The sequence below is a fragment of the Tauraco erythrolophus genome, chromosome 22 (assembly GCF_009769465.1).
Source record: "Tauraco erythrolophus isolate bTauEry1 chromosome 22, bTauEry1.pri, whole genome shotgun sequence".
In the NCBI taxonomy this organism is placed as follows: Eukaryota; Metazoa; Chordata; class Aves; order Musophagiformes; family Musophagidae; genus Tauraco; species Tauraco erythrolophus.
In genome coordinates, this window is record NC_141486.1 from 8,738,877 (window position 1) to 8,808,454 (window position 69,578).

The 69,578-nt window shown below is 54.6% G+C and overlaps 1 protein-coding gene across 1 annotated transcript; it reads left to right on the top strand.

Annotated features, from left to right (window-relative positions):
• Positions 1-15,168: 15,168 nt before the first annotated feature.
• RXRA (retinoid X receptor alpha) lies at positions 15,169-52,304 on the top strand. Its single transcript, XM_086625025.1, has 9 exons — positions 15,169-15,378; positions 20,270-20,420; positions 21,569-21,748; positions 34,769-34,938; positions 40,497-40,626; positions 45,033-45,165; positions 46,276-46,367; positions 48,039-48,144; positions 52,157-52,304. Exons 1-9 carry the CDS (start codon positions 15,169-15,171, stop codon positions 52,302-52,304), a joined length of 1,320 nt encoding a protein of 439 aa, XP_086481151.1.
• The last annotated feature ends 17,274 nt before the right edge of the window (positions 52,305-69,578 follow it).

Below are 69,578 nucleotides of genomic sequence, written 5' to 3' on the forward strand. Positions count from 1 at the left end.
TCTCCCTCCCGTTTATTTTGGCTACAGGGTCCAGGGACGGGGATGAGGGGGCTCCCCAGCCCCCCGGCCGGCCGAGGAGTGGGATCAGCACTGCCCCTTATTAATTAATGGATTTCTCGTCAGTGGGTCACGGAGGCGAGGAAGCCAGAGGAAGTTTTCTTTTGCTCGCAGATGCCGGGGAGCTGGGGAGCGCCTGGGCTGGGTGGCGAGGGCAGGGGGTGACACGCGGGGGTGATGGATGGGGCCTCGGATTTTTGGCCGGGCTCTGGACACGGGCAGCTTGTGCTGGTGAGGAAGAGAGAGGGGAAGGGGGATACGCTGCGCCTGGAAAGTACTTTTCCCTCTGATGAACTTCAGAGGCGTATAAATCACTGCCAGGCTGCAGCTGCGAAGCATGTGATGCTGGCAAATTAATGGTCCTTCGGAAAACGCCGGGATCGCGCTCCCCTCCTCGCCTCTTAAAGGCGCAGCCGGCAGCCGGGCCGGCTCCCGCCGTGGGAATTGGGAGGCCAGGCCAGACTGGGGGAGCCTCCTGTGCTGCCGACTCCTGGGTAAGCTGGGGCTGGGGGCTACGTGTGCCCACGGAGCAGGGCAGGCGCAGGGCGCTCCTGCAGCAGACTTCATGGTGCACAGCTCTTCATGGTGCAACACAATCTGTGGTGCAAAGCTCTCCACGGTGCAAAGCTCTCCGTGGTCCAGCAAAATCCATGGTGCAAAGCTCTCCATAGTGTAATACAATCCGTGGTGCAAAGCTCTCCATGGTCCAATGCAATCTGTGGCGCAAAGCTCTCTGCAGTGCAAAACTCTCCGTGGTGTGACGAAATCCATGGTGCAAAGCTGTCCATGGTGCAAAGCTGTCCACGGTGCAAAGCTCTCCACAGTACAACACAATCCATGGTGCAAAGTTCTCCACAGTGCAAAGCTCTCCGTGGTTCAAAGCTCGCTGGTGAAAAGCTTTCCGTAGTGCAGAGGTCTCCGCAGCACAAAGCTCTCCGTGGTGCAACGCTCTCCATGGTTGGTTGGCTCCTGCTTTGCTGCCCTCAGTCCCTGCACAAACAGGACCAAGATGCTCCTGGGGATGGTGTTTTTTCCAAGGTGCCTTGGGCGCAGGGCGGGTGCCTGCTGGGAGCTCCCGGTCTCTGCATAGTGGTGCCTCTGCTGCACTTTTGCCAACTTGGGCTTTTTTCACCAGAGTCATTGACGGAGGATGGAGACACATGGTGGGGAACCAGGGCAAGCCAAAACCTTATAGTGACTGGGATGTTGAATTTGTAGTTGAGATGGACATCATGCAGGGGGCTGACCACCCCCACAGTGCGATAAGTTGTCAAGTAGAGGATTATGGGGTGCAGTTCTCACAGTGGCATTGAGAGGCCACCGCATGCCAGGACGGAGTGCCCACACTGGTGAGGCACAGCTGTCCCCTGCAAACCTTGCAGGTAAATTGCTGCAGGGCCGGAGGGTGGCCGGAGGCTCCCCAGCTCGCCCAGGGCCACCACCCAAGTCCCAGCCCACTGCCTGCTCATCACACCATCTTGCTCCTCTTCCTCGCTCCCATTCTGAAAAGCAGCAGTGCAAGAGGAAGAGAATCCAGCACTGCAATTTCTGCCCAGCGCTGCTGGTATGCGGGAGGGGGAGGGAGCCGAGCCATCAGCAGAACAGTTAAAAATTACTGAATACTTCCCTAATATAATTAGGTTTCCATGCAAGCAATTGCCTTAATTGCCGGAGGGCTGTGGGGTGGTGGGGAGGGGACCCAGCCTGGGCTCTCCCTGCGCTGCCGTCCCGGCCGCCGTTTCACCGCCCCGTTTCACCCAGGACCTCACGGGTGAAGCCACAGGAAGGATTTGGCCCAAACTGAGAAATAAGTAAATAAAAGTGTTTTGCAGACATAGCAGGGTGGGTGGCAAGCGCTGGCAGGGGACTCGGTGGGACCAGTGTCAGCCCCCTCGGTGGGACCAGTGTCAGCCCCCTCGGATGAGTTCGTTATGCTGGGAGATGAGCTTGGAGGCTGCCGGGATGTGCTGCGGTTTAAATCACTGTTTATTTTCTAACTGCTCTTGGAGCAGGGAAAGTTAGGCAGGCAGGGAAAAAAAAAACCAGCAGAGCCCACTCTGTGATTTACGTGGTAAAGGAGATAAGTGGGGATTTAAAGAGAAGGGAATATATAATTGAGACGAACGTGTAATATGAGCACGGATCCAAACAGAGAGATCATAATCAGAAGTGTTAGGAGAAGCTGAGGTTTATTAATGAAACGTCTCATCTATTTGTCAGCTGAAGAGGAACAGCCTCCCCCAGCAGCCGGAGGTGGAGGGGGCTGCCGCAGGGATTGCGCTCGGTGTTCCCGCTGCCGGCGCAGGGACCGGGGCTGCCGTCTTCCTGCCCCAGTGGATGGTGCTTGGGCCCGAGAGCGAAGGCAGGGTTAAAGGAAAAAAGGAAGTCCCTGGTTTTTAGGAAGCTGGACGTTGTCGTTTTCCTTGCCGTAATCTGCCGGAGGAGTCAGGAGCTGGCAGAGCTCTGCGATGGGGCTGGGAACCGCCCGAGGAAGGACTCGTTGGAGCCTTCCTCAAAGCCCCGCTCCTCCTCTCCGCTCTTCTGCCCAGCTCTCTGCCCTCAGGTGCGGTTCCTTCTGCTCGGGGAAGGCACGGCAGATACTCAGCAGCTGGGAATCAATGAGCCTGCGGCCTCAGGAGCAGCCTCAGCTGCTGGGTTCAACTGTGTGTCTGACTATGGGTCTGCACGGGGCTTTTCCACGGCTCCGACCTGCTCTTGGGGACAAAATGTTCCCATCCAGCTCATTTCTCACTCTGGCACTGGCCACGTCTTCCTCGCTGCCCTCCCTGAGACCAGTGCTTGGCTGCCTGGCAGTCCCCCTCCGCCCTCCTCGCCTGACCACAGCCAGGTCGCAATGCCCAGGCACGTCTGGGGTCTGCTGGTCACCCTGTGTCGGCAGCTGCGTTGACTCCCGGAGCCGTGGAGCCAGCTAGGACAAACCTGACTTCGGTAGGTGGGAGGCTGCAGCCTGGTGCAGACACATCTAAGGCAGCTTTGGAGGAGGTGTTGGGAGCTGTGCCGAGAGCATGGAGCACACGGCGCACCGCCTGCGGCTGCTGGTTTTTCAGTAGCTCTGTGGCTGGGAGTGCAGCTGGTTTGCTCTTGCGGGATGGTTTGGTGGCTCTGGTGCCCGAGTGATGCACGGCACGCAGCGTGGCTCACCAAGCACCTGTTCTCGGGGTGACACTGTGAGAGATGCATGCCAGAGCACAATGGACAGCCCCCCCGTTTCATCCTCCGCTTGCTCGCATTTGGCTCGGCCCCAGCGTTGCCGTCGAGGCATCTTCATCCGTTGGGGTTCCTCAGGCACGAGGACGATGGTGGTGGTGTCCAAGGGGTTAACCTGGGGCTGTAGGCAGCTCCAGCAGGGAAAGGCTCTGCCTGTACATGAAACGAACATTTTTTTAAGGATCCTTCCCCTTCCCAGGCCCTGGCAGTTATCTGTGGGCTGACAAAACGCCCGGAACGTGGAGACCCGCTGGACATTGACCCGGCTGTGCCGAGCTCAATTAGCCGAGGCTATCTGATTGGACTTGGCGCAGCCTAATTAGCTTTGGACTCGAACCAGAAACTCAAACCCAAAGGCAGCTTGCAGGCAGATCATCCCTTGCTGCAGCCAGCCCTGGGGCCAACAGGCTTTCCCAAGCCTTTTCTTTGCCCCGGGAAGGGGGAGCAGCCCCCACACCATGCCTGCCTATCCCTCCGGCCATGCAGCTGGTGTTGGGGGGGCTTAAATCTTCCCTCTTGCCCAGCGTGGGTTACTGAGCCCAGCGCGGGTCACGTAGGACCAGAGGCAGCTTTTCTTCCTTGAAGAACTGCACGTGCTGTCTAGTTTCCAGAGGGAACTCGCTTTTGTTGAAGGTGACCTGGCTCTGGCAGCTGCCTTCCCTATCTTGTCAGGCGCCTTCCTGCGGCACGTAGGCACCCGGTTCTCAGGCTTCTTGTCCTGGACCTCCCGCTGCAGTGCACAAAGTGGGTGGTTTATCCCTGAGCCAACTATCTCGCTCCAGAGTGCGTTCCAGTCATTGGTAGAGATGTGGAGAAGGAGTTGAGATGGGAAGGGATGGCTGTTTTGGGCCCCCAGGATCCTTTGGCCATCTGGGTTTCCAGCTCTGTGTGCTCTGTGAGCATTAAAGCACAAAAATGCTGGTGGGAAGGGACCTCCAGGGGTCTGTTGACCAACCTCCCGCCAAGCACAGGCTAAGAGGTGGGCATTTCTCCGAGGAGACCTGGAAAATGGTGTTCCCGTGGACTGCCCTTGCACAGCTCTCAGTAGCAAAGCCCTTTGAACGGATAGCTCATCCCACGTGGATGCTCATGAGATGCCTCCTGGCCAGATGAAACCTTGTGCCCAAGCCAGGCTTGCTGGGTCTCAACTGAGAGATGGGAAGACCCATGTGGTCTTGCAGTCACCCACTGTCATCCAGCATCCCCTAAGGAGAACTACCATAACTGGTTTTCCGGAAAACTTTTCCTGGAAAACCAGTTAACGGCGTTGCCTTTTGCTGGTCATGGTGTGGCTGGTGGCAGAGCAGCTTCAGGGTGCTGGGATGCCGGCGGCATGCTGGCGGTGAGCACCAGCGCCAGCCACGTTGGATCAATTAAAGCCCATTATGCCAAGTGAATGACTGTAATTATCTCAAATCTGGATTAATACGTGCGCACAGCACCGTAATATAATCCGTCTGGCTGGTGGTTTGTAGGCTGTTGTTCCTAGAAGCCAGGCGCAGGGGGGACTTTGCAATACATGGCTGTGTCCTCCTGCTCTCACCTCCTGCCGCCGCCTCAGACCCTGAGGATGGAGCTTGTCCCATCAGCCGTGTCCTGCAGGTGTAGTGCAGGACCTTTTAAAGCCATGTGGGCTGGCGGCTGCTCTCAACGTTGACCACAGGTGGGAGCAGAAGAGCAGCGGGGAGGTGTGGAGGTGCCATCACTCCTGCCAGCGCCTCTGGTCAATCCCCGTAATTAGCAAAACCAGGGTAGATGAAGCACTTCCCCTGGCATCCCAGAGACTCTGTGCCCATAGGACCCACTGGCCAGGGAGGAACCTGTATTTTAGCCCACAGAGCTCACAGCTGGCAGCAGGGAGAGCTGCCGGGCTGCTCCTGCTCCTGCTCCTTAGGATTTGGCTCATCCCAGATCTCGTGGAGGAAGAATACGAGATGCTGCTGGATGTTCTCCCCAGCCGTGGGCAGTGCTGGGCAGCTGCACGTCTGAAGGGTTAATGCTGCGGGAAGCAGCCGGGGACATTTATTTCTGAATCCCCTGGGCTGTGAGCCCCTTGGCGGGCTCTAACCTATCCATGGGCATGTCCTGCCAGGAGCAGAGCTTCTCCTCCGACCACGTGGGTCAGCAGCCCCATTTCAGAGCCAGGAGCTCCCATTAAGGAGAGCTCTCAACCCCACTTCGTTGCACTCTTCTCTGGCTGCTTGCTGTGGAGGGCTGTATTTTAGGGCTCGAAGTGGCACCTTCCACAGGAGAGGAGCCTGCTTAGCTCCAGGTCTGAGACCCATCTCCTCTCCACATCCATCCTGCCAGCCCAGGACCTGGGTGCTGGGGAGCAGCGGGTGGGACGGGCTGGGGCAGTGGGGCAGCGCGTGGTTTGGGTTCGCCGGTGAGCCTGGCACGTGCCACGTGCGAGCTCCTGGGGGAGCTTCGACGTGAGACGAGACTTCTCCTCGTTCTGCTGGAGCGAGCCTAATGCTTTCGAGCTCTCCTTGGATCCTGCGTGGTTTTTCATAGCTCAGAGCGTAGCACCCCCTCAAGGGCGATTAGATCACTTCCAATTTGCCCGTAAGCCCATAAAACTGCAATTGAATGTAATTAAAAGGCCATAATGAGCTTCAGCAACCTGCGGGACCACTGCGCTTTCGCTCTGGTCGTGCTCCTTTCAGAGAAGAGGATGGAGGCAGGGAGGCTGCGAAGGTCAATGTTTGCCGGGGAGGATGAGGAGCTCCGAGCAGAGCTTCCCGGTTCCTGGGCTGGGACAGGCAGATGCAGGGAAGCGCCATCGCTGTGTGCCCACACTGACGATGCCCGTCAGGGAGGGCTGCAGGGACCCTTGGGGGCAGCCCTCCATCTTTGCAGAACAGAGGGAGCACTTTCCCCTCTCTTGGCATCTTTTACTGCCGTTTTGACTCCACCGATGCTCTTTGGAAGCTGGCAAGGTGCCAGCAGGTACAATTTCCCTCTCGGCATGGCCTGGTTTGCTCCTGGCTGTGTTTGGGGAAGGTTAGTGGCAGGAGGACGATTGCATTGATGGGAGTGGGGCTCAGCCCTTTTGCTTTGGTGACGAGGTCTGTGTCCCCCAAACCTCCCTTTTGGGGCTGCATGGGGACACCTCAGCAGATGGAGAGATGCAGCCTTCAGCGTGGTTTGCCTGGGGGCTTCTACTGCTGCCGTGTTCGGGGCAGAGAGCTGGGATGGGGGCAACTGCCCTCGTCCCGCTGGGACGTGCCAGCCCCAAAAACGCGGGGCTTGGTGGGGACCACAAGCCCCCCTTGGGGCTGCTTCTGACAGCTGTGGCAGGAGCTCAAAGGAGCCGCCGTGTCGAGTCCTTCGGCAGCGTCCCCGCGGCCCCGCTGCCAGCCCGGGGGCCCTGGCAGCCGCCCTACACTGCACCTATTATCGCTGGTCCCTGCAGCGGGTTCCCAGCCAGTAAATTAGGGGCACTGACAGCAGAACAGAGCGTATTGTGAGAGCATGGCCAGCGCCGGCCCTTCAGGGATGAAATAGGAGCCTGTAATTTCTCAGGACTGTTGTGACATCTTTGCACAAGCGTGTGATTGAGTCACATTTGCTTTATCAGCAGAATCCTTGTTTGCCTGGGTGCACCCTCCCCCTCCACCCACTGCTGCCAGGCTGGGGGAGAGCCCGGCTGCGCTGCCCGCTCCCCTCCCCCTGCCCGTCCCTTTCCATTTGCCTTTCCCTTCTCTCCGAGGGGCTGCTCACACTTTCCATATGTCACGCTCTCCCGCTTGCTCACCCTTCCTGCTTTTTGCCTTCTCCACCCACCACCCCGGCTCCTGCCCGAAGGGATTCGGAGCCTGCCCCGTCTGCTTGGGAGATGTAAACCGAATAAACATGGGTGGGGGGGTCCACCGGGGGTGGGGGAGATGGCTGGTGATGGGGGTCCCCGCGGGGCAGGAAGCCGGGAGTGCTGGAGTGCCGCCGGCGCGGCGGCCGGAGGAAGAGGCGTTTGCGAGCGTTTCCTCCGGTGAGACGGCGGCTCGCAGGGAGAGCGGCTTCTGGAAAATTCCTCTTTGAGTCCTTCCCCCTCGGAGACAGGAATAGACCCGCAGCCTTCCGGCTCTGCCAGGGGCACTGGGAGCGGGCTGTGCTTTTACAGGGCTCCTGAGAGGGTGGGATAAGGTTTTTAAGGTAAAAAAAACGCACATGAGCCGCCGTGCTGGAGCTGAGCGTGGCTCAGCAGCCCCGCGGTGGACACTGTGCCTCTCCTGCACAGACGTGTCCCCCGGTGGGGCTGTCCCCCCCCATGCTAATACTGAATCATCCCATTTTTTGGTGGAGATCCTGTGGTGGGGGGTCACCAGACCTCTGAGCTTCCAGACTGAAGCAGGCAATGGGGTGGGTTAGGGGTGAGCGTCTCCTAAGGGGGACCCCATGGTGCTTTAGGCCAGGCTGCCAAAAAACGGGGACATTGCAGAGCCTGTGGTCACCCACGCACGTTGCGTGGGGAGAGACCTCCGAACACCACCCAGGACTTTCCAGTCCGAGCCCACAGCTGCGACCATGTGGTTGTCCTTCCCCTGGGCACTGGGGAGGTCTAATGTTATTTGCAAAGTTAGACAAGAGGAGGAGGGAGAGGAGAGGATGGAGGAGGAAATACAATAGGATGGAGAGAGAGTGAATGGGCATGGGAGGTGCAGGGACAGAGGTGTCCCAGCTCTGCCTATGGGGTAGGGATGCTGCCCGCTCCGAGGAGTGCTGCGGGGCATTTGGGGTGGGTACCACTTTGGACAGCCCGCATCCGCCCTGTCCCCTGGCCTGATGGGGGGATGCTTTTGCACTTCTTCTTCCCCCTCATCTTCTGGGAGCAGAGCAGATGTTTCCCGGAGCTGCAGAGGTGGGGACTTGGGCTGGGGGAAGGAGAGGTTGGCGTGCGGGGTGCCATCTCATGCCATGGCCCACCAGCCCCGTAAGGTGAGTTGGTGGCAGGAGGCAGCAGCTGATGCCTGTCGATTGCTGCAAGGGGCTGGACTGGCAGCATGTGGAGGGATGCTGCCGAATTCCCTCCAGCCAAGGACAGCCCCTGGAAGGGGACCCCAACGCTGGGCTCCAAGCCCCAAAATGCTTCTCTGCTCCTTGTTGGGTTTGGCGGCAGCCGCGCCGAGTGGTCTGGCCGGCGGGTTTTGGCTGGCTTGGGTGGGGGGAGTGAGAAGCTGTGCGGCTTTGAGGTTTTAGTTTGGTCAAAGTGAAACTTGGCGGGAGGAGGAACCCACCCGGAGCAGAGAGCAGCAGAAACCGAGTTTCTCACTGTCCCTCAGTGTCTCGAACCACCACGGCGTCGCCCGGCACTTCTCGAGGGAAAGTGCTGAGCGCGGCTGAAGAAACTCTCCCAAACCTCAGAGCAGGTTCCCAAAGAGAATCTGCACGTGGTGGTTCTTAAATGCCTGCAAAAAGACCCATTTTCGTGTATTGTCGCCTGTGCAAAATTTGGGGGGGGTCTGAGAGGGACGTTCTCGGGTTTGTCTTTGTACTTGAGTCTAGAAATGTAAAAAGAAAAAAACAGTTCAAGTTACTTTTTGGTGAAATCACAGCTACTGAGGACTGACACGCTTGGTTACACTGCGGTCCAGAGCTCCTACACCCATTTGCTCATAGTGGTGAGATGCACGTGGCAGGAGTACTCTCAAGGGATGTATGGATAGCATATGGCCTTCTACTGTCTCGGGGTGTCCATTCCCAAGGATGCCCCTGCCATGTGCTTGGTGGCCACATGGTTTCAGGAGATCAATGGCTTCTCCTTGCGGGGCAAAGTGCTATAAATGCAGATTCGTGTGCTTGGGCCACGGGATGAGGCTTGTGTCTTGGACCCGTGGGCGGTTTTCTGGGATAACGGCTGCACCACACCACACAGGTTGTCTCCCTGAGTTTTCCCAAGTCGGGCACTGTTGGGTCCACAGCAGCAGCCAGCATTGGACAGGGAAGAGGCAGCTCTTCCTCCATCCTCACTTCATTTCTCAGCTGTGCTGGTGTAAATTGAGAGCAAACGTAACTCGGGATCGCGGGATCGCAGGCCAGGGGCTGTTTCAATTCAGCCACTGTAAACATGCTCTTTGTTCACTCGAGTTTTTGGTCGGGGACGTAAGGGAGGACCTGACCTCTTGTGGTCGCTGTATTCCCATGGCAATTTTCACGTGAAAACTACGGTCAAACCCTCATGTCCTGCCCAGATTTGCTGCCCGCCCGTTGCCCCCAGCATCCCGCTTCGTAGGCGAGTGTGGGCTGTTTGCCACCCATTTGCTGTGCTGGCAAGGGGAGGTGGAAACATCCATCATTTGGGGTTCCTTGGGTGGAAAGCACACGAGATTTCCGTACTGCTTTTGAAGAACGAGAGCAAACGGACAGTGATTTTCACTCCCAGGTTTATTTAGGGAAACTCCCCACCCGCGGAGGCACCGAAAGAAGGAATGGTGCCAGCAGCGCGCGGAGCGCCGCATTTCCGTGCGGATTCACGTGCATTTGGGTGTCGAGAGTTTGGAACCTGGTCGACACCAAAGTGACGCTGGGGAGCAGAGGAGGAGGACGTTTTCAAAAGCCTGATCTCAGCTGCTGGTCCCGATTCCCTCCAGATATGGCCCCACAGCGCTGCAAAGCCCCACCACGGAGGGCTGACTTGAGGAAGGGAGCGGCGACCCAAATTTAGAATTTCCTGCTGTTTAATACTCAGAATTGATCTGCTTTCTGATTAAGGAGGAAGAGGTGCTGAGGGAAAGAAAAAAAAAAAAGAAAAGAAAAAAAAAAAAAGAAAAGAAAAAAGAAAAAGCGGAAGCAGGGTGGGGGGTTGTGGGCAGCTTTCCAAATCTCGGCTGGCGTCAGGGCTGGGCGCGGGGGGTGCTTGTACCGTGACAGCCCCCCGGAGCCGGGAGGTGCCCGCAGACCCCTCTGATCCCACTGGAACGGGCTGTGGGGTTGTGTCCTGGGTCTCCAACCCTCCTCGGCTACAGAAAAGCACGGCTCCAGGAGTCTGTTTGTGCCTTGAGATATGTTGGTTGTTTTTTTTTGACTTCCCCTCTCTCAGAAGCAGACCGCCGAGCCACCGAGCTGCTGAGTAAACTCCCTGGATGGGCGAGAAAAGGTTTTCCAGCAGAGCTAGGTCACTATAGTTTTACTGGCAAAAGCCTCTTAAGCATAAATGAAGATTATACTGGCAAAAGCTTATGCTGGTACAGTTTATTCTGGCACAAATGAGCTATCCTGGGAAAAAGAACCTCTCACTGTTGTAATTGTTTCTGCTCTGGGACATTTTGTGGTCTAGAAATGTTAAAATCGCGGCCCTTCTTGATATCGCCGTATCAGCAAAAGCTGTTATTAGCTGTCGGGCTGCAGCAGCACTTGAAGAGTCCCACGCACTGGGTGATAAAATGCAACAGGAAAGCTGGTTGGATGCTTTCAGCAGCCACAGCTCCCGGTGGGTCTAACCTGCCTGTCTGGGTGGCATCCAGACATGAATGTTTGCTGGTCCAAACTGGAGGTTTCCTGCTGTTGGCCCCGAGGATGCCAAGGGGATGGCAAAGAGCGGGGAAGCTGCCCAGGGACATTTGGTACTTGTCTGTGCTGGTCTGAGTGTCCGATGCAGCCGGATGAGAAGAGAGACAAAAGTTTAATGAAAATGTTTTCTTCCCTTAGTGAAAATTAGTAATAGTAAAAATGTGCTGTCTGTCACGGAGCCAGGAGGGGAAAAGGAAAATACGGGGAAGGTTGATGCAGCAGTGGAGGTGCTGGCATGGCTCTTGCAATAGCCAGGATCTATTCCCAGCTTTGGCTCCGATTTCCTGCGTGACCTTGGTGACAGTCACGTAAGCCTGTGCCCTACTCGTGCCATCGGTGTGTTCTAGCGAGGCTGCTGCTCGTCGGGGGCACGGCTCTCCCCATGCCTCGGTTTCCCCACCGTTGAAGCAGGAATGATGGCATCCAAAACGAGATCTTGCAAAGACAAATATCTGCTAAGGGAAAGGGCAGATGCCAGAAAAACAAGACTTGGGTTCCTTATCTGGAGGCCAGATCGAAACCCGCTGGCTCTGGTCTCCGTGCGATGGTCAAAGCCGAAGCGTGTTCCTCTGCCACGGAGGCACGCACAGGGCTCCGGACGGCCGCGCGGCTTGAGATGGATCATGTGGCCCTGCCCTGAATGTCTGATTCTTTGGGAAAATTCCCATCCCAATTTTGTGGCTCGGGGGGGTTCGTAGTTTAGAGAAAGAAAAGAGCTTCATTGCGAATTCTTTAGCTGCTGAAGAGCTCTCGTTTCCGATGGCCCAACCGCCGTGGGGCACCTTGTAAGATATATAGAGGTCGTTGTGTTTGAACAAAGGACACACAGAGAAAATAGCTGCAATTTATGGGTGCGGCAAGAGGGGAAATGCTTTGAGAACTTTTTTTTTTTTTTAATTTAGAAACAGGCACAGAGTTTATTTTGGTCAAGAGATAGTCACACACAACAGCTTTAGATGGCAAAACTACACAAGAAAAATGAAGTCTCACACTGCTTGAACTGCAAATGCGTTTGGGACAGTATCTCCCCCGTTTGCTGCAGTCCCGGTGGTATCCATCAGTTCGAGGGTTTATTTCTTTCAATTAAGGATATTTCCTCAATCTAGGCCTTTTTCTTTTTTAAATTTATTTTTTTCTAGCACTTCTTTAGAATTCAAGGTCCTTTAGGATGCATGTGATGAGTGAGGAGGTCGGAATTCTCATGTCCTGCTCTGGATCCCCATCTCTCCACCTCAAATCATTATTTTCCCCAAGTGCATCTTCCCACTGGAAGGTTTTCCCCTTGAGCTGGGGGCTGCCAGCACCTGCGCGGAGTTGCCTTGGGTGGGCTCTTGATTTTGCTAAGGAAAAAAAAAAACAAACCCAAACCCTTTTCCATATTTGCCAGTTGGTTGGAGATCAGCATTGTTGCTGCTTTGAGAGCAGGGTTTGGGGCTGGAAGTGTTTGGATGAGGAGTGGAAACATCCCAGTGTCCCAGGAGTTGCTTTGAACCACTTTGAGTCATGGTGCTCTGAAGGAGTCAGGTCTGGTTCAGATTTCAGAGCATTTGGCCAAGGGTTTTGGGTGAAAACACGCCCAGATGTGTCTGTGCCAGCACGAGGTTCATCCTCCTCTTGCCTCCTTTCCTTTTTGTTGTTGCCCGAATTATTTCCTCCAGACCAGCCCTACCACACACGCCCTGTTCCTTTCCCAGCTGGGTGCTGGGGCTGGCGGCTGCGGGGAAGGTGAAGGATGCAAACAGGATGGGTGAGGGGAGCCGGCTGGGAGGTGCAAGGTGCCCGGGGATGGGGAGCTGCCGTGGTACCCAGGGGATGGGGGTTTCGGGAGAGGTGCCGGCCCCACACGTGCTTTGCTTTCTGATGTGCTGGAGTAGGCACGGGCCGGACGCCAGGAACCCGCCTGTGACCTCTCCTGCCTTAAATCTTCAGGATCTTTTGAAAAGGAAGGTCTGTATGTTGCTGCCTTCCCTTTGCCAGCAGGTCAAGTGCCTGTTTCCCCCAGCCAGGGGATCCGGTGCATCCTTGGAAGGTCTCCAGTCCTCACCTTGGCCAGTGGGTGCTTCTGGGGGTCCTTCGGAGAAGGGCTGCCCGGGACCCTGTACCCAGACACACGGCTGCTGCAGAATGACTCCCCGCCTTTCCCCCTGGAGCCGGGATGGCGGCGGGGGCACAGCCAATGTCCCGTCTCACCGGGGCACATCGCAGCCCCCAGCCCCGCTCCTGCGCCCAGCTGTTTAGAGACGCCGAAAAGCAGAGAGCCGGGAAGCACGGTCCTGCTGTGCTAAAACCTGGGAGCAGATCCCGAAGCCTCGAGGGATTTCCCGGGGTTCCTGTTGTGCCGCCCGCGCGTCACTCAGCCGCGGGTGACGCGGTGGCTGGCGGTTGTTTTATATCAACATCCTGCAAGAGCCGCCGCGAGGCCAGACCCCCCCGGGACAGGGGTGCTCGGCTCCGCCACGGCCACGCAGATGCCTGCCAGGGTCGGTGGTGCCGGCGCACCGGCTTGTTTCGGCGTCGACGGTGGCACCTGGCTGGAGCACAGGGTCTGGGCACGTGTCCCCTCTGCCTGTCCCAAATGGGACAGGGCACCCGTGCAGAGGGAGCTGGCAATGGCCCAGCCCTGGAGACTAATCCCCAGTTTTGCATCCAAGCCCACTCTCCTCATCCACCCCCCCCCGCCCCAGTGATCCCACTTCTGGCTCTTGTCTTGGGAGCTGAAGGAATTATCCATGCAAGGAGCGAGCCTCTCCCATCGCGTGTGTAATCCTGTTATCCCTACGGCAGGGAAGGTGCATCGGAGGCGTGCGGGGAACGACTGGGCTGTACGGGGGGGACACGCACTGGGGGGCTCTGGGGGCCGAGACAGCCCAGCTGCCAGTGCCTCTGCCCTTGAGGTCTCCCGCCAGCACCCTTGGGAGGCAGGGATGGGGCTGAATCCACCAAGGCTGGAAGGAAGGTGTCAGGGCAGGAGGTGTGACTGTGTTGGGTGCAGCAATGGGACTTTGGGTGCAGTGGTGGGATGCTGGGTGCAGCAGTGGGATGCTGGGTGCAGCAGTGGGATGCTGGCTGCACAGCTTTTCTGCAAGAGCAGCATAGCTGCCTTGCTGGGCCTTCACTTCCCTGTGCTGGGATTTCGCCACTGGGATCGGTGATCTCCGGGGGATATTGCTGGGGCTGGACTTGCTGTGGGTTCAGCAAGCGTGTTTCCCACTGTGTAACGCTCTTATGCTATTTGCTCCAAAATCCTGGGGAGGCAGCTGACCCCATGCAGGTGACTGAAGACAACATTTCCCAGAATTTAGTTAATTTTGGGGCTTGCAGCCAAAAGTGCTGGCTCCCAGACCCCCCCCAGAACAGCCTCTGGCCAAGCAGCCATGCTGGTGCCTCCCCCTCTCTAGACCTGTGTTTGCTAGTGTGGACTGAGGGTCCCAGAAGGTGTTGGGGTGAGCGGTGGTGATGCCGTGGGGGCCCCTTCCCTCGCTGCCCCTCCGCCCCCGCCGCCTTCCAGTGACTCCTCCTCGCAGCCCTCCCAGGGGCCACGAGCCAGCCCCTTCCTCGCGCGGGATTGTTTTGCAAGCAGCGTGACAGGATGAGGAGGAAACGTGCCAGGAATGGCTCCATGGCTCCTCTCGGGAGAATTGGACTCTATTTTTAAACCCCCACTCTTCCCGCGCCCCCCCTCCTCCCGCTCCCCCAGGGATGGCAGAGCTGCTGGGGCGCGGGCAGACGCTGCCCGCAGAAAGCCGCCCGCGCAGCAGGCGGGCATCTTCCTCCTTGCCCACACACGCAGACTTCCCCGTTGCACGCTCGTGCCCTGGCTGGGCGCTCGAACCACCCGTGCGATGCACGAACGTGCTCCGGCCGTCGCACCGCCCTCCCCGCCGCCGCCGCGGGTGCTGCTCCGCGCTCCCCACGCCTGGCCTGGCCCTGCCACGCTGCCGTAAATCCCAGTTATCCTGTAGCACGGAGGGCGTCCGTCTGCTCCCGTAGCGGGGTTCCTGCCTGCACAGTGGCCGGAGCAGCATTGCTGCCTCCGTGGCGAGTTTAGAAGTGGGGTACAGCGGGTGAGCGGGATGGGGGAGGGCAGTGGCAAGTGGCTCTCGAGGGGAAATGCTTCCAGAGCCTGGTTTAAGTCAGGACTCCAGTAGAAGGTGGTTTTGAAAGATGGAGGACGTGTTGGGAATTTTGGGGGGCAGGTTGAAAAGCAGCTCCTGGGCAGGGTGAGGAGCAGGGGCTGCTGCTCGGGGTGTGCTGCGGCGATGTGTCCGAGCCTGTCCTAGACGAGAGACTCAGCCCCGTTTCTTTTTTTCCTCTCTTACAGATTTCTCCAACCAAGTCAATTCCACGTCCCTGAACTCTCCCACGAGCCGGGGGCCCATGGCCACCCCATCCCTCCACCCGTCCATCGGGCCAGGCATCGGCTCCTCGCTGGGCTCCCCGGGCCAGCTCCACTCGCCCATCAGCACCCTGAGCTCGCCCATCAATGGCATGGGACCGCCGTTCTCCGTCATCAGCTCCCCCATGGGCCCACACTCGATGTCCGTCCCCTCCACCCCCAGCCTGGGATTCGGCACCAGCAGCCCACAGGTAAGGAGCAGGTGGTGGGGATGTCACTGCTGCCTCTTTAGCTGGGGAGAAGCTGCTTCCGTGGGTTCCCAACATGGGGCACAGGCAGGTGCCAAAGAGTGGTGAAAAGCAGAAGCCCAAGGGTAAAACTAAGCTGGACGCATCCTGCACCTCCAGCCAGAGCTGGGTGGCTGCAGCTGCCTTTGGGGCTGCCCTGGGTGGGCTCGGAGGGACCAGGACAGCCAGACTATGGCTGTCCATGTCCTCCCATTGCTCGTTCCCTCTGCTGCTTCCCTGTCTGTCCCCAGGCTGGGGGTGCAAGGGGAGCAGTGACTACCCTGGGTCACCTCTGGGCTGGTGTAGCTCTGGCAGGGGCTGGAGCCACCCCAGGACTGTCTGCACCCCGTGCTTCTCGCCTGAGCAGCCCCGTCCCCTCCCCAGGAACTGGCACATCCCCTCCGGGGCCAGCCTGCAGTCCCCATGGCACGTGCTGAGAGTCCCCTGCCCGCTGCCCCTCTGTCCTCGCGGGGAAAGGACTGGCATTCACTGGCTGAAGATTATGTAAAAAACCTCCAACTAGGGAGAGATAAGCTCTTTTTAAAAATAGCAAGATCGGGGTGCGCTGGCCAGCCCCCGCCACCTGTTGCTGGCTGCTCGCACGGTATATGTTTAGTAAAAGGGCAGATTAAGGAATTGGCCACCACCTGCCACTCGCTGCGGGTTTATTTATTCCAGGCCCTCTCTGGGAGTCGAGCACCTGCCAGCACCTTTATTTTTAAATATTGGTCTGATTTATTTCCAGAGATAACAGGTCTTGCTACCCGGGGCTGGGGAGGGCTGTGCTGTGCCGAGGAGGGCACCATCCTTACCATCCCCAGGACCCCCAGACAGCTTCCCCAGCACCCAGTGACCCCACGCTGGCTGGACAGGCACCACCTTTATCTGCATTGTGATGGGCTTCTCCCAAGCTGGGTCTGGCCCATGACCCCCACAGATGCGCAGGACCTTGCACCCAACCCCCCGGCGCGGCTGGGTCTGGCCGGGTCCCGCTCCCCGGTGTCAGAGATGAGTCGGGTGGATGTGTCACCTCCCATCCCGTGGCCGAGAGAAGGGGAACTGGAATGGCGCCTGGGAATGAGTGACCAGGGCAAAATTAGCAGTGAGAGCGCCGAAATGGTGGGGAAGGAGTGGGAAGGAGGGGGGTGAGCCGTAAGCCAGGAAGGAAACGGGGAAGGGGCAACGCACCCCCAGCTTCAATTATAAGGCATGGTTTGCTTTAGGGCCCGGCGTGGCAGGGGAACCGAAATAAAACACAGCCGCGGGGCAGAAAGGGGAATTGAGAGCGTGGTCAGATGGTGCCGGGGACGGAGCTGGCAGCGCCGCGGCTCCAGCCCTCTCGGCGCGGTGCAAGCGCCGTCCTTTGCTCAGGGACTTGTCTGCAGCGGTTTTCCTGGAGGTGACAGTTTGGAGGTCTTCAGCCTAATGGCTCCTGCCATCTGCTCCCTGTCTGGGCGCATTAGGTCTCTGTCCCCGTCCCTGCAGCGGGTGGAGGCACCTACCTGGGTCCGCGGAGGAGGAGGAGGAGGGTGCGGACGGGCAGCGGGGCCGATGCTCGGAGGGGAGCAGAGCCCCCCCCGCCGCTGCACCAGTCGGTGAAGCGCCGGGGGTAATGAGGCGTGCAGCCCCCGTCGCCGGGCGGGGATGGCACTGATGGAAGGTGGTTTGCATCAGATGGCAGATGCCACTTGCCATCAGGCCATGCCTTGTCGCGTCCGGAAAGGCAGCGGAGCAGAAGGACGTGGGGCACGTCAGGTGCGGTGGGTCCCATCCGTCCCAGCTCCTGCCGGCTCCGGGGTGGGAAGGAGCCGGCAGGCTCCCAAAAAATGGGGTGCTTTCCTTCTCCCGTTTGGTCTGGTGGAGGCAAGGAGCCAGCAGCCCTTGGTGCCAGCGCCAGAGGATGCTCAGAGCACCCCCAGCGCTGTCTCTCTGGCACTGTGCACTTCCCAGCACCTCACACCTCTAAACACAGCCCCACAATCAGGGCACGAGGCAGGAGGTCCTGCCACGAGGTCCCAGCACCCCAGGAGCTCCCAGGCCCCCTCGGGGAGGGGATACTGGGGCCAAGCTGGGCAGGGGGTGAGGTGTGTGGGGCAGGAGGTGGCTGAAAGCAGGGGATGGTTTGCAAGGTCCCAGCCCAGGGCGGGAGACTGGAGCCAGCAGCTCTGCTGCTTGCTGGGATTTAACATGTATTTAAACCCTCTTACCTAAAAACTCTGGGAAAACAGGGAAGGAAAAAAAAAAGCAGGATTTTCAGTAAGAGCTGAACAAGAGGGACTTTCCACGCGGTTCGCAGGGCTGTGCCACGCCGGCAGCCACCCCGGGCATCACTGGCAGCGGCTTAGGGTGCCCGGGGCGAGCGGGGCGAGATCAGACACAGGATTTGGCTTTTCCAGAGCTGCTCCCTGCCTTTGCACGGGGCTCTTTGTCAGGGTGCCAGGGGGACCAGAGAAGGGTTGGGATTTTTTGGATGGGAGGAGGAATAAAGCTCTGCTTGCCAGAAGCGACAGAATTCAGTGCCGGGTGCAATGAACTGAGCAGGGAAAGAAGAGGAGCCGAGGAGTCCCGGCGTTGCTGGGGGAGCAGAACACCAGTTCCTCCCTCGTTCCCGCTCACTCGAGTTGTCCTGCCCGGAGCAGAAGTGCTGTGCCAAGGCGTGGGGGCCGCTGCCTTCCCCTCTGCCCCCTCCCAGCCTGCACGTGCTGCCGGTTTCGCCGGCGGCCGCCAGCGTGGAGGGGAAGGCACGGGGCAGGCGCCGGGGCGGTGTGGGAACCTCGGGGTGCACGTGGTGCCGCTGCCGAGGTTTCGGGCTGGCGCTGCGAGAGGAACCGATGACTTCCCCCACCCCAGCCTGGGGCTGACTCAGCTCTGAGCGGGGCGTCCCGCTGACGCACGGAGCTGCGGAGGGTGGTGGGACCCCCCACCCACCCGGGCTGGCGCAGGGGCAGGGCGCAGGGCTCGCCCTGTCTTGCTCTGCCCATCACCCCCCCGAGATGCTCTCAGGGGGCTCCTTGGGTGGACTGGGCTTACTGGGACTAGGGGAAGCAGTGGTGACAGGCTTATCTTGCGCCGGCAGCCGTTGGCCTCTGCCCTCGCTCTTATGTGGCAGCAGCCAGTGATGCAGCACGCCGAGAGCCATGGCCACCAGCTGCACCTGGGAAATGGCTCTGGATTCTGGGAGGAATTGCTGGAGCCACTGACCCCGAAGCTGCGGAGGGACGTGCCGCTGCAGCGCCAGCAGCCCCTGCTCGCAGGGGAGCACAGAGAGGCTGTGCCTGGGCACCCGCAGATCTCAAAGAGAGATGCTCCTGCCTGGGGACCCGCTCGTCCCTCCCCTCTCTGCCCTATCGCAGCATAACGGAACGGCACCCAAAGCCCAGGAGCGCATCCCTCGGTGGCACCGGGTCCCGGCTGCCTTTGGTCCGTCAGCTGAGACAGGCAGGGCGGGAGAGGGAGGCAGATCCATCACGTTTCTCGAGGGTGGGTTTACCTCGCTCTGTTCTGCAATTATTAGTCATCTTCCTGCCAAATATTCCCCACCAGCCTGGAGACTTCAAAGGCAGAGGAGCGGCTGTGCTCCTCTAATTGACAGATCACAAGCCCTGGGACTTCCCTGAATTAATTTGTGACAAGTGCAATTGTCGAGTGTCTTTATTAGGGAAGAGAAACACAACAAACCAAAGCACAAATCCTGCATATCCAGCCTGGATTTAGAAGTTGGCAGGGATGGAGCTCTGTGACAGTCCCAGGACAGCCGCAGCGCTCCTGGCTGGTGCTGCATCCAAAGCCGATGCAGCCTGGCTCCCCTGCCCACCCCCAGACCCCCTTTAACCTGCCCTGGGCTGGGCGAGGTTGCCGTGAGCTTGCCTTCCTTATCAAAATGGATCGGTCCTACGTCTCCATGCCTCAGTTTCTCTCTGTACATAAGAGGATAACGGCCGTGCCCTGCTGCACAGCGCGATGTGGGAATCGGTGCAGGAATCCTTCACTCAATATCGGTGCCACAGGGCCATGCCAGCACCCAGCTTCTACCCAGTTCTCCACTTTTGTCACCGACTGTTGGGGAGCAGGCTCACTGGAGTTGGAAGAAGTGTGTGGAGTGGCTGCTGCCGGACTGGGAGCTGCAGAGAAGTGTCCCACCCAAGGCAGCTCTGGAAAGCCAGACCCTGTTGCACCTGGGAGCTATTTCTTTCCTGTGAAGCTTTCTTTTGGAGAGATAATGCTAAAAGGATGTCTATAAATTGCAGAGCTAAAGTGTGAGTGTCCTGGCCTTCATCATCCATGCAAGCGCTCGCTCCCAGCCAGCAGCTCTCCCACGAACCATCGCTGCGTATCGTCTTCTCTGCTCTGCATCCCGTGGCGGTGTGAAGCCAGGGTAGCTGGAGAGTGCCTGGCCATGGGGGCTGTGCCATGGCTGTGCCGTGGGCAAGGGTCTGGCGATGTAGGAGAGACTCACCTTCCCCTTAAATCATGCAGGAGCTTCCTTCATGTGGCAGACGGTGTCAGCCCTGCATAGCTCCTGGTGCTGCACGGGTGACCGCCCATGTCCCTGCTCCTTCCACCCTGGTGCCAGCAGTGAGACCTGGTGCCATCCTGCTGCCAGCTCAGAGCCCCGTGGGCTTTTATACCAGGGCAGCAGATGAGCACTTGTGCCTTTGGTCTCTGGACATGTGTACCCAAATCCTCCCACTTTGTGGGTGGGTGTTTTAAGCGGTGCCTGTCCCCGTTGGAACCTTGTACCCTGCTTCAAACCCTGCCTGCCCCTCCTGCCCTGTGTCTGAGTGCCGGGGCGAGCCCCACTGCCGAGCTGGCTCAGCCCCGCACCCCGCTGAGCACCGTGCTTCTGTCTCGACAGCTCAACTCGCCCATGAACCCCGTCAGCAGCTCAGAAGACATTAAGCCACCCCTGGGGCTCAATGGAGTCCTCAAAGTGCCAGCACATCCCTCAGGAACGATGGCCTCCTTCACCAAGCACATATGTGCCATCTGCGGGGACAGATCTTCAGGTAAGGCTGGTCCCTGCCCCAGGAGGGGCTCACAGCGACGTGCTTGGGCTGCACTCGCCTGCGGATGCCGTGGGAGTGTGTGGCGAGGGCGTGCACAGCTCCCTGCAGCACGGCGTTGGGAGAGGAGTGACACGTGCCCTCAGATGGGGGCATGAAAGTCCCTTATTGACCCGTGTCCCCCGGCCCGTCTGGTCTGGGTCAGGCTCTGAGCCGAGCCTGGAGCTCGCAGGTCTCTGCTTAGCAGTGGTGGTTTATCCTCAGCCTTGAGCAGCACAGCCCGTCTGAAGAGGGTAGAGGGTAGATTTACCTGTCTAGAGGATAGATTTAGATTAGAGGTGGTGAAACACTGGCACAGGTTGCCCAAAGAAGTTGTGGCTGCCTCATCCCTGGAAGTGTTCAAGGCCAGGTTGGATGAGGCTTTGGGCAACCTGGTGTAGTGGAAGGTGTCCCTGCCCATGGCAGGGGGGTTGGAACTGGATGATCTTGAAGGTCCCTTCCAACCCAAACCATACTGTGATTCTGTGATAAGACAGGGCACTAGTGAGTGTCCCTCTTTCTACTCATCCCTTGATCCACAGTGTTATTGTCACATAGTGTCAGATAAAAACATTTGGTTCACATAGTCTCTTCACTCATGGGAGATAAAGATGAGCTAATTCCCGTTATTCTGGTGCTGCTTTAAAAGCTTTCTGCTCCAGAAGTACTCTAGTCACCTAGTTCATGAGGTCCTTCAGGACACCTCCTGTGCCTGCTGGGCTCTGGGGCTGGAAGAGGAGGGTGGGTGCATGGTGCAGAGCAGGATGGATCGTGTGTCCAGTGTGAGGAGTCCAGACGGGTCATGGGGGGCACACGGACCCCCTGCCCCATTTCACTGCTGCACTCCCTCTCCACTAAGAACTGGCAAGGGCTGTTCCTGAGTATAAGGCAGGTTGTGCCCCATGGAGGGCATCTGATTTAGAGGAAGTCAAGTCAAGGCGAAGCTGCTGCTCTTCAGCTCCTGTTCTGAGAAACCTCTGCTTCCCCAGGCAGGCTGGGAGAGGTCCTGGGAAGAGCTGATGGTCTTTGTGGGGGGGGAGAGCAAAGGGGGGAGCTGGGGGCACCCGGGACACTCATGAATCCTTTTAACCCGAGTCGCATCCCCCCCGCAGGTAAACATTACGGGGTTTACAGCTGCGAGGGCTGCAAAGGCTTCTTCAAGCGCACGGTGCGGAAGGACCTCACCTACACCTGCCGCGACAACAAGGACTGCTTGATCGACAAGCGCCAGCGCAACCGCTGCCAGTACTGCCGCTATCAGAAGTGTCTTGCCATGGGCATGAAGCGAGAAGGTAAGGCAGGGAGAGCCCGGCCCGAGCACCCATGGGTGCTGCAGGTACCTTTCCTTCCTTAGGCGACTCCAGCAGACTCCTGCCCGTTGGCAATGTGGCAGCACCGCATGTGCCAGAGCCGGCGTGAGCCTTGCCAGGGGCTGCCTGCACTGGGGTGCCAAAAACGTGCGTGTCTCATTTATATTTTGCTTTTGCGCCGCAGCCAGGGCCTCTTATGGGCTCCAAAACTGCGCCAAGTCCCAGAACGGCACCCAGATGATGGATGGTTGTGTGATCTGATCTAGGTGGTCCTGCTCCGGCAGGGGGATTGGCCTAGATGATCCTTTGAGGTCCCTTTCAATCCCTGACATTCTGTGATTCTGGGATGGTTGCACATTAGTACCGAGCACAGCACCAGGGAGCAGGGGGGCGGTGAAAGCAGACAGTGCTCGCGAGGTCGTTTGCTGCCCTGGAACTTCATTGAATCATCGAATCATAGAACTTAACGCTCCCCATTTCACACTGGCTGCCATGTTTTGGGAGCAGCCACGGCAAATACCCCGAGCTCTTCCTGTTCCCTGCAGAGCCCCGTCAAACAGGTGTGAAAGCCATCAGGGCTGAGTGCGTTTTGGGTGACAGATGCTGCCACCTCGCTTGGCCCTCCTTTCTCCGTGCGACACAGGGTGTCGCGTCCTGGAGGACCGGAGCTGATCGGGGGACGTTGGCAAGATAAAGATCATGTTTAATACCTTGGTTATTCATCACTGTGCTGCTGAGGAGGTGAGAGGCTCCTGCGCGTGTCCGAGCTGCGCACGGTTCGCACTGCACACCTTGCTCAGGAGGGGCAGGAAACTCGGTGAATTACCATCCTCGTCAGAGTCCACTGCTGGGGCATCGGTGCTGAGCTCCGGCTGCTCTAACTCAGTAGCATTCTGTAGCAGTAGCAATACTGGATTTTCTTCTCATTGGGAGGAAAAAAGAAATTCAGTCTTGTAGAAGATACCTCTCACCTTACTGGAATTTAAATTTAGGATCTAAAGCTCCCTGGCAGTGCCTCTTTTAAATGCTTTTTCAATGCTTGGAACTGCTGGCAGAACAGAGACGGTGTGGAAATGACCCCATGGTGCTGCTCAGTGCTCTGCTGCCTTCTCCCCTTACATCCTCAGAGCCACTCTTGCCTCTGACCGGCCGATAAACCCATCCCTCTGCCAAGTCGCTCTGGTCGGGCGAGTGATGCTCCAGCCTGGGTCTCTTTGAAGAGCACTTAGTCTTGTCTGGAGCATTGATTAAGTGGGGCAGCGCCAGAGCTGCACCGGGTGTTGAGCAGACCCTGCCACACTTGCTTGACAGGGTTACCTAAGGACCCACCATGCACAGAGTCTTCAAATGTCAAAGCTGTCTCTGTTCGAGGTGTGGGGGGATTGCAGTGGGCTGGGAGGTGAGGGCACCCAAGGGACCTCCTCAGTCCTGCAGAGCTTAACCCTTCAGTGCTGGCAAACAAAGCTTACTGGCTCAAGCAAGGAGGGATTGCATAGGAGGCAGTGGCTTTGCAAGGTATGGCTGTAGGCAGAAACCGAATTGGGGAGAGCACGTGGCTGGACGGAGTGGAAGAGATGATAACGCGTTGCTTTTGATAGAAACACAGTGCCCAGCTGGAACCTCCAAGGAACACCACTGGGCAGAGCTTGGGGTGCTCGTGGTCCCCTCCCCATGCTCACCCAAAGCAGTATGTCTTTGACAGAGAGTTTCTAAAAGCTGCTCCTTGGAGCCATCACCATGGAGCAGTTGCAGGGTCTCCCAGCTCCTCGTCCTCTGCCCTTTCCTCACTCCTGTCCTTCTTATCCTGTTTGCATCGCTTCCAGCTTGGTGGGGAAGAGAAAACCTCTAGTCTTGAATGGAGAGATTGAGAAATTCAGAAAATGCCTCTAAAGATGAGTAGTGCGGAGCGGGCACAGCGCTTCATGTGCTGAGGGCTGGCGCTGCCCTGGAGCGTGCTGGATCCCGTGGGAGATGTGCGGCAGGAGCAGGAAAGTCTGATCTCCAGCCAAGAAGTCTCCTTTGTGGTCAGCAGCAACACTTGCTTCTCATGGGAGAAATGCATGTAGATAGACGTGGAGCATCCTGTTACCCTGGCATCACCTCCAGAACCTTCCAGTGGCAGCTGGAGACCCGCTTTTCTTTCAGACCCCTGGCACATTTCAGCCAACGTCTGTAGGGAAGGGAACATCAGCAGTAATGCTTTGACTCCAGCCGGCACTGACATCCTGCCATCGGGCACCTGCTTCATACCTACCGGTAACGGTGATTGCATGGGCAGCACCGCTAAAATTATAGGTCCATTAATTAATTTCTAAATGGCGGTGGAATTCCCCAGGGAGCGCGTACAGTGTGAGGACTCTATTAATTCATCTTGATTAACATTATTACAATGAATACCAAATGAATTCATAACGATCAGCCAATTATTTAAAAGTGTGACAGATGGGATCTTCGTAACTCTAGAAGTGCGCTCAGGCGGCGCTGGCTGATCTTCTGATGCTGGCACTGCGTGAGGACAGCTTTGGAGAGGGGCGGAAAGCCGGTGCATTGGCAGTCAGGAGATGTTTGGGGTATAATCCCCATGTAGGGAAAGCTGGAGTAACTCCCTGCATCCCCACATAAAGCTCTCTCTTGTTGTAAACATAAAAATTCAGTGTCTCAAGGCAGATTTGGAGATGTCCTAGAGTTGTCCCAGACCTGAAAGTGAGAAGTTGGTTCTCGCTGAGCCTTGGTTTTGAGTTTCGTGTGTGATATCCGTCTGATTTGTCAGAAAAAGTCTCTTTCTTATTGCATCCATCCCAGCTCACTGCTGCTGCCCATACACTTCGCCAGCCAGGAGCCTCGTCCTTGTCCTTGTCCTTGTCCTTACACCAGTCCTTCTGCCTCCCCATCACCTCTGTTTTGGGGAACAGTTTTTGGGCTAAATCCTGCATTGCTAATTCCTTTTGCCTAAATACTCCCTTACAATGTAGCTGGCTTTTTATCCTCTAGTTTAAACTGTTGCATCTTTTAAGTAACAGAGCTGGGGTAAAGGGCCTTATTTCCCTAAAAAAGTCCTTGCTCTGTAGACCTAATTTACAGCTCTATAAAGACATAGCAGATTCCCGTTGGGGAAGTCTCTCTCCTGTAGCCTGAAGGTATTTGTATGTCATGGAAGTACAGTAAAACCCTCTAAACAAAATACTGTAGCTCTGGTGAGAGAATAGCTGTTAAAGGCATCCTACGTGGTGGTGAGCAGTGCCGTGACCTGCTGAGCGATGCTCGAAGAGGAGGGGTGAGGGCCACCTTCATACCCAAACACCTGTGCCAGAAGAGTCTTTTCCATAGCTAAGAAGTTGGCTTAAAGGAGTAAATTTCACGGGACCTCTTGGGCAGCCAATGAAGCTCTGGAAGGGTTTGATCCTGACACCTAGGGGATCTCCAGGCGAATGTGCCAAGAGCAGACTCAGAGGGATGGGAAGGAGCTTTGGGAAGGAGCCTGGTCATGGCAGCCGAAGCAGCGGAGGCGAGAGGCAGGGGTGGCCGCAGGGAACTGCTGGAAGGACGGGGGATTGCTTTGGGGCTACGAAGTCTGGCTTAAAAGAGGTGAAAATCTGCAGAAGCAGAAGATTCCTTCTGCTGTGTGCATCTCTTCTTGCTGCTGCCCATTAAAAACATGAAATAAAGAGAGATCCTGACGCCGTGTTCACGGTGAATGAGCCTCCTGGACTCTGAGATATTGCAGCTATAATAAATAAGCGACTGGGAACATTTTTCCCCTATGAATTACTGCCAGCTGTGTGAGGCTTTGGTTCTTGTACTCTGTCTCCCACTAAATACCGGATAGTCAACAAAATTAAGATTACCATCAGGGATCTTGACTAATGCTGGGATGATTATTGTGGGGGTGGCTGTTTGCATCCAGAAGCATAACTCTCTCTGCTTGATCTGTTACTCATTAGGCTCTAAGGTGTCTGTGTAGCAGCAGCTTTATATTTTAAAGGGAAAAAGTGGAAATTGCATTTGGGTTAGGGAGGCAGAGGTCTTGTAAAGAGGTGGGAGTAAACTCTGAGGGTCTTGGGATAAAGGCATCTTGCGTGCAGTGCTGTTAGCTGGGGTTAACTTCAGGGGTGAAGGGGGTCGTCGGAGACGACGAGCTGCACGGCCTCGCCTTGCAGCACATCTCTGTCTCGTGTGACGAGGTCCCGGCCCCACCATTGCTGGCAGCGCGGCCGGATCGCGCAGCAAGCAGGAAATACCAGCGAGGAGCCCTTTCTCATGCTCCCGCCGGCCGCCCTTGGACGGCTCACACGAAGCAGACATTGGGAACTGGCGCAGCCTGGCCCCGCTCCGGCTCCCGCCTCTCCTTCTCCCAGCGCTGCCTCCGGACATGAGCGGCTCCTCGCGTGACCAGACTGTCTCCGTAGGACCTGCTGGGCTACCCAGTTTGTTAACAGGGCTACCAGTTGCCAAGCTGAAGCCTGCAGCCCGAGTGCGCTGCGGAGCGCTGACGGCAGTGTTTGATACCAACTGTGTAAAGTGGATGTTGATGCATCTCCGCTGGGAAGCTCGTAGCCCGTCGGGAGACCAGAAGGCTGTGCTGCCCCAGCGGCTGCGGCTCAGGCTGCGTAACTGACCCCCGAGATTGTTCCTAAATCCGGGAGCAGGTACCGTAACGGCGGTGGCCTGGGTACGCGGTGGCTGCGGCTGCCTCCATCTGTGGTGCCTCCATGCTGTGACATGGTCCAGAGTCACGCTCTGAGGATCCAGGACATCTTCTGTCCGGTTGCATGCCTGATCTCTAACTTCAAGACTTCATGAAACTTCACAGCTGGAGATAGTTCTTCCTCTTCCCCTGTGTTTGGGGTGGGATTTTGCCCCTCTCTCTTGCATTGCCGTCGAGCTGAGGGATGTAACCTGGGAGGGGTTTGACCTGCAGGAGTGACTCCAGTCTGCAGCTCAGAGACCTCCGCGTGTCTCCGGGGAGCTGCTCGGATAAATCACTTAGTCCGGAGGCACTGAAGTTTCCCTGTGTTTTAACCTGGAGTGACTTGGAGCTCAGCTCCTGCACTACCGCAGCCATCGCTGAGCTGTGCCTGATGCCCCTGCTGTGGCTGTGCAGCCCCCTGCGCCCCCTGGAGCCGGAGCCATCCCGGCTCCCGGAGCATCTCTTGGGACAAACAGGAGCAAGAGGAGTTTGGGGAGAAAGAGCAGGAATTCAGATCTCCGACTCGCTGTCCGAGTGAATGGAAAAGCAGGCAAGTGGCCATACCCCAGCGAAGGGGCAGAGTTCAAGAGCACGGTTATTTTTAGTAATAATTTTGGAATGGAAAATGTCTTTCAGCTTAATGAGCTTGTTTCTTATATCCTTTTAAAGTGCTGCTCTTTAAAGCAGCTGGTTAAATGATGCTGGATTTGTTTTTTGTTTTTAAGGATGCTCTTAGGTTGAGAAAAAGCATTTGGTTTATGATTTTCTCTCATTGCTTTAGCAAATGTTTGCTTACACTTTGCAGCGTCCGGCTTTTGAGCGTGAAGTGAGCCATTTTTGCTTTTGTTTTCCAAAGCCGTTCCCTGTGTGGATTGACTGCATGCAAAGGTTTCAATCCACTTTTTAACACTATTTCACTGAAGTGACTTTATTTTTTTAACACCACAGTGGTATTTTGCCTATCTTAAAAATGCAATATTCGACTGAAACATTGGCGAAAGCACCACCATTTATTTCTTGCACCTCAGCTTTTGAGGTTATTTGCAGTAGTAGAAAGCTGTATCTTTTTTAAAAAAGGAGGCACACGAAGGCAAAGCAGAAGAAGCACAGTCTGAATTCGTTTCCTCAGCTATCGTGACATTTTCACCATAAACAGGTACCTCAGGCATAAGCACTTCAAGATGCTGATGATACACAGCTAAGATGTAGCTTCATAAAAAGGCAGCAGAGCCTAATAAATTCCATTGCTCGTGAAACGGATATTCCCAGTAACCCTCCACCCAGCACGTCATAAATGAAGCAGCCACCTACTTGTAGGCTCTGAGAAGATGGAGCAGATTTGGGTCTCAGAGGCCAACAGAGCCTTTGGGCTCTCCAGGAGGAGGGTAGCGTGCCCTGGTGATGCAGGGATGTATCCCCAAAATGCATCCAGGTTGGAGCGGTCTGGAAAGCAGCATCATCCATGTTTGCCCTGTGGATCCCTGTGTCTGCCAGGGAATGGCAAGGAGCAAAAGGGGCAAAGGTGGGAGAGGATCAGAGCGTGCTGAGAAGAACGGGAGAGCCAAGGCGCAAAAATGAATCTTCTGTTTGCCCACAGCTTTCATGCTGTCCAGGAGCTGGGCTGAACGTCGGTACCTGTCTGCGGTGGTGCTGGGCTCTCCATGCCCAGGGACTCCAGACGCTGGATCCATCTCCCAGAGAAAACCCCATTCAGTCCATTTTTGGTGGGAGTGAATTATCCTTCGCCCTCCTCCCCATGAAAAGAAACAAACCCCAGCCATTCATCCACACTATTGTTCCTGGAAGGATGGATTTTCATCTCAGAAACAAGCGCTCATCTCTGGTCATGCTGGAGAAGTGGTAATTAGGAGCCGCTGTAGCCTCCACGTCTCTCCCAGCGAACAAACAAGCCTACGATGTCCTACCCATGGGGGCTCTCAGAAACGCCTCTGCCTTCGTGGAAAACCTGTCCCTGTTGTCCCTCTTCCTCCCCTCATTAACATTCCTCCGGCACAAAGTGCGGTGCCCGCTGAGCGTGGCAGTGCCCGTGGCGGGCGGCACCCAGCTGTGAGCGCCCGCGTTGTGTCTATGACCAGGCTTTAAAACAGGGCATGTACTTGACGTCTTTCTTTTTTATAAGATCTAATTAGTCTGCAGATCACAGCATCAGGTTTCTCTCCACAAGCCCGAGGCTTAAAAAGGAAAGAACTTTTGTCAGAGGATTGAAATTCCGGGGTGTTCACACATCTCGAAGAGCAGGGACTTGGCAACGTTCATCAGGAGGCTTGCAATGAAGTGGCAGGAGTTGGGGATGCTGCAGTAGGTTCTCAGCAGTGTCCTCCAAGTCCTTCCCAGAGCCTCAGTGAGCAGCTTGTTTTTCTTCAGCAGCTGGAAAGTTCATCACTCAACTGCAGCCACCCACCAACTGGTTTGGGCGCCTGAGCTAGGCTGGTTGCTCACTTTGCAATGGACTCAAACCTGATTGTTTAGCCGTCAGATGCTGCACCAAAGGCAAGCTGTCCAGTGTTGATGTGCACACCAGCAGAGGATGGATCTGGCATATTAGAACATCAGCCCTTGGACCTGGGTAGCTGAGGCTCATCTGCAATCCATGGGACAGGACGTTTTGGTTCTTAAAGGGAGAGAGGGCACTAAGAAGTGGTCACATGAGGCTCCATATCTTGCTGTACCATTGCCTGGGGTTGTGCAGATGGGCTGGAGAAGCTTGAGATGAAAAATGACAGCAACCAGCCTTAGGCAAGAACAGACCAAATCAAGCAGAACAACACGAGAGCCTCTTCATCAGGTGCCATGGAAAACACAGGCTTCTGTCCTTGGCCCGGCTCAGACATAGCTGGAGGAGGTGGGGCTGCCTCTCAGAGCTCTTTAACTGCATCTTTTTTTTCTCCTCAAGTGGATTGCAAGTTTTAAATGCCTCCCTTATGTTAAGAAAATCAGACTAGAAAGCCTCCCGACCATACGAGTCTCCTTGAAGAAAGATAAAAGTGTCGGCACAGCCCTCGACGCAGCGAAGGGCATGCGGAAGATCATCTCTGCACGCGCGGTGGACAGTGCTGCGGTCACGGTGGCTGGGGGCTGCTCTGCCCCGCAGGAGAGGGCTTCCTGGGTTGCAGCCTGGCTCGCCTCCTGCGCTTAGGATGAATGGACCCGCGCCGTGCCAACCCCATGACCAGGAAAATCAAAAAGCGCGGTCCTCGGTGCGGATCTCCTCCAGCACCTGCAGCGGTGGGGTGGAAAGACAAGGACGTGGGCTCCTCTTGGTGGCTTCCCTGCATCCGTCCCAGACAAGCCCTGCTGTCTGACGAGCCAAGCCCGTCTGCAGAGGCACTAATTGAGTGCGACGGGAGGCGGGAGGGTCACGCTGGGCTTGCAGAGCCCTCGCCAGCCCTTCCCTCAGCGCCGTGAGCAGCGGGGCTGCGTTCCCAGCCCTGCTCCTCATTATCACCAGCTTATTGCGGTGAGAGCAAGACAGCCCGACTGAGGTTTGCAAAGGTCCTTGTAGGTCACGCTGTCAAGTGCCTTGTTATCACAGGCGCTCTGGAGCTTAATCCTCTTCCCAAAGTCCTCTTGAGCAGAAACTGGATGTCTTCCTGCCCCCCCAGCTAAGCAGGGGGGCGCAGCGTGGAGGGGGGCATCGATGATGGGCAGGAGAAGGGAGCCAGTGGCAGAACCAGCTCCCCTGAACTGCCGTGCCGTGGCCTTGCTAATCCTGCGAAGCGTCCATCACCTGTGAGGCAGGAGGGAGAAGCATCTTGTGGCCTCTGCAGAGTTGCGAATATTTATTTTTTCTTAAATATACATTAACTGTGCCACAAGGGAGAATTTGGGTTGGAGGAGCCAGTGGCACAACCCCTTTGTTTTTTTGTCTTTAGCCTGTGGGTTTATAACTTACATGAAAGGAAGAGAAAAATTCAGCAGAAGCAGCAAGAACCAAATGATATAATGATCTTTGTTTCTAAATCTTACTGTGTTACAGGGATGGAGCACCATCCATCCCAGCCCACAAGACTTCTGGGAATCCGAGAAGATCAAGGTATTCCCCTTTCAATATTACCAGACAAGCTGCCATGCAGCTATCATGTTTGTATTTCTCTTTTTTAAAAGATAAATAAAAAAAAAAGCCTCAAAGAAACCCAGCTCCCAGACCAAATCCATTTGAAAAATGGATTTTGGTCATCTCCACCGTGGTTTATTTGACTAATCCCCAGTCAGAGTGAGAAGTGGACTCCAGAGATAAGGTCCTAGGTCTCGATGGTGAGGGATCTCTTCACTACTGAAGGTTTTCCTTCACACAAACATGCCATATTGCGTTATTTAAAAAAAAAAAACAAAACAAACAACCAAACAACCAAAAAAAAAAAAAAACAAACCAAAAAACAAGCAACCTGATTTGTTTGAGTACTTGCTCCTTCTTTCCTTCCCCCTACCCCACCTGCTGTTTTTTCCTACATCTCAAGAAACATGTTTCCCATTCTTCCCTGAAATGGTGATGCCTCCCTCAGCATCTCTACTAGGAAAGAGCACCAGCTTGTCAGGTGCACCAGTGTCAGGTCTGGGGAACTACTGATTGCAGTAAATTGCAGACTTCTACTGCTGGGCTTATGCCAGTGGAGACCAGAGACATGGAGGACTCAGCTCAGAAGCTGTGTGACTGGCAGCTCGTAGACACTTTTGCCTGCTCCTTGCACCTTGGATGTCCTCCCACTTCTGCTGAGCTTCTGAAGCACAGGCTGCAAGGATGGCTGCATCCGCAGGGATGTCCATGTCTTGGAACTCACAGATTACAGCAGTCTTGAATGTTGTCTGTGAATCTCTGCGTCTTTCAGGACAACGTGTTGGGCTTCCCACCCCTGGAGCTGTGTGAATCTGAAACTAGGAGAGTGGAGATGCTTGATTTGAAATGAATTCAACCTCTAGATCCTGAAAAGAGACTTTGGGAGTGCCAGACCTGGAAGAACGAGGTGACAGTAAGATGCCCATCGGAGGGGAGTTCATGTGTGCACTGACAACTGTACCCCAAGGCCAGGCACGGAGCTCTTGCAGGAGCAAACCTGTTGCTGACATGAAGAAAGAAGCTGTTCCCACTTCATACTTCGAGCTGCCTGTAGGGAGAGAAAATAACATCTACAACTGAGTCAACATCTAGAGGAGTTGCTTTCTCGCAGGCATCCCCAAAAGCTACATCCAACACCCAGGGTTGGGCAGGTGTCCCACGTCGTTTCTAAGTGAGGAACAGGTCAGGTTCATACCCACCTGGTAACGCGGGTCCTGCGAGCAAGCAGCAACTGGACTTCACGTCGTACAGTCACCTCGTCCTGCAGATGCTCGTCTGGGTGCAGACCTGTGCGTGAAGCTGCTTAGTAGTGGGAAGGGAGGATGATGGTGTCTCTGAGCTCAGCGTTGGGAAACAGGCACTGCTCTCCTGCAGCCCAGAGAGCCCAGGATAGGGGATGGATGGAGGTCATCCAAGCTGCGGGGGAGGATCGCAGAGTGATGCCAGGCTTGTCCTGGCTTTGGAGAGGGCTGTCTGGTCTTGGAAACACGGGGGCAACAAAGCAGGTGATGCTCTGCCTGGCAAGGGCTTGGTTTATCTTTCGACCTTACATACTGGGTGAGAAGATGCCATCTGCTCTGCCTGGTGTGTCATTGCTGCTGGCAGCTGGGCAGGGGCGAGAGCCAGGGGTTTTGCTAACCAGGCTGGGATGAGTCAGCTTCCCGCTGACCGGCTCCGTGGCGAGCAGCAACACCAACTTTCTGGTGTAGCAGCTCCAAGCACAGATCAATAGAAATAACTACTTATACGTATAACCTCTTTCCATCTGTCCCTTCCATCTGTCGTTTGTACCAGCTAGCTTCAGCCTGATCACTAGCAAATGCTGTTGTGGTGACCTGTAAGATTTACCCTCCTATAGCCCTTCAGGTGTATCTGGTTCTTCACCTCCAAGAATGCGACAGTTTGTTGGTTTTGATGAGGTTGAGATTTGCAGATTTAAGGCTTTAAGTAGCCACTGTCTCCCCAGACCTCTGCAATGCTTTCCCACAGATCCCAGTGTCCAGCTGAATCACTGGTGGCTGAACAAGAAGATGTGTTTTTTGGATTATCACCCCTTCCCAGCGGAGCAGCCCTGGCAGTGGAGGCTGTCCTTGTGTGGTTGATCTCAGAGTGAGGAATCACAGAACGATTTGGGTTGGAAGGGACCTTTAAAGATCATCTAGTCCAACCGTGCTTTGAACCTTTATCCTTGAGACCTTGCCGCGACTGTGCGTCAGGTCTTTGGCATTTAAGTCACTTTATAAAATCCCATTTGTTGAGGGTTTGCCTTTCTCTTCGGCTTTTCTGTTATCTAGTAGGTGTTTTATCTCTTCTAATGTGCCCAAAGGAGTTTTGGTGCATCTGTGCGGTTGAGGAAGGGTTGGCATTAAGCAAAAATTTCTTGCCGTTTGATGATTGAGAAAACAGGAGTCGTGGTGGGGGGAGAAACTTAAGCAGGATTTTGTGTTGGCCTGAAAAAACGAAGAGAAGAATCCGTGCCAGACAAGCGCCAGATGGACAAAAGCCACGACCCAAATCGGAGCTCTGACAGCAGCAGCCTACCTGGCTCCAGTAGACCAAGCAGAAAACATCGTGTGGGCCTGGGGAGCCTCTGCAGCCATGAACTTAGGAGCAGTTTGTAAAAAAAAAAAACAAACCCTCTTGCTTTTTGCATAACAGCTTTCACATGGAAGGAGCCTGAGCACCGTTGACGTGCAGCGAACAGCACTGCTGCACCGGCGGCTGCGGCAGCAGGGGAGGGCGAGCGGTGGGAATCAGCCCCAGGCCTTTGCGTGCTGGGGTGGAGCTGGGCTGATGGGAACAACGTCTGTGTAGGACTCTTTTAGCATGTGTTTTAATTTCCTGTTTTTTAAGAAACAAGTTTTATATTCTAGGTTTTATTTTTACACTTCACATAGGTCCCACTGATTGCCTGAAAAGCCTTATTGTGTTACAGACAGCTCTGATTTCCCTGGAACACCACCTGTGCCCCTGCTGCTTTCTCTTAACATCCCATAACCAGCTTCAAGTTCAGCAGAGAGGTGAAGTGTTAGGGTAGTTGTCAATAAATAGCAGGCCTTTTGCTTTGCCGAATGCCTCATTCAGTCCTCAACAAAGGGCTGGATGAGTTCAGGGAGTTGTCATCTCTCATGAGGAGTGATGGAAACTCCTATTGCTTGGGCTGTTCCCAACTGGACTGGGCTAAAACGTGCTGCGGGAAACAGCGGTGTGTGGAAAAGTGTGTGATTTAGGGTATGTAACGTGATGATTGAGAAGGAGAAAGTTACCGATGTCACTGTCTGCATAAAGCTGCTTTCCAGGTTTCGGGAAAGCCTGTGTGCTGTTTCCAAAGGGAGATCGTTAATAATAATGTTATTAGCATCTAATAAGTGATTTTCATCTGCGTACTGTTCGGACATCAACTCGTCAGCATGTGACATGCTTCTGACTAGATGACTCCTGCCACCTCGGGTTTGGGACAGGTCTCTCCTGTCTGTTTAGAAGTGGCCGGAGACAGCGGCGGGGTGGTGGTTTGCATGGAGCGCCTGCCGGCACATCCCGCTCCCACCTCCTGTCCCACGGTACCGCCGTCCGGCCGCGGAGCCCTGCAGCAGCCGTTGGCATCACTGCTGGACGAGGGAGCGAGATGCATGACGGGACTTCCGTGGAGATTCAGCCCTAACAGGCTCAGAAGATGGTTGAACTCTGGACTTTTACACTTTCAACTGACCGATTTCTCTTTTCTTTAGGATTCCCGTACGCTATCACTTCACCTCCTTGGTTTCTTCCCCCGCAGCAGTACCCATCCATTTTCCTCTCCCGCAGTGACTTGCCATGTAGCTTCCTTTGCTTTTCATCACGTCTCTTTAACCTTTTTACTTCCAGGACATCTCCCTCTGCAGAAAAGGGAGTTTCCCTGTAGAGGCCAGGTCTGAGCGGCAGCCTGCCTTGCTATGCTCCCACAGGAGTGCACATGGAGCAGCTCTCCCAGGCCAGGGTTGCTCAGCACCTTCCCCAAACCTCATACCCCCTTGGACTATCCAAGCCTGAGACCCACTGACCACACTGGTGGAAAGGTGAGGTGGGGGAACAAGACATCAGATGTCCGTGTGCTCCTACAGGTCACAAGGACCAGGGATGCTTTAGGTTTTCATGGCTAAGTAACGCCTGTAGCTCCGTGGAGCTTTTGGGTCCCAGCTCAGCCCGTGACACCATGGCCAGGAGCCCTTGGCTGACACTGTCCCTCTCTGTCCGCCTCTAGCCGTCCAGGAGGAAAGGCAGCGGGGGAAGGACCGCAACGAGAACGAGGTGGAATCAACAAGTAGCGCTAACGAGGACATGCCCGTGGAAAAGATCTTGGAAGCTGAACTTGCAGTGGAGCCAAAGACAGAGACATACATTGAAGCAAACATGGGCTTGACGCCGAGCTCGGTAAGGCACCTCCACCCGCGGCACGCGAGGCAGAAGGGATGGCTTGTGGGGCCTCAGATTGACCTAGCACGAATACAGGGGCGAGCCTAGGTCAGAGAGGGCTTCTCTTTTGGGAAGAGAACTAAGCAGAGCTCAGAAATGTGACTTGTTCGCTCCGCTGTAGGCGCCACTTGTGAGCTTAGATGAAAGCAGGAGGAAAGCAAACCTCTCTGCCCCTGTGCAGCCACCAGCACTGGTCCTGGTCTGTCTCACTGCCGTGGCGAAGGAACAGACCCTGTAAGGCGTAATTAGAAGGGCTCACAGAGATTTTATTTTAGTTAACAGCCCTTGGGGCTCAAATGCAGGAAGACGGTCTGTGCTCTGAAGAGCTCAGAGTCCAATCGCGCCAATAGCCAGTTGTGCGGCTGAAGTGCAGAGAGATAAGAGTTGTAAAATTGGGGTGTGACTTTTCAGATGCAGAGTTGTAGCAGCTGCTTGGCTCTTAAGAGAAAACCTGGAGAAGGTTCCTTTCAGGTTCCTTCCCAAGTTTGCATTGCAACCAGACCTGCTCAAAGAAACCAGGCTCTAACAGGACCTTGTGTAAACAAGAGAGAGCTGACAGGGAAACAGGAAAAGAGTGAGAAGCTGTGATGAGGGAAGCTGCCTCGGTCCCTTTCTGCGGAGATACCCTGATGAGCAGGTTATAGCCTTGCTTAGAGAAAGCCTCCCCGCAAAGCAGCTACCCCCAAATGTGAGAGCCAGCCTCTGAAATTCTGTTTCTAGGATAGACCCTGGGCCAAGCCCTCGTGAAGAGCCCTATTGCAGAGAAGGTACTCGCTGCCCAGCCTGGGCAGCATTTAGGGTGCAGTCCCCATTCCTCAATAGCCCCCGTTCCCGTGGAAGTGACGGGAATAGGGGAATGCCTCTAAAAGGTAGGACTGCAGTGTAGCAGTAGGGGCAGGAGTGGGGCTAATTACCCCCATGCCGGGTACACCAGGGGAGCTGTGGGATACTGAGGGACTGGGAAGCCTCAAAGCACAGAGATGGAGAAGGAAAAACTGAATTGCTGTGCACCATTGTGTGTGTGCTTTTGGGGCTGGGGTTGGCTGCACGTTTAATTTCTCACTGGCCTTACGGCGATGCCGCCTGGCAGGGACGCACCGTCCCATGCTGTCCCTCCGAGAGCAGGAGGGGCCGCCGTGGCACGGGGCCATCAGGGCTGCGGAAGGTACAAGTTACCCCGGGACCCTGGTAGCTATTGCCAGGCTTGCTGCTGGGGAGGGGAGAGGCCAGAGTGGGGGGCACGTCCTGGCTGCCTGGCAGTCCTTCGGGGGGGCACAGGGTGCCACTGGGGCTGTGTGAGTGGGCAGGCTGGCTAACGCAGGAGGGCAGGAACACACACTGAAATATCCCTCTGTGTTTCCTGTTGCTCTGTGCTGAGTGTCCATGAGGCCGAGATGATGAAGCGCAGCTATTTCTAGGAAGTGGAAGGACTCTGGTGTATTTATTTTCCACTATGATAATACTTGTCTCTTTTTTTATATGAAGTTTAGAGGATTGAACTGGGAATACCTTACCTGGCAGGGCTTGAGAGGAGATGTCAGACCGTTCCTTGTAGGAGTCTAGGTCTCGAATGCCTCTATGGGATGCTCTTCTTGGCCTTTACCTGCAAGGACACTTTATGGCTGGCTCGCTCGGTGAGGCCCCGCAGTGCATAAGGCTTCCTGCTGTGGACAGAGCCCATTCCTCAGTGCAACATCCCAGGAGATACAGGGCTGCGGTGCTCCCAGCATTCGGGAGCCCAGTTGCACTCTGCAGGCAGCGACGCCTCCGACCGGAGCAGCCCCGGAGCTCGCACGGGGCTTTTTTGGAGGAGGCAGCTCAGCCGCGGTGAGCGAGGGGCTGGGAGAGGCTCCGACGGCTGCCAGGTTTAAAAATACTTCAGGGGAGTTTGTAGCCAGCGTTGTGTTGACTTGAAAACAAACCCCAGAGAGTGGAGCTGGAATAAATGGCTTCGTCTGGCACTGCGGCTCCTCAGCCTCTGGTAGCAAATTGAAAGCTGGTTCCTGCATAATTCAACACGCATTACTGTGAACAAGGATGTGTGTTGCATCTAAATAGAAGCAGGAGGCTTGTTGAAATGCCCTATTATTGTCAAGCGGGTTCTGTCGATGAGGTGACATTTGTAGCAGGTTTAGCAGCTGTATGAGATCAGCAGCTCGCAGTGACGAGGCCGTGGAGGATCTGCCCTCCTCCCAGCCCTCCCCAGAGAGCCCATGTCAGGGAAAGGCAGACGAATTCAATGCCTGATAGACACGGGGTAAAGCACAAGCTGGTTCCTGTTAGCCTGGTATGTTGGGTCCTTTTATTTGCGCCCTGCCCCTTGGTCCGTCTGTGTTGAACGCTGCCGGTGAGCTGGAGAGCTCCAGCGCTTGCACAGACGTTTCCACCTGGGCTGTGCCAGACTGGGATGGAGATGGTAGGGTGCTGTGGTAGTTAACACCTTCCTCTCCCAGATACTGTTGTGTCTGTGACTGTCACCTTGTGCCATGGTCCCCTGGGTGCTGTGAGAGCAGAGATCCCAACTCTGGTGGAGGGAGGTCCCTCTGCTTTGCTGGTCTGGCACTGGCACTGATTTCTCCCACTTTGGACAGTGTGGGACCCAAGTGTGAGACTTCAGCACAGTCCTCAGAGCTGGTAAAGGGGAGGGCAAGGGGGCTGCAGCCTGTGAGCTGTTCCAGCAGCCCTCATAACTAAACACCTTGTTGCTGGTCAAGTGTGCTGCTCTGGATGTGACCAGGCAGGGGATCCATGGCTCTGTCCCGAAACCTCGATTGACATCGGAGAGGATGGGCTACGTTCATGGTTTGAAGCCCATGATGCAGAATGGGTAGTACAGCGGGGTGTGGTCCTTGTGGGTGGACAAGGGATGGGGAGGGATGCTGAGCCAGGCAGAAAACAGCCAAGACAGGGGGATCTGGTCCTGTGAATCTGCTCTCCGTCTGCCTTGGGTGGTAGGAGCGTGCCAAGACTTGGCATTTTGATGACCATCACTGAAACACTCACTTGAAGTAATTGCACCCATGAGCCCCTGATAAGAGCTCTTCAGTCACTGCAAATAGCTGCTAATTGCGAGGGTTGTCTGGCTCCTGACCGTAGCAAAGGGGATAAACCCTTTGGGAGGTTCCGCAGCTGTAATGGAGCACGGCTGCAGGATTCCTCCACGCTGTGTGTCGCAGGAAGCCCCGAGCCCCGTGTCATCCCTGTCCCTCGGGAGCTGGGCACTGGCCGTATGCCCTGGTCATACCTGTCCCCGGGCAGTATGATGGGGCATGAGGATGGGTTTGCCCCTGCCCTGTGTCCCCAGCAGCTGTGGAGCTGGGCTCCTGTGCTGTAAGCACCACCTCGGATGGGCTCCTGGCCACTGAAAGGCAAAGCCTGTAACTGAGAGGTGTTATCCCCATTAGCTCTTAATTGGCCTTTGAGCGGCTGGTTTCAAGTCACCATTTTTTGGAAGATGTCTCCAAGCTCCGATTTTCCAGAAGGATCAGGTGCCTGTGTGTCCTTTCATTCTGTGACACTCCGGCACCGTGCCCTTGCTGTTTACGGCAGGAGGGGGATTTGCTTACCGTGCACGGGGAGGGTTTCCAGCACCACTTTGCAGATCCCCTCCTGGAGACAAGCAGGGCCCCCTTGGCCTGCAGGGATGATACTTTTAGCTGCCTCTCAAAACGACGGTGATTAAGTTCTGCCAGGAAGGACGGTGGTGGTTCCAGGAACTGCCATCTGAGGTGTAATTAAAGGCTGAGGCTTTGTAGGAAGCACGGAAGGCTGGGTACAGCTTGTGCTGTCTTCGGAGCAGCGGTGGGACAGCCTGGGCTGGGAGACCCAGAGCCTGGCTTGCTGCATCAGAGCAGGTCCTGGAGATGGTGGCAACCTGCCCAGAAGCAACCCCTGATAAAAGCTTTGACAAAAGCGTCTGACTTTCCTAAAATACTCCTTTCATGGGGCTACGTAGGCACTTGTTGCTTCATGGGTCAGGTTCTGCTGGAGCATGAGGTCTCCTGTAAGTCATGTCCGGCTCCAGAGCATGCAGGGCTCCATCCCCATCCCACCCCCTGGGAGCCAGAATGCCCAGGTTCTCCACCTGGCTGCTCCGGCTTGCTGACCAAACTGGGATGACTTGAAGTTGGTGATGTTCCTATAGCCTGGGCCAAGGGTGTCCCTTCTCACCCTTCTGCAAATGCCTCTCAATGCTGACATTCCCCCATGTTTCCAGTGAAACCCTTAACCCTGCAAAGCTCCTTCTCCCACCCACTTTAGGGTTTTCCTGTGGTCCAGAAGAAATCCCATCTTTTCTCCCGTTTCCGGGGAAGAGCCCAGTCCCTGCTCACCTTTCCCTCCCCATGGAAGAACCCCAGCTCCCTCGGAGCAAGACTCCCCTGCCCTTATCCCCTCGGGGAGCCGTGGGAGCAAGGAGGGAAGATCTCCACGGTGATGCTCCCCGCTCCTTGGCTGCGCTGCTGAACGCCAGCCCGTTCCCATCCATCTCTGCATGCAGCAGGTGAAAATACTTTGAAGGCGAGTGCCCCTGAGCTTGCCAGATGCTGGTTATTTTAAGCCTGGAGAATGGGAAACGTTGGCCACCGAGGCACAGAGTTTGTGTTTTCTGCCAAGGGACAGTGGAGGGGACTGGGCAGGGGTCTGGGACACGGCTCCAGGGGCAGGAGTGAAGCTTAACAGCGTGGTCCTCGTCTGCGCAGCCTGGGAGAGGGGTTTGCTGTAGAGCAACTCATGGTTCCTCACCAGTTTGTGGTGAGGAACAGCCTTGTCCTGCTGGAGCTGGGGCTTGCAGGAAGGAGAGGTTACGCTTGCGTTCGTGTCTGCTCTGCCTCTCATTCACACCCCTTCCCCCTGCAAACCAGGGGTGAAGCAAACACTCCTCCAATTTGGAAACTGCTCTTTTAAGGACACGGAAGAAAAATAATGGTACAATCAAAGCTGCTCGGTATCAGCAGGGATTACAGTGGGATGTGTGGAGGGGCTCATACATCTCTGTCCGGAGAGGGAAACCCTCTATACACACGTGTACTAGCGAGGTCTGCCTTTGCTGGAGTTAGATGGTCTCTTGAAGTTCCTAATCACAAGCCCACTTGAGCTGTTAGCAGTTCCTTTAAACAGGGATTTGGTGTGTTTAGGCTGACTGTCCTCCTTGAGAGCACGAGTTTTTTACTGGATAATATTTCAAAGGAGAGGGGTTTTCTCTTTTTTCCTGTAATGCCTCCTCTGGTGCTGATTTATCAAGCTGGGAGATGCTGGAGCTGGTTTGGTTCATCAGTCAGTGTGATGGATGTTGGGTCTCAACACTCCTGGTTCCTCTTTTGGAACTTGATAAAAACTACTTAAAAACCATGTGGTGGGGAAGCCAAGTCACCTCCTTTCCTTGGGACTGATAATGTCCACTTCTGGGGTGCTCACGACTTCGGGGTCCTTCCCCAGCCCTTTCAGCTGCTCCTCCAGCCTCTCCTCTTCTCCTTTCTCTGCCTTCTCCCAGCCTTTCCATCTCCTTCTCTTGGCAGCCCAATGACCCGGTGACGAACATATGCCAGGCAGCAGACAAACAGCTCTTCACCCTGGTGGAGTGGGCCAAGAGGATCCCCCACTTCTCCGAGCTGCCCCTGGACGACCAGGTCATCTTGCTCCGAGCAGGTGAGTGGGAACCGTCCCCGTGCAGGCTCTGGCCCGGGGCCGTAGGAATGCCACATCTCAACGGTGACAGGTATTACGCTTAGATTTAGGTCCTGGCAACTTGAAAGCCTTTAACTCATTCTGAGTAATAGCCTCTGATAATTCCATTGCCAAATAGGATTTTAAAAGCCCCAAGGGACGTGTTGCTGAACGTGATCCAAAATGTTGCGCCAGCTGCCAATCAGCTGAAAAACGGCCCGGCTTCATCCGTGATGGGCGAGGTGCTCGGAGATGTGCGCTGGGTGATTGAAACCGGGGCAGCGACGCGCTGCCTTTCTCCGGAGCCGAGACTTGAAAGACCAAGCGGGCTTGGGACTCCATGAAATTTCATCAAACTCAAACGTTTGATCATAATTAAAACCAGAAAGGGGAGAAAACAAAATGTATCGCCCTCTGTCTCCCACCCACCAAGATGAAAATGAAATTCTCTGGGCTTATTTTGAATTTCGTTGTGTGGCAGGGGGTCTGCAGGAGCGGAGGCGTTGGGAGGTGGAGAGCAGTTAGCTGTGAAAAGGGTCTTCTCCCATCAAGTAAATTCCAGCCCCTACTGCGGGCAGGTTATGCACAAAGACCGGAGAGGGCAAGAAATCAGGAGCAGAGCTGGACGAGGGTGCATTTTAGGCATGAAGCTCTTTGCATAGCTCCCATCATCAGATGAGTGATTAAAAAGGCTTTGCTTTGACGCAGTGGAGAGTTTTGCTCACTTAAACAAAGAGAAAGTTTAAGTCCCACCACGTTGTCGGTGGGACAGATGAAGCAGCTTCCAGCAAATGACAAACTCCATGGCGAGGAGACAAGAAGACCTTGACGGCTGGCTGTGGCACCCAGCTCTGCGCTTGGCAATGGGAGAAACCACCCTCGGCTACTCGAAGTAGTCAAGGGAATTTGAAAGGGAATGATGGAGGAGTCTGGGGCAGAGCAGAGGTGCAGCCTTAGAGCAGGGCGAGCTGGTGGGCTACCTGGAGTGACCCTGTCTGGCAGCCAAACCCAAGCAAGCCAAGGACTCTGAAGTCCCTGGTAGTTTTAAAAGTTCCTTGTTTCCCCAAAATGCACTTTAGTAGGGAATTCTAGAGGGGAAAAACCCTGCAGGGTGTGTGCTTCTCTCTCTGCGCTCTTCTGGCCTTGGGTTAATGGCCTCTGTAGACGAGACACTGCTGATCCACCTTGATGGCAGCGTTCGTGGCTTCTTAGTGTAGAAAGTGTGTGCCCCAGAATAAACGCCCATGAAATTGGGCAGGAAACTGCTTTAAGAACCAAGTTCAAAGTATTCACTTCAACCCAAAACATAGCAACTGCCAGAACTCCTCCGGTCCAAGTTCTGTCCAGGTTGCTTCAGAAGAAGGTGTTCAGTGTTTCCTCCTTCCCACACACACACACTAGCTGCCATTCTGTTTCGTGAGGCTGACTGTAGCCCAAAGGCATGAGTCGTAATACTTGCTGCGATTTTTTATTGACAATCAGCCAGTGGAACTGCCTACCTTGGCCCTACGTACAAATACCCAGTCTCTCTGCCAACCTCTCTGAAATCCTTGACCTCAGTGGTTTCTGGGCGATTAAGTCGCACCGTTTACTGGTGTAGGTTTTCCACTCTTCTTATATTACTGAAAGGAGATTTTTATAGTCACATTTCATCTAGTGGTTACAGCAGTAGTCTGGGAATGGAGAATTTGGGGGTTTTATTCTTGCTGCAGGCTTGGCCGAGTCCCATGCCCTCCCTGGCCGGCTCCTGTGAGCCCTTTGCTGAAGGTGCTCCTCTGATTTTTCCGTGGGTGGGAACGTTGCCAGAGCTGGCTCACAGCCCTCTCTGGAAAACACAAAAAGTGTATTTTTGAAGAGGGTCTCTAGAGCCTCTTGTGAGAGTGGATGGGCAGGGGAAGCATCTCTATAGAAATCTTTGAGGGCTTTCAGCAAGTATGGCAGGGGAGGACTGGATTCAGACAAAAAGCTGCCTTTTCCTTTTGAGAAATGGAAACAAAACCCACAACAACAGATCAAGGTTTTCCTTTCTCTTTAGAAGAAGGCTAATGAAAACTGAGCTGGAGATTTTCTGACCCGATATTCTCCTTTGTGCTGGTTCTTGTTATGACCAGCTCCGAGCCGGCATCCTGGAGGGGCCGCTCCACGGGGCAGGAGGAGAGGGGGCTGCGGACCCCATCGCATCCCAGATTTCATTGTGGCTCTAACCCCATGGCCATGAGGTGGGCTGAGCACCTGTAGCAGCTCTGATGGGCTCCCTGCTCCAGGCGTCTCTGTCGGGGCCTCAGATAACCTCCCCCAAGTCTTTTAACCGGTGGCTCTATCTATTATTGAGTGGGGAGAGCGGCCTGCTGAGAACAGCTGCCCATGAAATATTTAAGTATTAAAATTTCGCTGAGCGTCAGTCAGGTTCAGTCATGCATCCTTGGAGGCAAAATTAAGTGGAGCAGGCATCTTTGGAGGAGCAGTGCTGGATGGACCGGCAGTAGCTTTCCTCTAATGCTGAATCATTTAAAAATCTTCCCTCTCTGAGCTTTTTGAAGGAGAAGGAAACCCAACTTTTCAAGCCTGTTTTCCCTGGGTTTTCTTGTTTCCAAGCTTGCCATGGCTGAGACGAGAATAACCTGATGCTTTCTTTGCATCAAGGCCTGGCAAAGGATGCTGAGCACTGCATCGCGGCAGCTGCAGCTCATTTGGTAGAGCTGGTGGGGAAATTTAGTAGTGAGATGGATGAACACGATGGTCACTCTGCTGCCGGGTGCTGTCTCTATCCCAGAGGAGCCAAAGCATCCCCGGAGTCTGCAGCCACCTTGTTTGATGACAAAAGAGTCTCAAGAGTCAAAGAAACGTGCTCTGCTTCTCCAGAGCTTGGGCTAAAATGCAAAACTCTTTGGGTAGACTTGTCTGATCTCTAACTCAAGATTTACTGCCTGTGGTTATACCTGATTTTTCCTACTTGCCTCTTTGCCAGCTCTTTGGGGATGCTCTGGTGAAAGCACCGGATAGAAATAGGTTCCCCTTTTCAGCCAAAACATCCCAGCTCTCAATGGGAGCGATTCAGCTGAAGGATGCTGACGAATCCAGTGCTCCTTAGCTGGAAAAAGCCCAGCGCAGATGTCGGCAGCACCCCGCAGCCTCACCGCTTTCGCCGATTCTTGGCAAGCCGGAGACTGGATTTGGGACTGCGGGGGCTGTTTGGAGCCGTGGCAGAGGGATGTTGGGTGATGGCCGAGAGTGGGGGCAGTGGTGAAAGCTGGTGCCGGGGAGGGATGTTGAGAACCAGCTCCAGTCTCTGCTGGTTGGAGCTTCATGGAGGGGCTGCGTGGGGAGTTGCTCTGGGTCTGACGGCTGGTGGGAGGCACCCACAGCCCCTTTCTGTAGGTCTGGCTCTGGGAGGTCTTCTTCAGCCGTGGGGCATGCTTCCTGCAGGATCCTGGTGCAGTGCCATGTCTTCTCCTCCATCCTCCTTGGGTTGCACAGTGTCGCAATCCCTCTTCCAGTGCCAGGCCTCACCCAGTAAATAGGCAAATAAATGTTCCCTTGATTGGGGCAGAAACATCCTGTGGCCACTTAGGAAAGAGTGAACTTTATTCCTTGTCAACATTTCTCATGGCACAGCCCATCTCTGCAACACTAGGTAAACACAGCACACGTGGACCATGCATTTATTCCAGTTGACGAAAAAAGACACGTTTCAGTGGCAGCAGAGGAGGGGAAGGATGTTGTTGCGTTGATGCAGGCTTTTCCAGCCTGGCAAATAAAAAAAAAAAAAGCCAAATATCCTGACATTTTTGGACCTTGCCAAGCAGCCCTGTGTCCTGGACACCAGAACATTTTCAGACTGGGCGAATCAGCCACAGGATGAGCATGAGACTCCCCAGGGTTGCAGAAGACTCGTCTTGTCTTATAGGAGATGCCTCTCCTGGTTCAAAGTCACCAAACTTGATGCTTTTCAAAACTTTACAGCAATTCTTCTTGTTATGGGTTTTTTTGGGGGGGGCATTCTTGAACTCAGGTCTCGAACTGCTCGGAGGCAGGGAGGGTGAGGTCAGAGGGGGAGTGCAGGGCTGCCCACCCGTGTCTGGGTTCACGGGAGAGGAGCCAGGCAGAGAGCTCTTTGCTGAGCTGCCCACGAGGTTTATAGAGGAAACCACCTCCCTGATTAGTGTTGTATTTGTAGTGCATTTGCTCCTTAATGGTTTTCTCCTTCCCTGCCATCCAAGAAGGAGCTGGCTCCCCACTCCCTGCCCGTGTCCAGCCATGTTACTCCAGCAAAGGCAGTTCTTGAGCAGTTTCCTCCTCTCCTTTTGGTGCTGGGGAGGTGATGTTGCTGATTCCCGAACCCACTGAGGACCCTGCGGCTCTAACCTTGGTTGTTTTCTCCTCCCCAGGGTGGAATGAGCTTCTAATCGCCTCCTTCTCCCACCGCTCCATAGCCGTGAAAGACGGGATCCTCTTAGCCACCGGGCTCCACGTGCACCGGAACAGCGCGCACAGTGCTGGCGTCGGGGCCATCTTCGACAGGTGGGCAGAGGAGGGGTGGATGGTGGGGAACCCATCTCAGGCCACCTTGCCTGGACATCCTCCTCTCTGCCTCTGTACCCTGCAGTGCAGCCTGGAGATGGGTCGGGTGGAGATGTGCGGGCGCGTGGGCTTGTCATCCTCGGAGCCTGGGATGAGGCGTGTCCATCCCACGGCATGCATGGAAATGTCATGGTCCTTGCTGCAGGCAATGGCATTAAATCCCCACTCTTAAACCTGCAGAAAGCAACAGCCCGGAATAGTCAGGGAGAGGGCTGCCCAGCACAAATCAAAGCCGCTTTCATGGCCTCCAGATGCCTTCTAATGTTACAAGGAGGCCGCTTCTTTGTTTCTTTTCATCTTTAATTGGACCAAGACACGATTTTATTTTCACAATGAAAAAGCACCAAAAATACCCAGCAGGTTCCACATGCGTGTCCCGAGGGCTCTTTTATCTCGTGCTTTGGGAAAGTGTTTTAAAGCCAGACTTCCAGGGTGTTTGACCCACAGTGTGGCTCCAGATGCCGCTTAAATTGTGGCTTATTTCCCTGCCCCAGACTCATCTTGATACGGCTTAGTTGAAACCAAATCACTTTTGCTTCTTTGCTTTGCAAGGAAGTTATTCTTTGGACCTGAGTGACATCATTTGTTTCCTGTGAGGTCATGAGTGCAAGATCATGGCTTCACTGCAGGATCTAACAGGAAAAACTGGGCAATCAGTGGAAAATATTTCAAGACTGGCACCTGCAGTAAGAGCAAAGGGAGTAATAAAAATTACCGGCAGAGGAAATTGCTTTTAGGTACCTGTTGTGTTGGGGTTTTTTTTATGTTATTATTTTTTATTTTTAGGCAGCTTTCTCAGGTGCCAAAGCCTCTCAGTGAATGTATGAAGCCAGGTTTTACGGTCCCTGTTGTATCTCACAGGAACTATTGATGTTCCTAATGAGCTATTTTTGATGCAGGAGGAAAATGAGGGCATATCCTCAGCTGGTATAGGCGAGCGCTATCCCATGACTTCGTGAACCGCGGAGGACCTCGCGCTGGGTCTGACACCTGGATGCTCTTTCCATTTCTTTTTAACACTGACACCTGTGATTTCTGTGTCCTTTGCAGAGTACTGACAGAACTCGTGTCAAAAATGCGAGACATGCAGATGGACAAGACAGAGCTAGGCTGCCTGCGAGCCATTGTCCTCTTCAACCCCGGTACATGCCATTACCTTCTCTCCAGTCCTCTCTTGGCTGATGCTTTGTCCTTTGGGCTCCTTTTCTCACCTGTAAAGCTCCATTGCAAATAGCCGAGGGCACCCAGCTCCCGAGGACAGGGCAAGAAGGAAGAGAGGCAAGAATGAAAGTCAAATTAAGCTCTGCATATGTGTCTGCCACCTTACAAGCGTGTGTTTTGCAGGTCAGGGATGGATCTGGATCCATGCCCAGGGTTGCTTTGCAGACTTCCCTTTCCAAGGAGTGTTTTCCCCTTCGTAGAGAGCAGCATGGTTTCACCGTCTGAAATACTCTCCGTGCAGGGCCCAGCCTTGGCCGGGACCCGGCTGCAATCATCTGAGGAGATGGCGAATGCTGCTTTTGGAGCTGACTCCTACTGATGGGCTGAGTTCTGTGCTGAGCTTGAGGGGCTTTGGCTTGATCAACGTTACACGGCATTATTTTCAGTTTTACAGCGACTCTGTAAAAAGAAATTTCTGGTCCTTGAGGGAGTTGCCCCTGAATAGGAGAAAAAAATGAATCTAAATATCCTTTAAGAGAGAAGTATGGATTAGAGCAAAGTTAGAGTATGGACGTTATGGTCCTCTATTTCCTGATCTCAACATCCAAGGGCTTTTATTAACTGCGTTTCTGGAAAAGCCCTCTGCCCACGGTGAAAGGCTTGAAACCTGCTCATAAAATACACAAGAACTTTATTTGTTGTCCCCAGCTTGCTCAGTTTTACAGACTCCGGGAGGCTTCATGCTGCTCGCTTTTCCCCCTTGGCCCCAGCTGCCCAAGGGAAGAGGAAGGTTCAGTGCCAGGGTTGTCTCCGGCGTTTCAGAGAGCCGAGCCCTGGGGAAGCAGGAGGTGGACTGCCAGCCTGCACGCACCTGTGCAGCCCAGTTAGGGGGTTCTCTGTGTTTTAGAGTGGGTCAGTCCAGAGCAAAAGCAGATGGCAGACAAGGATGGACACCCCTTCCACTCCCTGCCCTCGCAGGAGCGTGGTTTGTGCCCAAGCACGGCTCTTTCCCTGCCCTTTCCCACCAAACCCAAGCCAGGGCATTTCAGCAGGGTTTATTGCTGTTTCTTGGGTTTGTTTTTCTGCTTGACTTTTCTTCCCTCCACCCACCTTGTAATTTATTGTCTGTAATTTGGGATTAGCCGTATATGGTAAAAGAAGGGGAATCTGGAGAGGTTCCCGTGGTGCATGTGCTTGGGGATATCGATTGCCCGACTGTCCCTTTCACCCTACTGAAAGCAGATCCTGGCCGTGGCGTGGGGGACCTGCTAGAGCCGGGGCTGTTCATTCAGCCCTGCCACGGTGCTTCGTGCTGGGGGGAGAAATCCCGCAAGCCCAGGACTTGAGGGGGACTTAAACCCTTTTCGTGAGGGTCTCTGACCACTGGACAATGGTTGCAGTTGGGGTATGAGGTGGAGTAAAACAGGTCTGTAGTCACAGGGCGAACCTTTCAGGGCTTGAACGCGCCCCGGGAGGCGTTGGGTACTGCCCCAAATTCCTGGGGCTCAGACCCCGTGTCCGTGCTGTGCCCTGGTCTGGTGGTGCAGGGAGGGATGGAGTGGGCTATACGTGCCAGGGGATGCACAGGGGGGTCCTTGCCTGCCTGGAAACCCTGAAGGTTTCTGACTGATGGTCTTTTCGTTGCCTTTCAGACTCAAAAGGTCTCTCCAACCCGGCCGAGGTGGAGGCGTTGCGGGAGAAGGTGTACGCGTCGCTAGAGGCGTATTGCAAACACAAATACCCCGACCAGCCCGGGAGGTGAGTCGCTGCCTGGCCCTCTCCTGCAGCCTCGTGCCCCTGTGAAGCCCCGTGCAATGGGTGCTGCAGCTGGTGCAAAGGGTGCTGCAGCCCAGGATGAGGTCCGAGTGCCGTCCTCACGGTCGCTGCAGTGTACGGATACTGGATCCCTTCCATTTAGAGCTCCCCGTTCCCACGTCTTTTGGGAATGAACAGTTCTTTGCAGGGAAAAGTACTCATTTCTACCTGCTTCAGCTGTGAACGTCCTTAGAAACTGCACCCGGTGAATTGCAGAGAGATCTTTATTCCCATGCCAGGAAACGCAACACAGCCGGGACACGGTCGGGAGACCTGAGGAGCCGTGGCTCCCGCGGCCGCAGCGGTGGGATGAGCACATGGGGGAAGGGGTATCATTTCCCTTTTGGCAACCGCCGAGAGCAAACCACAGTGAAAATAAGACGCACACGGAGTTAATTTTCAGTGGCAGATGAGCATCATTGCTGGGAAGTGAAAGCCTCAATTGATGCTCTTTTCTCCCCTCCCTGCCTCCCCCAATCCAGCTGGGAATGGGAGGGGGAATTAGGAATGCTTTCCTGGACCGCTCTGGAGCTGAGTGGGCGCATTTTCCCAGTTACAGCCTGAAGCTGGCAACTGCCAGTTAAGTTACTGACAGTCATTTGAGAAACCAAGCAAAGCTCTGGAAACTGCTGCTGGTGCGTATCGCCGCTGAGGCTTGAATGTTGGGGAAAACAGCCCAAGCAACTGGGATTTGCATCTCACCTGCATTCCCAGTCTTGTGTGTCTGGATGGTTGGAATGAAAAAGGATGCTCTTACAGCAACATGGGCAGGTCGCGCCCTTAGAAGTAATATTGAATTTATTTTTTCTCCCCTTTGGGTGTCAATATGCTGGCGGATGAAAAAAGACGCGTTGTAAAGGGGCTTCTTGGACATTCGTGGTGGGCTTCTGGCAGGGAGTGAGGCTGAAGGTACCGCCGGGTGTGTTGGACTTGGTGGTGAAGAGGGAAGCGAGGGGTGAGCGTGGTGCATGGAGCCCGGCTGGTACCTCTCCTCCCCTGGGTGGTTTGTTTGGACCCCAGGCCAACTCTCAAGCCGACTCCTCTTCCAAAAAAGTGTTATTAAATTGCAATTCCTAAGCAAATCCAGACCCTGGACTTTGGCTGTTCTGGTGTTTCAGAAGAGTTCTCCTCCCCTTGAAGCTGACAAGGAGCAGCCAGCTGTACCTGGCACAAGGAGAGCTGCCTGGGGAATCGCAGCCAGCAGCTCTCCCGGCTTATTCCCCGGATGGGATACACTCTTTGCTTCTCACAGGCGCCCGGTGTCCGCGGCGGAGTCGTGCTGCCCTCACTGCTGCAGGCTGGGCTGGGCAGGGGCTGGGCAGGGGCACCAGCCCTGCTCCTCGTCCACCCAAACACCACGAAGCTGCTGTGCATGACTGAGCCAAGTCGCTGAGCCACCAGCCAAAATCTGTTCCTCAGGGCTCTACCTCAATGGTCAGGGATGTGCAAGGGAACATTTTAGGTCCGGTAGCCTGTGCCAAGGGTGCTGGAGTTTGATCTGGCTTTAAATGACGTTGGGATGAGAACCTGCTTGTGTGATCTCGCACCTTTCTTTGATGACCTTAAAGGTTTTGCACGCTTAGGGCTGTCTTGAGAGCTGCAACTGGGCATTGCTGACCTTACTCCATCTCTTCTGTGGTTCAGGGCAGTGGTGGAATAAGCATGGTTGGCTCAGGAGGGTTAACTCGTGGGCTGGGAGAGTTGCACAATAGCTAAACGAAGCTCTGAGGAGCTCTCTCCATCCTGCTGGTCTCATGGCACGATGTGATCACCAGCTGGGGCTGGAAACAAGTTCTTCCTGTGGTTGAGCAAACGCCTGGTCGAGCCCATGGCAGTCGCCCTCCCCTGCTCCGCGCCGCGGTGAGCGGTTGGCTTCCCCACCGCTTCGGGTGCCCTTCGGTGCGTGGCTTCAGCCCGGTCCCCGGCCATCAAGAGCTCCCGAGCACCGTGTAAATACAAAAAGGGAACTTCTCTGCAGCAGCTGGATGGAGGGACGCATTCCTAGGAAAAACCCAGCCATGCTGCCCCCGTGCCAGCCCCTGCTCTGCTGCAGGGAGGGCACGGTGCGGGTGTGACACCGAGCAGCCACAGGGAATCAGGGCTATTTTCTCCCAGGCTGGCCGCAGCCCTGGCACATTGTGCTGCGGGCTGGTTATCTCACAGTTAAACATATCCGAGGGCTGGAGCCATCATCTGGTTTGGTTTAAAGTGAAACTTCCTGAATGGGATGGTAGGACTGATTTGTTTTTCCTGGCTCTGCTCCCACCGTTCTCGCCAGCTCAGCAGAAAAAAAAAAAAAATGGGGAGAGAGAGATGTGCATGCATGTATAATGTCTGTATGTTTGTGCATGTCTCTGTGTGTGTTTTGCAGAGAGTCCCCTTCTCCCTGGGCTGGTTCTGGCCTTTGCTTATGTCCAAGCCCTGATTGTGCAGCAGTAAAAACAAATCAATGCGTTCTCCACCGTTAAAGGGCCTTTTCCCCGTTTTGAGAGCGGGGAGGTGACATCCTGCAGTGCTTGAGGTTGCTGCCTGCACCCCTGGGGCATGGGCAGGCAGGGTGGGCGCGCTCCTGGGTCGCACCAATGGGTGCTTCGGAGCACACTTGCAGGAACTGGTGGCTCTCTCCTGGCTCTGCAGCCTCCTGCCATCATCGGAATCCAACACCCAGCAGCCTTTCCCCGGCTCGGCCAGCTGGCCCTTGGGCTCGTCTCCTTCGCCCCTGCTCCTGCCGTGCTGTCGGCTCTCCCCAGCCCCCCTGGCTCTCCCCTGCCCGCCTGTGAAACCCTTTTGCGTGTCGGCTCTTGCCAGCATCTGGGGTGCGACCTGACAAGTGTCTCCGCCAGGCAGGCTGGGGAGAAAGGGCTTTTGTTCAGCTGGGGCTTGGCAGAGCCCTGCACCGGGCAGGGAGAAGGGGAGAAATCCCCTGTTCCATCTGGTTTGCAGCGCTGCTTCCAGCTTTTGCACCGAAGCCCCATCTCCTTCCCTTGACTTCACCCCTGGGGTGTGGGTTTCTGCCAGGCCAGCAGCCCACAGGGCTTGACAACAAGCAGCCCCAGTGATGGTACCCAGTGCCTGCAGGAAAGGGGCATCACTGAGCAAAGTGCCAGGTACACCCACTCAGCATCTCCTCCAGCCCCTCCTCGCCTGCTTGGCCTTTTCCCTGAGTCAGAGTTGAGCTGCTGAAGCTGCTTGCACAGCAGCCTGGGACAAGGCTGGGCCCGTGGTGCCTCCTCCCCGTGGCTGCGGTGTAGCAAACCCACGAGCATCTCGGGGTGCTCAGTGAACAGTAATGCACATGTGACACAAATCATAAAATCATGGAATGGTTTGGGTTGGAAGGGGCCTTCAAGATCATGTAGTTCTAACCCCCCTGCCATGGACAGGGACACCTTCCACTAGATCAGATTGCTCAAAGCCTCATCCAACCTGGCCTTGAACACCTCCAGGGATGGGGCAGCCAAAACTTCTCTGGGCAACCTGTTCCAGTGCCTCACCACCCTCAATGTAAAAAATTTCTTCCTTAGATCTAATTGAAGTCAGATCCCCTCTTTCAGTTTAAAGCCATTGCCCCTTGTGCTATCACTGCAAGTCCTTATAAAAAGCCCCTCTCCAGCTTTAGGTACTGGAAGACTGCGAGAAGGTCTCCCCGGAGCATGAATGCATAAAGCCTGTGGTGCACCCCAGTCCAGGGAGGGCCTTTCATTTCTGATTTTACTCTTCCAGCTCAGCTATCAGCAGATGTTTGTTGTGAATATCCACTGTGGCTGCCTGATCTTCAAGGCTGGGGACATAATTAATGATTTCTCTGCACAGCTCAGGGTGTAGCCCCATGACTTCGGTAGCAAAAGAGATTGTGTCTGACTCCCAGCCCTCCTGAGCAAGAGTGGCCACAGAAGCTTTGGGAGTCAGGGCAGAAGGGTGGGATATCTGACCATGTCGTGTCTCCTTTCCCCAGGTTCGCAAAGCTCTTGCTCCGTCTCCCAGCCCTCCGGTCCATCGGCCTGAAATGCCTGGAGCACCTCTTCTTCTTCAAGCTAATAGGCGACACGCCGATCGACACCTTCTTGATGGAAATGCTGGAAGCGCCACATCAAATGACTTAGAGAACTGCTGCTGGGTCAGTCCCTCGCCCGGCCGGGGTCTCGCAGGGCCCCTTCCTCTGCTTTCCTCCGCCGCCGCCCCAGCCCGTCCCTCCCTGCTCTCCCCAGCGCCGGAGGCACCGTCTGATCCGGGGCGACCCCGTGCCGTCCTCGCCTCCTCGTCGCCTTCACCCTTGTCCGTTTGCTGTCACTGCTGCATCTCAAGACCTGCTCGCTGGTTCCCTGCGCTAGATGTAGAGAAGTGGGAGCGGAGAGAGCTTGCCACCCGCCGCCCCGGCTCGCGCCCCTGCCCCAGAGCACGCCGTGCCAGGAGTTTTGGGGTGAGCCGCCAGCCAGGCTTGGCATCACCCCGCATGTGTGCTGCGGCCGGCGATGATTTCCCCAGGGCAGGAGCGGGGACAGGGATGGGGACGGTCCCAGCCCGTGGGGCAGTGGGGTTTGGACAAGCCGAGGGGAGTGGTTGAACTCGCCGGATTGCAACTGGCTATTTTCAGAGGATGGAGTTTTTGAAAAAGAGAAGAGAAAAAAAAAAAAACAACAAAAAAAGAATTCTATTTTTGGTTTCTAACTATTATTAGTAGTCTGGGTAGTTACTTCGCAGAGGGAGAGGCGGGCTGGAGAGGCAGCCCAGCCCGTGCCCCACAAATGAGTCACCCGTGGCTTCGCAGAGCCTTCTCCTTTCAGTTAAAAGCAGAGGATTTGGAATTGAGCTTTATCCCCCCCTCAAATAACGAGGCAACTGGTGGCACGGGGAGCCAGGGTGTCCTCTCTTCCTCTGTGCAGAGGGTCCTGTGGGCGGCAGCACCTGAAAAAATCCCTTTTTGCCATCCTGGAGGGCAGCCAGGCATCGCTGCTCTTTCTGAAGATGCCTCTGGATTTGGTGCGGAGCTGCCCACGCAGCCATGAGCTGGCTGGAGCACTTGCTTTAAGGCTGCCAGGGACTCGTCATCACCCTTCCCCGGCTCACGGGGTCTTGCCAGACCCCTGCCCTCAGCGCTGCCCTCGGCACCCTGGCATGGCCCCACTCACGAGGCTCAGTCCAGCCCCTCCGGCCAGTCCCACACTTTATTTCAAGGGCCGTTGCGTTGGAGCAGCGGGAGCTGGTGTGCTGACAGTGGCTCCTTGGATTTTCGGTCCAGAGCTGGTTCAGTGAGGTTGGAGGGGCATTTCTAACTGATGGGGTGGGCTTGGTTAAACACCCCCTTCGTGCCCGCGTTGTGGCCGCAGGCATTTCCCCGGGGCCAGCAGCACCCTCGCCTCACACGGGGGCTGGGTCTCACCTGGATGCTGCTCGTGTTGATTCAGCAGCTGCGGTGCAAACACTGCGACGATTAGTGGGAGCGCTTGGCCAGGCTGGTAATTATGGCTGTTAATTAGTGATGAAGCAAGAGTAAGGCTCCCCCTCCCCTGAACCTGCCCCGTCGGGCAGGGACATGAGGGTAGAAAGGTCCCAGCTGGGTGGGGGATGCGACAGTGCACCCATCCCTGCCTGTCCGGGATGCTGAGAGCATCCAAAGCACCTTGGTTTTTGCATGGTCCTTTCCTTGAGTCTTGGTGTGACAGCAGGGAGGTGGATGGGTTTTTAGGGATTAGGGACACGATCCCTGGAACATGCCAACACCCCACGGGGTGGGATTCCCCGGGGAGTGCGTGGGGAGAGGAGATCAGCCAGGGAGCATTCCCCCTGCACCTCCCCACTTCACCTTCATCAGGTGTCTCCAGAGCCCCACTGAAAAAATTGAGTTAGAGACAAAAAAAAAGCAGAGCAAGCGGTGAGGGATGTTGGGGAGGGATTTTTCCCCCCCTTCTTGGCAGGACGGACTGTCCTGAACGCGCTGTGGGCTGGGTGCTCGGGGCTGAGAACGAGGTGCCAGCGGTTGGCCCGGGGCCAAGGGCTTCCCCACCGCTTCCCTGTCTTCTGCGCTTTAAAACAGCGAAGTATTAGATCCCAAAGGTATTTCTCTTCTTGCTCTCCATGGGTTGTTCCCGGCTTTCCAGGTGTCTCCTTTCTGCCTGGAGGGGGATGGAGCGGTGCCCACCAGCTCCCACCTGCGTTTTTGAGGGGACACAGTTGTCACCTGCCTGGTGTCATCCCACCTGGTGGCTCGAGCCCCAGCTCTGTCCCCTGCAGTGAACCAGGCCAGCTCATTGCTAAATAAATACTCAGGATTTCAGGTCATAACTTTCCCTTAGGCTGGCCTGAAGTGGCAAATCCGCAGAGGCAGGGAAAATGTTTTGGCTGTGTTTCTCCAGCAGCCTGCATGCCGCCGAAAATATTATTAAACAGCTTCACCCTGCAAGAATTTGCCAAGAAAACTAGGCAAGAGAAATGGAATATGTTAAGGGTGCCAGTAAATACGAGCAGGCTGTTCCTTGCCAGCGGAAGGCTGGCGCAGCCCCGTGGGGGGTGTCAGCTCCCAGCCAGCCGGCACGGAGCTCCGAGCTCAGCACGGACCCAAACCAGCCCCCCGGCCCGGCTCTTACTGGGGGGACAAAGGAGCCTGGAGGTCACTTGCCGGAGAGGATGAGGGTGATTTATGAAAGAGTTGGTGGACGTTGCACTAGAATAAACCCACTGACCTTCTCCGTTGGGTGGAACCACTTTTTTCCTGATTGATGGCTTGGACGGGGCTGTTTGGTGCTGGGTGCTGAGCTGTGGTGGCTTGCAAGGCTGTGCTCTGGCTGGCTGCAGCCCTGGACACTGCTGGGCTGCAGAGCAGGAGCTCCTGTCCCTTCCCATCCCGTCCCGTCCCATCCTGTCCTGTCCCATCCCGTCCCATCCCATCCCGTCCCATCCCATCCCATCCCATCCCATCCCATCCCATCCCATCCCATCCCATCTCATCCCATCCCATCCCATCCCATCCCAAAAAGCATTTAACCTGACAAAAATAAAATGCCACGATCAAGGGGGTGTCCTCAGCAAATAGTGGTGTGCAAAGGGGAAGGTTCTGCAGGGCAGGAGCTCTCGGTCAGGACGCGCGTCTCCGTGCCTCAGTTTCCCTGCTGAAGCAGCACGCAGCCTCAATTTGTGCTCTGTTCTGAAGAGGGTTTTGGGGACAGACTGAGCATTTTCCTGAGCTTTCTGTTTTCAGCAGGTGTCGGGGGAGCCCCCACGTTGCTGTAACTCAGCAGGACTCTGTGGTTTCAGTAGGGCTCCTGTGATGTCCTGCCAGCGGGTTCCCAGTGGGTCCTGACTGTGTGTGATCAACTCCCAGAGCCAGGACCCCAGCCCACCCCACACCTCCCCCCAGCATCACCAGCCCAGGCCTCTCCATCTGAAGGAAAAGCTTTTGTGCATCCCATAACATCTGCCACAGCAGCCTTAAAGCAATGTGCTTTTGCATGAGTTTGAGTCTTCATTTGTATTCTTTTTCACTTTTGGTTTCTTTTTTTTTTTTTTTTGTCCTCATCATAATAATTATAAATATATTACATGCTTATTTGAAGAGGTGATAAATGGGTAAAAGAAAAAAAAAAAGGCACATTATTCACTAGAGAGGTAGGATTTCATTTAACCAGATCTTAGTAGTTTTGCAAAAATCTGGTTTGAATAGGGTGATCTATTTTTTAATTATTATTTTTTTAAATTCCTTTTTGTTGGTGGGACAATCTTTAATTTTCTAAAGATAGCACAAACATCAGCTTTTCAGCCACCCACCTGCCACCCAGGATGTTCCTCGCTGCCTTCTTGCCGTTCCAACCAAGCCCTAACCCAACCCGAGCCGAATCCAGCAGGATGCCGAAGCTTCCTGAGCATCATCTCCCCAGCACCCATGGGTGTCGGAAGCCTACATGGACACCCTCCCCGAGCTCACCAGCGGCTTCTCTGCACTTTGACCCCCTCCGTCCTCGCTGCTCCGATGGGAAGGGTTGGAGACGGCGGGGCCGTGGCTCCGGAGCTGGTGCCGTGCCCATCAGTGCCGTGCATGAGCTGGTTTAAGTTGATCCGTATGTGCGTGTGTATACATGTATGTACTGTAGATATATACACTGTATAAATACCCTCACTCACATATACATATATTATAACCGTAGCAATTACAGACTTTTTGTGGGTTTTTTTGTTTTAAGTCGATTCTTTTTTCCTATTTTTTTTCTTGCTTTTCTTTTTTTTTTTGCTTCATGTAAGCGAGTACATCGTATCTGAAGCCCTTTCCGAATTGGCAGATGCCAAATCTGGATCTTTATTCCTTGAGACAACTGCATCTATTTTAAGATGCCTTTTTTGTTTTGTTGGAGTTTGTTTGTTTGTTTGTTTTTTTGTTTATCTTTTGAGCAGCAGGTGGTTTTGAGTAAAAAATAGCTTTAGCAGTTCCCAATACTTAGTGATGGATGCCTTGGCTATGGGATGCATAGCTGAAAAAATAAAATACATTAAAATTTAGAATGACAAAAAAAAAAGAAAAGATAAGGAAAAATATCTAAAGCATCAATAAAGTTAAAATCTATTTTTGTACAAATGTAATTTTATCCCTTACGTATTCTTGGATATTTTCTTTCTGGATTGTTTTGTTTCTTCTACAGAGATTGTTATAAACTCTCTCTATTTTTCTCTCTTTCTCTCTTTTTCTCTCTGTACATGTTCAACCACAGGGACAGGGATCTGGAGAAGAGGGAGAAACTTTTGACCGTGTTTTAAAGGCTTTATATGAAATCTCTTTTGAAATAATTTTTTTGAATGAACTTTTTATTTTTTCCCCCACTTCCAAAATCTTTTTCGGGGGGGGAAGGGGGAAGGAGGGAGGGGATGGGCTGGTCTGGGGGGGTGTCTTTTGTCACGTATATCCGGCGTTCCCGCAGGTCTGTTTTACTGTGAAATCACTACCGTATATTATTATTCACTTAAGAAAAAGGAAAAAAAAAGAATTGCTGCTGGAAACGCCAGTATTTTGATGAACAATTGTATTAGAATTGTGAAAAAAAAAAGAAGAAAAAAAAAGAAAAAGAAAAAAGGAGAAAAAAAAAAGAAAATATATGAGCATTTTAAAATATAACCCAGTCCAAGTCCTCTTTTCTTCTTCACTAGTGTGTCTTGAGTTACTCCTTCAGTTCCCCCCATGGGGGGCTGTTCCCACTGGGGGTTCCCCATCACCTCGGAGGGTCCCCGTCCCCGGGGGACTGTCCCTCCTTCTCACTGTGGGGCCAAGTCTGAGAGTAAATCCAGCCTGGTTGTGAGGAGCAATGGCAGAACTGGGAGGGAGCCCCAAGACTCAGGGAAGGGGATGTTTTTTCCCTTTCTCTCAGGAATTTCTCATGAATGGATTCAGATCCCTTTGAGGTCCCCAGCTGCACCCTGCCAGGGACACCTCCAGGGACACCTCTGGGGACACTGTCACTTGCCTTGCAGCAAACATGGGACAAGTGGTCGTTGTGGCTGCTGGGTTGCCCAGCGTGGCAGGATGCCCGGAGGTACGTGCCAGCTGGGTGCTTGTGGGCCACCCTGGCCTTTCCCTGCACAGGTGGCAGTGGGGTGACTGTGGCCACCGAGGGCTGCAGGCAGGGACAGTTCCTGTGCCACTGCCGCACTGGGCAACACCGAGCTCTGCCTGGGGAGCTCAGTGTGGGTAGAGCCCCTGACCCAGGGCATGTCCTGGGTGCATGGGGCCACGGAGGCTGCCCAGCACCCCCAGAGTGGTGGCAAGGGCGCATTGACAAGCTGTTTTCCAGCCCCAGTCCCTCCTGGAGCTGCATCGGTCGGCGCCTGCAGAGCAGGAGCGTTGCTGCCCCGGCACAGCCGTGGTGGGAACAGGAGCCGTTAGTGCTGGCCTTGGCTTAACCTGGATTTGTTGCCAGGTACAAACAAGATTGAACTTGCTCTTGGGTTTACAGCGGAGATAAATCCTTCCCCGACGGCTGCAGAGCCGATCAAATAGAGAAGGAAAATAAAGAGTTTCAATTTGGTTAGTGACGATCCATGTGTTTCTAACTTGGCCGCAATATTTTTTCATTTGGGAAGCCCTGGGAGGTGGCTTGTGGAGGGCAGGGGAAGGGCCAGGGGGGGTTACCCGCCTTGGCAGCACCCCGCTGCTCCCCAGCACGGGGCCACTGCCCGCTCCCACCCCCCTGCCCCACTTTGGGAGACCCCAGGGAGTGGGAGCACCCAGCCGGCCATGCTCATGCATCCGATGGCTCCTGCTGCAGAGGGTGGTTATGTGTCTTGTTAACCTCCAGGCAGCAGTTTGTGTTTAGAGAGTAAATATTTACCTCCCTTCCTGAGGGCTTTTTCCCCTCCGTTTCCCGGGTGGAGCACGCCGGGATGCCCTCCCCTGCACCGCAGGCTGGCCGGGTGGCTGCTGCCCGCCGGCTCCAAACCCATGCTTTGCTTTGAAAATCCCATTTGCTTCTGTATTTAAAAGCATTAATAACAGAAAGAAAAGCAAAGCCAAGCTGACCATTGATTTTTATTATTTTTAATTTTCTTGTGGGTGATGCTGCTGTGTTTGCTGCCACCACCCCGGGAAGGTGGGGGGGCTTTCCCAGCCCCCAAACCCAGCTCTGGAGAAAGGCCCTGCTCCCCCTCCTCTGCTGCCAGGGAGGGAGGAGGAGGAGGTTTGAACCTTGGCCAACTCAGTGCTGTTTCTCCAGCTTCTGCAGGGATCAAAGTGCCTGTTTTGACTCCCCTCCTGATTCCTTGATAACAGAAGATGGTTGTAATGCAGTTAAACAGTTCTCACACGCCATGGCTTGGGGCTTTTGTTGTGTCTCGGGACTGGGTGTGTGCAGGATTCGCCCTTGCCCTGTGAGCAGCATGGAGAGATGGAGCTCAGGGACAGCACGCACCAAGGGGTCCAGAGCTCTCTGGTTTATCAGGAGCCTCCTGATACTAGATTTCCTTAAACTCTGAGCTCTCAGAGGTGTGGGATCGGGAAGGGACTTCAAGTCTCTCTGCAAAACACCATTCTGTTTTTCTGGGTCCATGAGGGGATGTAGAGAGGACGATGCTGTGTTGGGGGGTGCAGAGCATGCTCAGGGTGCTCACTCTTGGAAAGACAGCTTGCTTGGTGGCACCAGGCTGGCCACTTAATGTCTGCACGTCCCCAGTGCTGACAGAGATGGAGCGAGGTGTCAGCAGACTGTTTTGAAACCCTTGAGAGAAGGGCTGTAATCCTGCTCCTCTCTGCGCCTCAGTTTTGCAGCGAGGAGAGGCTCTACAAATAAATACAGACAGATGAGCTCTTTCACTGGTAATTTGTCAGTTCATAATTGCCAAAGAAAAGCAGGTTAGTTTTCTCCTCCTGACCTCTCTCAAGTAGCCTTTTCACCCCAGCTGGCCCCGGGGCCGGGGTCAGGGTCCCGCTGTGCCCCCGCGGGGCAGCCTTCCTCCCGTGCCGCGGCCGCAAAGGGCACCTTGGCCTTCTGCATCACTTTTTCCAAGTGACATTTCCATGGGTGTCCCCATGGCATCACCAAGCCGTACAGACCCCAGGTGTGCAGGGGTGCCTCTGCCACCTCGCCCATGGGTGGGTGAAATGGGACCAGATGGGAGATGAGCGCACAGCCAGTGTGGAGGACCTGTGTTTCAGGGTCAGTCCCTCGTACAAACAAAATTTGGGGCTCCAAGAAGTGGGGATGCACCTGAGCTCCCAGCTGCTGGCACATCCCTCGCCATCCGCGTCTCCCCGGTGCTGCTCCAGGTAATGACCCCCGGGGCTCATCGTGTGCTGGGAGCGAGTGCGGATGACTCCGCTCGTAGGGCAGGAGGCCGAAGCACAGAGGCTGAATTTAGAGAAGGCTGCGGGGGTCAGCAGCTCCCAGGAACGGGGCCGATCCCCCCCTCCGGGACGGGGGGCTGTGCCTCGGGCAGCCCCCGGGGTCCGGAGTGGCCCGTCTGGGCAAGGAGCAAAGAGCAAAGTGCTGCTGCCACCTCCCGACCGGAGCGAGCCCTGCCCGAGCCGGGATTGCGGAGCGGCTGCCCGGGATGCCCGCTGCCCCTGCCCAGGATGCCCGCTGCCCCTGCCCGGGATGCCCGCTGCCCCTGCCCGGGATGCCCGCTGCCCCGTCCGGGTCCTGCTCCTCCCGCCCGGGATACTCGCTCCTCTTGCACTGAAGCTGGAAGGGAACACTCCTTGGGGAAAAAAAAAAAAAAAAAAAAAAAAAAGTGTTTTGGTTTATCGCTCGCTTTTGACAGCGTCCTGGAAGGGTGCGAAGTTCATGAAGTTAAGCTCTGCCTCCTTCTCATGCTCCCTGGTGCCATCCACGGACCTCAGGCTTTTCTGAGCCCGTCTGCTGAGCTTTCTGTCCCTGAAAGATGCTTTGCTGATAGTCAACCCCGTTTCCTTCCCTCCTCCTTGTCCTGACTCTGAAATTTCTTTCCTGACTCTGAAATTTCTTGCTGTGGCGAGTTGTACAGATCAGCAGCCTGTTGCAAAAACCACTCTATCTTAAGGATTTTAACTCATTTCCCTTGAAAGAATACAAGTGCCTGCTTTTTCCTTGCGGTATGAGAAAGGGTTAACAAAATGCTTAAAGTAAAGCATTGCCTAAAATGAGTATCTTTCCTTTCCAAAGAGCCTGAGATCCCAAGGCACAGGCAAGAAATACTAGCCACAAAAATTTTGCGTCTCTCCCCCTTACAACACTGGCAGTGAAACCTTGTTTGGCTTTATATGCAAGATTTTCCATACCGTGCTCCAACGCAACTCAATTCCACTAAGCCCACATCTTGTTTTTCTACTGACAAAGTGAGGTATGATTCTTGGCTCGGCGATTTTCTGCTGTGGAAGACTAAATTAAAAGATGCTTTTAAAGCTCATTCACTCAACACTCAACCCAAAACCCAGGGGGAGGGTCAAATGGAAATTCGCTGAAGTTATCAGACGGGCTTTCTGCTGTATTTCTTTTATGGTGGGTATTAGGCTGAAGAAAATTAAATGAAGACACAAGTGTTTGCTAGGATACTGTTAAAGGTGGAACAACCTGATGAGTAAAACAGGCAAGTCATTTAATTTATTTTCTTACAAAAAGCTTGTGTTTGAGTCATTGCGATTCCTGAGGACACAGCTCTTGGTGTTCATTTTGTCTGGACCTTTTTAATTTATAACATAAAAGCACCCTACCTTTTAATAAGTGCAGCCACATCCTTCGCCGGGGTAGGGGCCACCTTGTACGAGCTCTCTGCAGAGCTGGAGTGAGCCAGGGATGGAGATGACAGGAGGGAGGAGGAATGGCATGGCTCAAGGCAGCCAGCAGTGAGGAGCAGAGCTGGGAGGGTGCTGCCACCCAGCCCCGTCCACCCACCGTAGCCTCACACCACCCTCCTGCTTTGCTGCCTGTGAACTTTGCAGGCTGGAGCTCATTCCTGGGGCTTCCTCCCCCTTCCTGCCCACTCAAAGGGTTGTTTTCCACATGTCCTGGCTGCGGTGGGAATGGAGCAGGGGTATGGCACCATCACCATCATTGGAGGGTGGGGGGCCTAAGGACACCGTGCCAGCAGGAGGGGCTGGAGGAGCTGGAGGGCTTCATCTCGATGGCAGGGAAGATGGTCTCCAAGGTCCTGGGAGAACCCGGGAGGGGGTTACACCATATGCTGCAGAGCGAGGAAACCTTTGCACCTGAAACATCCCACCAGCTCAGAGCGTGGGAAAAGCCCTTCCTCACCCCCAGCCTGGCAGTCAAATGGACTCTGACCACGATGTGCCACAGGATGAGCAGAGAGGGATGGCACGGCCCCCACCCCTGGGTCTCTTGCCTCCCATCAGTCAGTAGCCAGGGACCATCATCTCTACCCCTTCTCTGCCTCATCCCTGCTACATTCCTGTCCCATCCCTGCCCCATCCCTGCCCCATCCCTGCCCCATCCCTACCCCATCCCTGCCTACGCGCTGCAGGCAAGCAAGGAGGCTGAGCAGGGCCAGGTTGGGAGGGCTGCTCCCGTATGTCCATGGCCTTCAACATCTGCCTCCCCTCCCAGCTTGCTGCTTGAGCAGACACATCAGGACGTGGGTTCCTGGGCGATCCGAAGACATTACCTAATCCTCTGAAACCGGATCCTCCCGTCAGACTCCGGTTGGATGAGAAAAGCTTGCTCTGGCCTGTCTATTCCTGCTCCAAAAATGTTTCCCTCCTTATGGCAAAGAACGTGTTGTGCACAATTTCCTACTATCTGGAGGGTGGAGGTGGGTCCCCAAAGACCCCGTGGATTAACTCCTGCCTGGAAGGATCTGGTCTTCATGTGCTGATAAATCTTCTTGTTTCTTTTGAGGGGACCACTGTCTCTGCTATCTTTCTCTGCTGGAAGTTCCCACCTCTTCTGCCCCAAGCTCTCTGTCTTGCCCCTTGGAAGAGGCTCATTTACAGCAGATGCCTTCAAGCACATCAAAAGTGCTCACCACGGGTTTCAGGCTCTGCGTTACAAAGCCAGTACAGCCCAGTTCAGCTGGTTTTTAGTTCCAAACTTACCCATTGTGTCCCCAGGCACAAACCAGGCTGTGCTGGTGACAGCAGAGGCAGTGGGGTGGGTTTCAGGGGCTGGTTTGTGGTAACGAGCATGGGATGAGCCACATGAAACATTCCCCACGTGTAGAGCCGTTTGCACTGTCCAGCTAGCTGTGGATTCGCTGGTGTCTAATATGGGATGCTCTCACACAATAAAAATTTGTAGTGGTATAAGTGAGAGGGTGAAATAAGGCCAACTGTACTTCCTCTGGTGTGTGTCCCTCTTATGTTGCTTGGTCCCTGCAGGGAGTGTGGCAGGAGAAGGGCTGGGTGGGATTCAGGAAGACCCCCGGATGACTTGGTAGGGTGCACACAGCCCATTTCAGCATCCTCGCTGGCTGCCGGGGGCTGTCCGAGCATCTCAGCCTGCTGACAAGCAGGAGGAAGGCTGGCAGGAGAGACAATTTCTGGCAAGCTATTTGCTGTTGTCACTCCAACCATTTTACCTTAAGAGGCAATAAAGATGAAAGCCAATAATAAGCAGCCAGCCATCATTTGGGGGGGAAAGGCTATAATTTACTGGGCCAGGGCTGCAGGGAGTCCATCTGAGGCTGGTGTTATTGACAGGAAGTCTATATGGTTTGTTTCTTACAGTACTTACGTGTGCCCAGAGCAGTTGAGGGTGACATTTTTAAAATCTAAAAATATATGGCTGGTAGCAAGCTTCGAGCAGCATGGAAGGGAGGAGAAGGATTTATACCCAGGACGTTTTGAACTTTAAGAGAAGTGTGTTTGTAGAAAAGACTTTAAAGGGTTCAAAGGAGGGAGCAGTCCCTGGGCTGCTGCTGGCTGCGGTGTCGCTGGGGCTGTCGGATTTCAACTGTTGGTGCTTTGCTGAGGGACCTTGTCCAGGGTGAGACTGTCATATCTTCACGGGGACGTAAATCAGAATCAACACTGTTGAAGTCAGGAAAGTTACAGACAGATCAAACAAAGGAACCAGGTGCTGGACCAGGTCAGCCTGCGGCTGAGGGCGAATCCAGCTCCCGTGGGAGTAGACACGTCCCCTTTGATCTGGTCCAGAGGACAGGGCTACCTTACACATGTCACCCCAGTAAACACAGTAGAAATGAGTTTTTTAATCTCAAAGGAAGATGATTTGGATTCTCACTTTCTTCTGCTCAAAATAAGCAGTAACCTTGCTGATGGCAACGCTTTCTCCAGAACTATGGGGGCTTGATCCTATGAATGTGAAGAATTCAATGATTAAGACCTGTCGAAGCCTTTTCACAAGGAGCTTCAAATCTTTCCTTCTCTTCAAGCCATCGTCTTGTGGGAGAGGGAGGAGGTGGTTTCAGGAAACACAATGAATGACTAATCTCTCTCCTGCCTCTGCCAAGGGAGAACAACCAGCCACACGAGCATCCCTGCTGCTTGCGAGAGCTCTGGGATGTCAGCAGGGTTATGATTTACAGCAATCAATCCATCATCCTTATTTATAGCAGCAGCTCTATGTGAGATCTCATACATGAAGATTGGCTTGTTCTATGGCCTCACTCCTGCCAAAATTGTCTCTGGGCCTCCCAACCTTGCCGGGGGGCTCTGCCATACCTCTGCCATGCCCGCCTGGGGAGGTGCCATCCCTACCCCATTCCTACCCCCATTAGCCTCTTTTTCTCTCCTTATTGCCTGTATCTTTAAAGCACTTTCTCACAGCCAGAGTTTTTCAGGCCAGTGGAAAGAGGACGAGGACTGCTGAGATGGGAGGGGAAATGGTCGCTTCTGCCCTGCAGCACTGGGCAGAAACAGAGGGCTCACCTTCCTAGTGAGAGCGTGAGCTGCATGTTTCTTTATCAAAAATGTGATCTTCACCTCTGTGAAATGTCCGTCTTGACTATTCAGAATACTTTCCTTCTTGCCAACTGTTGGTTTTGGGTTTTTTTTCCATCCTGATGGTATTTTTCTTCTTTATCCTGGTGCTGCTGGACGTTGCAGTGTCCGCTGGCCCATGTGGGCTGTCACTGGATTCCAGGACCCTGGAGCATCCCAGTCATCTGGGAAACTCTATTTTCCTCTGGAAGGCAATGGGGACTTCTAATCTGCTTCACAGTAGAAGGCTTGAAAACTATGATTCCAATACAGTACTGAAGGTTCAGAAAACATATGGCAAATAAAAAGAATGAGCATATAGGAATGAGCCTGTGAGCCTCCTGATCCTGTGATGGCAGAAGGGAGCGAGGGTTTTGCAGTCACCTGGGAATTGCAGTTATGTTTTCTCTCTCATTAGCTGGGAACGGGCACCCTGGAAATCCTTTTTTCTGTTGTAATACACGGTGACAGTGAGAGAAAGTGCTGCAGCCTCTGTTTAAACCTGAACCTGCTCCCAGCGGTTCGGTCAGCTCCGTTTCTGTGCCGTGATGGATGGAGCCCCAGGATGTGATGCCTGTAACAGCCAAATCACTTGCCTTGAAAATGCAAACCTTATGGAAAGCAAATCAATAATTTCTGGAGCCTGGGTTTTGCTGACACGCGGCCCGAGTCCACAGGAAATAAACCCTTTGTTAATCTTTCTCGAGAGGCACGCAGTCTCCTATAAAAAGCTTCTGAAGTAAGTAACTAATTACAGGCTGCACGAGGCTCCAGTCTGTCACCTCGACAGCTCTGTGGGAGAAGGAGCTGCGGCGCTGCTGACCGGGATGATGGACGAGCGTGCGCGAGCTCTTGGCTTCGCTCTGAAAGAGGAAGAATTAATGGGCAAATAAATTACGAATCAATTATTAAACCTTAGCAGCGTGCAGGGCTCTGTTCAGACTGGGTATCAAATATACATTTCTAATTAACTCAACAACTCTTGTCTAATGTGCACTGGATGCTGCCTACTGCTAGAAATATGAATTTTTGTCACGCGCTCTAAATAGAGTCTTTTATTTCTCTCTTCTTGCCTACCGAGATAGCTCAGGCTGCAGGTCTGTAAGGAGCATTTTTTATGCATAGACAGCACCGAGAGACCCCCAACTTCATGCTGAGGCTCAGGACAGCCCTGGGCAAGCTGCGGGAGCTGCAAGGCAGCGGGGAACAAATCCGACACGTACTAAGTGCTCAATGTGCCATGGGGTCTCGCTCGCTTTCCTCGAGCCCCAAATCCCTGATTAAAAGGAAAGCCACGGTACTTTCCTCCCCTCCCTACTTGCTTGGGACTGTCTGCTGGCACCCGGAGCTATTGCCACGAGACTAAGCACTGCCTGATACCTGCCTGCAATGTCTAGACACATCCCAGACCAGAATTTCTTCCTAGAGCACAGAGAAAACAAAAGGGCTTGGCAGATGGACGGCTGCGCTTACACACCCACCTCTGCTGCCCTTGGATGGATCGTGTCCTCAAGTTATCAACATGCTCCCAGATTCAGCACTGCTGCTCCTGGGCGAGAGGGATGAGAAGCCCCTCAGGGAATTGAGTGTGGATGGGGGTTGATTTTCCAGGGCTTGGGATGGAATAAACACCAGAGTCACTGTAGTGCTAAACCTTTGAGGTATTCATGCTCCGTATCACGCCAATATTTCTGCTGCTCACTAATCAATTATAACTCTTAGACAAGCTCCCATATGGCGCCTTTATAAATCACTCTCTCCAGTTATCAAGCCTGTCTTATTTGGCTGACATGAGCTATAAGGAGGGTGGTTTTTAGGCTAATGTTGACTCAAGCGCACAGAATGTGATTTATTTTGAGAGTTTTATAAAAGTGTTTTAAAAGTCAAAATCTGGGTCCTTAAGGAGCAAAACAAAAGGCTGAAGACTAATTCTGCAGCCCCAGCCTGAGCATCTCCACGATAAGCTTGCTTGGCCTGCGAGGCAGAGAGACCCTGAGGACAGGCAGGGCACTTGGGCAGCGACCTGGAGGTTGAGGACTTGGTGGAGGAGGTGGGCAGAGAGCCAGGGCAAAGGGTCTGAGGAGAAACTGCAGCGAAGAGAGGAGCCCTTTACCTCCCTATCTGAGCAGGAAACAGTCTGAGGTCTTTGGAGCACTGACCCTCAGCACTGGGGAGAAAACCAGGGGTATGGCAAAGCAATGTACCCTTGGCATGGGCAAGAAGGAGTAAAGGAGGGCCCGGAGTGGATCTGGATGCTGGGGTTTATCCATCAGCGAGACCTGAGCTTTTACCGGACTCGGTTCCCTCGCACTGACTCACTTGCTCCCCCGGTGCTGCCTTCACTGGGCTCACCCGGGCGGCCAAGCTCCCGGAGCATCCCCTGCCTCTGCCTCCACGTATCTCCTGCATCTCCAGGATTTTACCAATCCCAGGGTGCTTCCTCCAACCATGTGGTAATTCCTTTCTTTCCAGGCCTCCTACTTCTCTCCAAAAACTCTTCCTCAGTTCGGGAATCCTTTTTTCTGGCCTCGTTTTCCTTCCAGACATGTAAGTCCTCGTGTTTCCTGATTTAAATAGTCTATGTGCAGGAGCACAACGTGTGATCAGCCTCCTAATCAGTAGTTCTATCTCTTGTCTCTTTATTACTTGGAACATTCAGGATATTCCAGTTTCTTTTATCAAAATTTACAACCAGCCTGCGGCTCTGGTCAAGAGCTTAGAAGTTCTGGTTTGCCATTCCCCTCCCCACAGATATATCCAATTGTCTCCACCTGTATGATTGCACAGTTTCAGCTGTGGTTTTTTGCTTACAACAGCTCTGAACTACTCTAATGCTCTCTACTGAGAGGCCAAACATTTAGATGCCTGGTGCTGAGTTTAGCCCCTCTCCCACAGAGCTTTGGTTCTAGTACCTGTAATGCCAGGGTGGGGGCTAAGGGGCTCTTTCAGCTCCTGGCAGTGCTGAATAAGCAGCATTTTTCTTTTTCCCATGGGAAAAATTCAGCCTGAAAGGAAAATCCAGCGCATCAGCTCAGTGCCATAAGGAAAGGAAACGTCCCGGGCCTGTCGTGTTTACGCGATTTGCATGATCTGCAGAGGATAAGAGTATGGAAATCAGAATTGGGAACCAGAATAAGAAGCCAGTGGTATGGACAGGTTTCTCGGGAAGGTGTCACTGACTGGTTTTCCCTGGTGTGAGCAAGGTCGCAGCTGTTGCAAGGCAGTTTGGAGGAGGACCTGTGGAAGCCTGTGGCTTGCTCACATCAATTCGAGCTAGGCAGCAAAGCTTGTACACTCGAGACCTTATTTCCCTCGGGGTTTATCAAGACCAGAGACGGCAAAAGAACTTCCTTAACTCTCGCGCTCTGCTCCGGCGCTGCGCGGCGTAAACCAGCTGCGATGAAACTTTAGTTGCAAATCAGTGGGGGTCAGAATTACGGGGGGAGGGCACGGCGTGCTCCCCCGGGGAGTCCCCCGGGGTTTCGGGGCCGGGGCCGGGCGGTGCTCGGCTCCGTCCCGCGGGCGCGATCCGCCGGTGCCGGTGATGCCCTTCGCGCCCACCAGGTGGCGCCGTAGCACCGCGCAGCCACCGCCGCGCCCTCCCATTGGCTGTGCCGGCGCGTCGCCCTGGCAACGGGCTGGCGACCGCTCCCGCTCCCCCCTCGGCCCCCCCTCCATCCTTCATCCCCCCGTCGCTCGGGTCTCCCGCAAACTCTCTCCCTTTCCCCTTCTCTGCCCTCCCCGGGCTCTGCCCCGGGGGATCAGCAGCGGCGGGGGGCACCCACGCGTGTCTGCGGGAAGGCGCGTCCCCAGCAGGAGGACGGCGGGGGCGGGGCGGGGGGGGGAACCGGGGTGAAACTGCTGCCAAACCCGAGCCGCTGGAGTCCCGGGAGGGTTGTGCAAGGCCGAACGCTTTGCTAGTGTTGCCTCTGTGACTGCCGCTCCCAGACCTCAATACCAGACGTCCTCTCTTTCTTTCCATCTCTCTCCGCCCTTTTTCCTTCCCTTTTTCGCTGTTTGGACTCCCGAGCCGCTGTGCTGGTGGGTGGTGCGTGGTGCGCGGGCTGAGATGCCCATTTCGAGGGTCGGTCCTGCGGAATTCTCCAGCAAAGAGTGGCCCTATTGAACGTGGACAGTGATGGCCTCGGTGCGGAGCTGGGCAGGGGTCCGTGATAGTAACACCTGGTTGGTCCCCGCTGAGAAGCAGAAGTGCAGACTATCGAGAAACTCAGGACGATCCTTCAGAGGCCAGATTTCCTTTTCTTACTCCGGCTCCTCCAGCCAGGTCTCATTCTTGCCCTGGGTGGAGCTGGATTTCTATTCCCCTGGGAATGGTAAACTGTGCTGAGGGTAGAGAAGGCCCTTCCAAGCTGCCTGTGGGATGAAGCGCAAGCCCTGCCAGGCCTTGGCTCTGTACAAATGAGATGTGTTCCCATGCAGATTGCATTTAACCCTTTTTGTGCCTGCCCTGGAGAGGCACAAAACAACAGCCTTGCACAGCTAACCAACCATTCAGCCTGCTACCTGTCCTGTGCAGGGAGACGGGACGCATTGAACTCGCAGCTGTTTATAGAACAGCTCAGGAATAGACACAGGGCACTGCAGCTGTGTTTCCTCCCTCCTCTCCAGCAAGGGCAGAACATCTGGAATGGGTTTGGATGAGCTGTATTTGCACTCACAAAGTGAGGCTGGAAACCACCCCCTCACTATTAGGAGTTTGATGCTCTGAAGATGCTGGATATGACTTAATTTTGAGGTCTTTAAGTTGATTCGGACATGAGTTTGACCCAGACTCTCAACAATTCTTGGCTGGCTGCATCCCTTCCCACCCCCTCGTGCTACTAGTTCGGAGGGCTCTCTAGTCCCAGGGAAGTGCTTGATTTGTATATGGTAAACCGTACCTGCCTCATTCCCTAACAGCTGTGCCTGACCCACTGGTCAAGCAGTGTCATTGTGGTCGTGTCCTGTGTGCTGTGGGGGAATGCTGCTGCTGCATCCTTTGCTCCGTCATCTCAAAGGGAAGGTCGTTCCT

Coding starts and splice junctions, on each gene's coding strand:
- RXRA (XM_086625025.1), top strand. CDS start 15,169: ATGGCCACCCCATCCCTCCACCCGTCCATCGGGCCAGGCATCGGCTCC. Junction 34,939..40,496: donor TGGGCTTGACGCCGAGCTCG/GTAAGGCACCTC, acceptor TTCTCTTGGCAG/CCCAATGACCCGGTGACGAA. Junction 45,166..46,275: donor GTCGGGGCCATCTTCGACAG/GTGGGCAGAGGA, acceptor TGTCCTTTGCAG/AGTACTGACAGAACTCGTGT.